At 38.5% G+C, this 72,089-nt stretch overlaps 1 pseudogene; it reads left to right on the top strand.

The window, feature by feature from the left end:
- The first annotated feature begins 19,127 nt into the window (after positions 1 to 19,127).
- On the top strand, positions 19,128 to 50,015 carry LOC121979607 (annotated as a pseudogene).
- Positions 50,016 to 72,089: the final 22,074 nt, after the last annotated feature.

Here is a 72,089-nt window from a genome sequence, read left to right as displayed (position 1 = left end):
TTTTTATAGCCGTTTTGTGGAACTTCGAATTAACTCTGTGTTAATTGTGCATGGTTATGTAACAAATGGTTTTATGGTTCTTGATGTAGAACCAAATAATAATGATGATTGTTTTTCAAACATTACTCTTACTAGTAATGCTGATGTTAATGATGAAATTTGGCCTGCTAGATTAGGACATATTGGACAAGAATGAATAAATAGATTAGCTAAGGAGGGTCTTTTAGTCACTCATGCTAAGATTAACTTGTCTATATGTGAGCATTGTTTTGTTGGAAAGGGAACTCGGAAACCATTTGGCAAGGTTATTAAGGCTGAATCACCATTGCAATTAATTCATTCGGATATTTGTGGTCCAATGAATATGAAGGATAGAAATTAGAGTTCTTATTTCATTACATTTTTTGATGACTTCACACGTTTTGGTCATGTGTATTTGATTTCTCACAAATATGAAGCATTAGATTTCTTTATTCGTTACTTGAACGAAGTTGAGAATCAATTGGAGCGTAAGGTTAAAACCTTGTGCACTGACCGTGGAGGTGAATATTTGTTTGATCAGTTCAAGACAATATATAATGAGAAAGAGATTATTAGACAACTAACTATCCCTGGAACTCCACAGTAAAATGGGATTGCTGAAAAAAGAAATAGGACTCTTCTTGAAATGGTTAGGTCTATGATAGCGCAAACTAATTTGTCAATCTCCTATTGGAGAGATGCATTATTAATTGCTACCTATATACTTAATAAAGTGACTTCAAAGTCAGTTCCATCTACCCCACAAGAACGTTGGTCAGGCAGAAAGCCAGATTTGAGTAATTTGAGACCTTGGGGATCAGCTACCTATGTTCATGATAAGACTCACGAATATAGAAAATTAGAACCCATAGGTAAGAAGTGTATCTTTATAAGGTATTCTGAGACTTCTAAGGGTTATGTTTTTATTGGTGAGCGACAAGATGGAACCATCTCTGAAATAGAGTCTGTTAGGACCTTCGGATAGCGGCTAGAGAGGGGGGTGTGAATAGCCGACCCCAAATTCGCGTTTCTTTCTACAAATCAAGTTAGCGCAGCGGAAAAATAACAACAGAAACGTAAATGGAGAAATCAAACCTCAAGCACAGCGATGTAACGAGGTTCGGAGATGAAACTCCTACTCCTCGGCGTGTCCGTAAGGTGGACGAAGCCTATCAATCCGTCGGTGGATGAAACCCCGGATAACCGGCTAATATGAACTCCTTCTGGGTCGAGAAACCTCACCACAAAGTCTTTGCAACAGCAAAACAGAGGAGTACAACAATAGAGGAAACAAACAAAAACAATAGAAATTGTAAACACACTTGCTTGCCTTCTCGTCGGAGTCCGTTGATGAAGCAGCAGCTTCACAGCTCCAGCAGCTAGAAAACCCAGCAAACCGAGAGCTCAGCAAAGCTCAAGTCGCAGTTAGGAGGAAGAAGAGTTGTTACTGTAGAGGCCCTCGACCTTGATATATAACCTGCGAAGAAGAAGACAGATAAACTAGCCGTTGTGTCGCAACGGCTAGGGCCTGGACCGATCAGGCACACTCCTGATCGGTCCAGGAGTGTTCTGATCGGTCTTGGGACCGATCAGCCAACTCTCTGTGAGAGTTGGCCTCGTCTCTGATCGGTCCGTGGACCGATCAGGACTCAGGTGGATCGGTCCCGCGTCCATCTTCTTCTCCCGATCTTCTTCGCTCGACGGTCACCGGACCGATCAAGTAATTCCTGAAACACTGTTTGGTTCTTGATCGGTCACCGCACCGATCACCAACCAACCGATATGGATCGGTCACCCGATCCAGTTTAAACTCCACCCTAAACCCTACCTAGTCCGGAGAACGAGCTACCGAGCCCTCTCGGACCTCGTCCGGTCAGAACGAGCTACCGAGCCCTCTTTGACCTAGTCCGGAGAACGCAGTGCCGAGCCCTCTCGACTTGCTCCGTCCAGAGCGAGCTCCGAGCCCTCTCGACCTAGTCAGAACGCAGTGCCGAGCCCTCTCCGACTCCATGCCAAGCTTCCATACTTGGACTTCTCCTGCCAAGCTCCTGCTTGGACTTTTCCGTGCCAAGTCTCCATACTTGGACTTTTCCCGTGCCAAGCTCCCTGCTTGGACTTTTCCATGCCAAGTCTCCATACTTGGACTTTTCCCGTGCCAAGCTCCCTGCTTGGACTTTTCCGTGCCAAGTCTCCATACTTGGACTTTTCCCGTGCCAAGTCTCCATACTTGGACTTTTCACCAGATGTCTGGTCAACCTTGACCTATCTGGATTTCCCTTGCCTGGCTTCACTCGGGCTTCACTCCTGGACTTTCCTTGCCGGCTTCACTCACCAGGACTTTCACCTGGCTTCACTCACCAGGATTTTCCGAATCAGGTCGACTCACCTCGGGTCAACCAGGTCAACCTTGACCAAAGATTACACCCACAATCTCCCAAGTTTATATTCTGTCAAACATCAGAATACAAGTTTTCTACTCTCATCAAACATCATAATAGAGCTTTTCTATTCTCGTCAAACATCAAAATACAACTCGAGTCAGGTCAACTCGAGTCAGGTCAACCAGGTCAACCTTGACCTAAGGTTGCACCAACAATCTCCCCCTTTTTGATGTTTGACAAAACCATAAACAAGTTAGGTTAGCCTGATAACCTAACTTAGGTTTCCCAATATTCTTCCTTGAACATTCTCCCCAAACTCTAATGTTCTTCCTTGAACATTCTTTGGATATTCTCCCATTCTCCCCCTTTTTGACACACATCAAAAAGAGTGAATCAAGGTCAAGAGTTTATTCCTAATGAAAGTCCCATACCTTTCATTGAAACCCTTAATTTCCACCTTGATACTAAAGTCAACAATCAACTTAGTGATAATCCCATATCACTCAAGTCTTTAGAGTAAAAACTCCCCCTTGACTAATAGGTAATCTCCCCCTAAAGGTCAACTCCCCCTTGACCATTGCACCAACAATGTCTTGGAGAGTTTCAAACCTTTAGAAATCCAAAACACAAACTCTCAGCTGAAATTTCAGACAAAACAGTCGAAAATCAGCAAGTTGGCACGCGCTGATCGGTCACCAGACCGATCAGAAACTCCCTGGATTGGTCCAGTGACCAATCCAGCATCCCCTGGACCGATCAGGCAACCTCCTGATCGGTCACACATCTGATTTCTGATTTTCTTCCTCCCGAAATTCAGAAACCCCTACAAAATTACAGAAAATTCCAAAAATTATAAAATTTTGAGGATACATTCCTCATACTATCATGGAAAAATAGTTTTCTATGAAAATAACTTCCATTTTCAAATCTTGATACAAAATTCGAAAAGTTTTGAAATAGCTCAAAGTTTCAAAAACTTTGTATCAACTTGCTCAATGATGAATGCTATCACTAGAAAAGCTTCATCAAGGTTTTTCAAATCAATTTTGAAATGATTTTAAACCATTTAATTTAGGACCACAATCTTAGGGCTAAGTGTACATGACTTGTACACAAGCTTTCCCTATGATCCTCCATTTTGAATTAGGCTTATCTAGGTACAAGAACTATGCACCTTGATCCTAACTCATGATCCTAATATCTCACACACATCTAAGGTGTATCAAACACATCCAAGTCAATTTTGATGTGAGATATGGTTTAGGTCATCTTAATCTAAGTTCTCATGCATTTTCTAAACAACAATTTGATCTCCATATCAAATTGAGTTTTTATCCTTAAATCAATTTAATTGATCATTAATGCAAGAGATGATGACATGGCATACAATAATATCATAAGTGAAAACATGTGCCAATGTCATGATGTCATGTCATAAAGTATGAAACTTAAATAAAGCATGACATATAGCTAACCTAAGTATTATCATGACATTTCAAATGATAATAAATTAAATATGATGTCATGACATGTCATATGACAAACAATACATGGCAAATAATATATAAAGGTATAGAAAATACCTAATTCTAGCCTTAGTTGCCATTTTTGATAATTTTGATCATTTTGCCATAAATTCCATATTCCTAAGTGTAATAGACCTAAAATCATATACTAAAGATTTTTAGATCACTATGTGCCAATTAGATTGACCCTAGAGAATTCCTCAAATATGATTGACACATCCTAATTACCTTAGGAATAACTTTTAATTTCATTTTCAAGGCTTGATTACACCTTGAAAATTCCTAAAGTGCCACCTTTTGTCATGAATAGATTAACTACCTATTCAATTAAGGTTGGCACACTCTAATCCATCTAGCGTGATGGAATCATGCTCTTAGGAACCCAATACCTATTTGAGCTCATTGGGTTCACTAAATATTCACTAGGGATGGCTTCCCTAGCAATCCTCCTAATGACCCTCTTAGGCTTTAAAGCCTTGGCCATTTGGGACTCATCAAGATCAACTCTAGGGGTGACTCCCCTTGTGACCTTGGTGATGGTCTTCCTAACCCTAGGTCTTGTTCCATAATCGAATGGAACATTATGATAAGTGGGCTTGACCACTTGAGACTTAGGTTTGTGACTCAAACCTCTCATGTCCTTGGGCTTTTGCTTTTGACCCTTAGACCCTAGAGTTGACTTCTCCAAATTCTTAAGGTTCTTTTCTAAGGTGTCAAGTCTTGACCTCAAGACTTGATTTTCCTTTTCTAATACCTCATTTTCTAATACCTCAAGTTTTAATTTGTCATTTTTCTTTGAGGTATACCAAGGCATATGTCTAGTTGTTTTGAGATTCCTACCTAGGTTTTCCTTAACCTTAGATAAGTTAATTCTAGGGTTGGTTTTCCTAGTATTGTCCTTATCTAGGCTAACATGTTTGGCACCTAAGCACGTGTATCGGTTACTATCGTTATCATGCTTATTATTATTGACAATAGCAATAAGGCTACTAGCATGCATCCTACTAGAATTGCAAGAATGTACCTTAGAGGATACCTTAGGGTTTGCCTTAGCTCCCCCTATAGATGTGCTTGGTCTCTTGTCCTTGTGAGGTTGCCTCCCCCTCGGACATTGACTTCTATAATGTCCCCTTCACTTGCATTGGAAGCACACCACGTGCTCCTTGCCCTTGCGTTTCGGGACTCCGGCTTCCTTGACCTTTGGTGCCGGTGGAGTCTTCCTAATCCTCTTTGGACATTTACTCTTGTAATGCCCATATTCCCTACACTCAAAGCACATTATATGTAATTTACTTGAAATTAAATCGCTTGAGTTACCTAGGGTTGAGAATGGATGTAATCTCTCTTCTTCATCCCTTCCGGAGGTAGAAGCTTCTTCTTGCACCAATCTTGAAGAAGAACTCTCCTCCTCTTCTTCCATAGATGTTGAGTAGCCCTCAACTTCTAATTCCTTACCTCCATGATGTGAGCTACTTTGCTCACTTGACTTCTCTTCATGACTTGAATTGGAGCTCTCCTCATGGAACTTAGCCAAGTTGTTCCACAACTCCTTGGCATTGTTGTATCTACCTATCTTACACAAGATATCACTAGGTAATGAAAATTCAAGGATTTTCGTTAACTCGTCGTTGATTGTGGATTGGTGGATTTGTTCTTTCGTCCACTTCTTTTCCTTGAGAAGTTCTCCCTTTCTATCCACCGGAGGAATAAAACCTACTTGTACACAATTCCAATTTGCTAGGTTAGTCATAAGAAAATACTTCATTCTTACCTTCCAATACGCGAAGTCACAGCACTCGTAGAAGGGTGGAATCGTGATGTCTTCTCCGAGTCGATCCATTCTCTAGCTTGTGCTCCCCCGGGTGTTAATCCGACGAAGAGCAACCTCGCTCTGATACCACTTGTTAGGACCTTCGGATAGCGGCTAGAGAGGGGGGTGTGAATAGCCGACTCCAAATTCGCGTTTCTTTCTACAAATCAAGTTAGCGCAGCGGAAAAATAACAACAGAAACGTAAATGGAGAAATCAAACCTCAAGCACAGCGATGTAACGAGGTTCGGAGATGAAACTCCTACTCCTCGGCGTGTCCGTAAGGTGGACGAAGCCTATCAATCCGTCGGTGGATGAAACCCCGGATAACCTGCTAATATGAACTCCTTCTGGGTGGAGAAACCTCACCATAAAGTCTTTGCAACAGCAAAACAGAGGAGTACAACAATAGAGGAAACAAACAAGAACAATAGAAATTGTAAACACACTTGCTTGCCTTCTCGTCGGAGTCCGTTGATGAAGCAGCAGCTTCACGGCTCCAGCAGCTAGAAAACCAGCACGAAGCTCACGCGAAGCTTCAGCAAACCGAGAGCTCAGCAAAGCTCAAGTCGCAGTTAGGAGGAAGAAGAGTTGTTACTGTAGAGGCCCTCGACCTTGATATATAACCTGCGAAGAAGAAGACAGATAAACTAGCCGTTGTGTCGCGGCTAGGGCTCGAACGATCAGGCACACTCGATCGGTCCAGAGTTCTGATCGGTCTTGGGACCGATCGTTTGGCCGACGGTCCCCGATCGACGTGCAACTCTGTGAGAGTTGGCCTCTCGATCGGCGTGGACCGATCGGAGACTCAGTGGATCGGTCCACGGTGATCCCCCTCTTCTTCTCCCGATTTCCTTCGATCGGTGCCCGAGCTCGGTCGTAATTCAGAACACATCACTGGATTGAGTCGGCCGCAGACCGATCGATCAACCAACAGACATCGGATCGGTCACCAGATCGATCCAGTTTAGAGCTCGACCTAAACCCTACCTAGTCCGGAGAACGAGCTACCGAGCCCTCTCCGACTCGCCCGATCCGAGAGAACGAGCTCAGAGCCCTCTCGACCTAGTCGAGAACGAGAGTGGAGCCCTCTCCGACTTCGTCTGGTCCAGAGAACGAGCTCCCGAGCCCTCTCTGACCTAGTCCGGAGAACGAGCTGTCGAGCCCTATCCGACTTCCCATGCCAAGCTTCCATACTTGGACTTCTCCCGTGCCAAGCTCCCTGCTTGGACTTTTCCGTGCCAAGTCTCCATACTTGGACTTTTCCCGTGCCAAGCTCCCTGCTTGGACTTTTCCATGCCAAGTCTCCATACTTGGACTTTTCCCGTGCCAAGCTCCCTGCTTGGACTTTTCCGTGCCAAGTCTCCATACTTGGACTTTTCCCGTGCCAAGTCTCCATACTTGGACTTTTCACCAGATGTCTGGTCAACCTTGACCTATCTGGATTTCCCTTGCCTGGCTTCACTCACCAGGACTTTCCAACTGCCTGGCTTCACTCCCAGGACTTTCCCTTGCCTGGCTTCACTCACCAGGACTTTCACCTGGCTTCACTCTCCAGGATTTTTTGAATAAGGTCGACTCACCTCGGGTCAACCAGGTCAACCTTGACCAAAGATTACACCCACAATCTCCCAAGTTTGTATTCTGTCAAACATCAGAATACAACTTTTCTACTCTCGTCAAACATCAGAATAGAGCTTTTCTATTCTCGTCAAACATCAAAATACAACTCGAGTCAGGTCAACTCAAGTCAGGTCAACCAGATCAACCTTGACCTAAGGTTGCACCAACAGTGTTAAGAGATGCTACTTTTCATGAAACTGAGTTTCCAACATGAGGTGAAGTTGATAAGACAATTCCTTTATATGAGATAGAGGAGGAGGATAATGTTCCTTTATCAACAAATCAAGAGATGTTTGAATCTAGTCATCCCAGTGGGAGTAATTTACCATTGAATGAGTCAGTTTCTTAACAGTCTAACCTACGAAGAAATAATCGTTAGATTATTCCTCAGAGAAGGTTTGATATTGAGAATGAGGCATTGATGATTCTCCCAGTTGATAATGAGGAACCTCGAACAGTTGAGGAAGCTTTGAGAAGCTCAGTAAGAGAAAAATGAAAAAATGCAATGGATGAGGAAATGTAGTTAATGAGAAAGAATCATGTTTGGGATTTAGTCGATCTTCCTCCGGGCCGAAGGGCTATTGGGAATAAGTGGATTCTCAAAATAAAGAGGAAAGAAGATGGATCAATTAATCGATACAAAGCTCGATTAGTTGCAAAAGGATATACCCAAATGCATTGACTTTGAAGAGACATTCTCCCCAGTTGTGAAGTTTGTGTCAATACGTGTCATCCTAGCTATAGTAGCACAATTTGACATGGAATTACATTAGATGGATGTAAAAACGGCTTTCCTTAATGGTAATCTTGACGAAAAAATCTATATGGTACAACCAGAAGGTTATGTTGCTGAAGGCCAAGAGAATAGAGTATGTAGACTTAGGAAGTCTATATATGGGCTAAAGCAAGCATCAAGACAATGGAACATGAGATTTAATGAAGTTAATGAGGATCATTGTGTTTACCTTAGAAAGGAAAAAAGGAAAGTTTATCATTTTATTATTATATGTTGATGATATGCTAATAGCTGAAAGTGACATAAAGTTTGTGATAGAAGTCAAATGTTGGCTTTCATCGCAATTTGACATAATAGATATAAGAGAAACAGAGTACATCTTAGGAGTGAAGATCATTAGAGATCGATCAAAAAGGGTTTTGGGTTTGTCTCAAGAAGTTTATATCACTAAGATGCTACAACACTTCAATATGTCAGATTTCAAAATCGAACATACGCCTATAGCGAGAGATACTATTTTGAGCAAAAGTATGTATCCTAAGACTCCTGAGAAAATAGTCAAAATGAAGAAAAAACCATATGCCAGTGCTATTGGTAGTTTAATGAACACTATGTTGTGTACTCGTCCTGATATAAGCTATGCTATTGGCTTAGTTAGTCGTTTCCAGTCAAACCCAAGATCGAGACATTGTAAAGTGGTGAAGAAGATATTCAGATATCTTAAAGGAATAACAGATTATTACCTCTATTTCCAAGAATCAGATATGAGTCTAAGTGGCTACACAGATGCAGATTGGGCAGGGGACCTTGATGATAGAAAATCCACATCTGGCTATGTCTTCTTGCTGAATAGTGGCGCCATCTCATGGAACAGCAAGAAGCAGAGTTGTGTAGCCTTGTCGACAATGAAAGTTGAGTATGTGACTTGTGCAACGACTGTGCAAGAGGTTGTCTGGCTAAGAAGGTTCCTGAAGCATCTGAAGATTGCTGAGGATAGTGAGAGTCCTATTATAGTAACTGTGACAGTCAAGCTATAATAGTTTTTTCCAAGGATCCCAAATATCACAGCAAAGACAAGCATATAGAAATTAAGTATAATTTTGTAAGGGATATTGTTGACAAGGAAAAGATAATTCTTGAGTACATCCCTACATGAAATATGCTTGCTGATCCTTTTACTAAGCCATTGAGTAAAGAGTCATTTCATGGACATGTGAAGTCTTTGGGACTTCAAAAAATGTAACTTATTGTAAAGACATTTTGATAAATGAAAAATGTCATGATCTATTCAGTGTATATGTCTTTGTTACATTCGAATAAAAAGTCTCGATAAACATTTTGGTAGATTGAGATTAGTCCACTCACATGGACAATTATCTCTATTTGTTAAGTATGAATAGAAGTAAGACCATTGCTTATGGGATAGCTTATGTAGCTATGAATAGAGACATACTCGTAAGTTAAGGTTGCCTTGATAATTGTGTCAAGATAAGATCATTTATGTAATGATCAGAGTAAATGCACCCACCATTTACTGAATCTGCTTAAGGTCAGATTGGAATTCATGTGTTAAATTCAGGATTAGACATTAGGTATGTCTAGATCGAAATCTATACGATGTTAAATTTTCGAAAAAATATGCGCTTTTTTTAGTAAAAAGAATAACATCATAGTATGTGATTCATACCACATGTGCTATGGCGACAAGAAGGATAGTAGGAGAATGGATCCCTACTTATCTACTATGTGAGACCCTTGAGATTATAAGTTAATCTCAATCTTATCGCAAGTGACTATTTAGCTGTCTACTTGAAGTTCTGATTAGTGTCTGCTACTTTAGCATGTTTCCTATTGACTATGGATGATTCGCTCTATGGAGCATAACTATGAAAGGGACTGATTAGAATGAATAGATTCTAGCTAAAAAGGAAGATTAAGATTGATTTACAGCTGTGGCATTTATTCACTGGTACCAGTTACATTTTTAGTTCAGTACATAAAATATAATTGTGAATAATTTGTTTAATTGGAGATATTGAACATGCTCTTGACATATAGTCAATATGAGGGATTAGAGATTTTCATAATGATGTAAGTAATTTAATCTGGGGTAAAGGCAAGTCATTGATGTCTTTGATTCGTTCTAAAGAGCAACTATGTAAGGTGTAACAATCTTCTTGTCAATAAATGCTCAGTATGCTTGCTATCGCACGAACCATTTTCCCTAATGTATGGAATGGATGTTCTTATATGGTCTTTGTGACTAATTAGTGCTCTGGTCTTCGTGGCTTGATCATCATAAAGCCTATGTGACTTATTTAGTCTTCGTGACTAATTAATTTTGCTCTGGTCTTCGTGACCTGATCGTCAAATAGTCTATATGACTTAATCGGTCTTTGTGACCAATTAATATTTGGCTTTGGCATTATGACAAGATCACCTCATAGTCTATGTGACTGACATGGTCTATATGACCATATAACCTCATGGATTGCCTTGGACAAGTGGGAGATGTTGGGTGTTGCAGGAGACGAAGGGGCACTGTTTCCCCTTCATTTGTATCATTGTTGCAAACATCTCTCTTTGCGGCAAACGCCAAGGAGACGAAGGGGTACCCATTCCTCTTCGTCTTCCTCAATCTTCTTATAAATGGTGTGTCTAAGCCATGAGAAGAGTGGAAGAGGAAGAGCATAAGGTGAAGGTAGAGGCGACGGTGATCAGAGGTGCATCGAGCAAAGAAGAACATCCAAGAGGTTGGGGATTTGGCTCGTGAACTTCGAAGTACTTTCCGGTTACCTGTGATCGTGCTTCCTACAACAGCGATGCCTGACAACTTGATTCTGGTTATTATACTTACTTGTATTGGTGCCAAATAACTAAGTAGAATAGCGTCCTTGAGTAGAAGGTTCTTATCTATATCAATCGAATGGTTGAATCGATAGTGAGATGATATAGAGAACACTATTTTTAATCATTCCTAGTCAAGTATTAACATTTAGGGACAATGTTAATGCGATGAGACTAGCATGTAGGTCAACTCAATGACTTGATCTCACAAGTCATGGATATAGAGATATCAAGTTGACACATGGGTATGCATTGGAGAATGTATACTGAATGACCCGCCATGAGAAAATATCATGGATCATTATATGAGTGTCATATAGTTTCTCATGTGGCTATTAGTATGACTAATAGTCCTTGGACCTGAAGTCACCATGGTTCCCTACATAAAGAGTTGCATACTTTGGCTTCGTCAAACATCACCTGTAACTGGGTGGACTATAAAGGCGATTACTGGGTATGTAACAAATTATGCGGAGGGATGTGAGTGATGTAGATGGGATCTATCCCTCCTATATGACGGGAGCGACATTATTATTCTTGATAGAGTGAGACCACTAAGTGCATGGTCATGCCCAAATGAGTCAATATGAGATATTGAGCTTATTTGATTAGAGTGAGAATACTTGGAGTTCAAGATTTAGATTGATTAGAGGATGACACGGTCTATGCCTCAAATTGATCAATTTAGATGTTAAGGATAGAAGGACATTGCCATATATTGTGAGAGTCACAATTAGTAGTCACAAAGGTGATGTTGGATCTCAACATTCTTGTAACTTGGGTAGTAATGATGTGTTGTTAGATATCGCTCATTACTTATGCTTCTAAATGAGTTTAGGAGTATTACCAACGTTACAAGAACCTATAGGGTCACACACAGAGCAATTAGATGGAGATTAGGTTCATATGATGAACCAAGAGGATTAGGCTCATGTGATGAACCAAATTGGATTAAAAGTAATCCAAATTAGAACTAATTGAGTTGGACTCAATTTGATTCATATGTCCAATGAGTCTAATTAGATTCTGATTCATTGAGTCAATTTAATTCAATGAATATAGATTCATTAGATTAAATTGATATGAATCAAATGGTTAGATTTGATCAACCATGGGAGATAAGAGGTCAAGTTTGACTTGACTTAAGAGGGAAGATGAAGAGTTAAGTTTGACTTGACCAAATGTCATGTCATTGTGACTTGGCATAGGGCCGGCCAATGATGGTTTTACACATCATCAAGGCCACATCATTTGGTCAAGATTGACTTGACCAAATGCCACCTCATGAGGGAGACCAAGAGCCATGACTCTTGGTATCCCATGGAGGTTTATAACCTCTCTATTGTGGTCGGCCACTTGAATGTGTGAGTGATTGCATTTGTGTGCTCATTCAAGAGGTCTTCTTCCTCTTCTCTTCCTCTCTTCTCTCCCTCTCTTCCTCCATTGCCGTGACCTTCTAAGGGTGCTAGCACACTCTTAGTTGTGTTTTTCTCCACCTATTGTTCGTGTGGATACACATAGAGGAGTGTACATTTGACACTCTCGAGATCCAACAACCCTTCTGGATGAGCGGGATTTGCGAAGGGCTTCGCTTCAAAGGTATAAACCCCTTTCTTGTAGATCTAGTGTAGATCTAGGATAGAAAACATGTACATGTAAATTTTTATATATCTTCGCACGAATCCGTGGCAAGACTTCGGGGTTTCCGCAACACCAAAAGGGGTTTTTGGGCCCGAAAGTCCTAACAGTGGTATCAGGGCCACGTGCGAAGCATGTACTTGTTTCATTTTGTATTTTGATGAAAAATATTAGATCTATAAGTTTCTGTAAATTTGCTATTTTTATGTATTTTAAGAGTATTTTTCTCGTAGAGGCAAAACAATAAGTGTTTGGACACTTGTAGGCTTCGACTACCGAGAAAAACCTTCTGAATCGGCAAGGTCTCGCCCAAATTGTTTTGGGGCAGCGGCTCAAGGCGCAGATCGTAGTAGGACACTCGTGAGACTTATTTCGCGAGAAGGGGTGCTGCCCCTAACCCCGCAAGGGGCATTGTCTAGCGATCGCGCCCGATAATCGTTAAACGAGACCGCCGAGAAGTTGTGATTCATAAAATCGTAAAATTAGTAGTAACATTATAAAAATTTATAGAAATTACATAATTTAGAATTATGTATAATTTTTGTGATGGTCATGGCCCAAGAACCCAATTTCATTGGACAAATATATTATAATTCATAATATGGCCTGCGTGCCATTTTTGGATTGTGCGTGTTGTATTTGATATGCGACCTGCATGTCGTGCCTCCTCTATTTTAATATTCCTGTTGTAAAATAGTTTTAGACTCAAATGTAACTCGAGTTTCACCTTTTTGTAATGTATAAAATGAGGCGGTGGAAGGTCCACTCAAGAAGGAGTTACGAGGAGGGCACTATCAACACATGGTGGTCAAAGGAGGCGCTTGGAGAAGCCGTTGACCCTAGGTTGACCGTCCGATCTTCTCATTGGCTTGAGAAGATCGTAGTAGGGCCATGACCTTATCACAATTAATTATAATTATCATTGCTTGTGTGTATGTGATGCATGCTAGAGTAGGATAATTAGTGCCTTGATGCGTACAAGATACGAATCCACGATTAGATTAGATCTAATGCCTACCAAGTTTTGATACCCATCACTACCTCGATCACATGTTATTGTTGAATCTGCCAAAGCAGAGCAACACATATTATCTTGGTAGGATACGAAGGGACAATCTTGGTCCCGCCTATCAAGGCTTGAGTGAGTACAAACTCAATTAGATTGAGTATAACTAGTTAACTCAATTGGATCGGGTATAACTATAGGCATTTTTCTAACGGTTGGACGATAGGATAAAAATCACATTTATACTAAATCTTGGGTGATTTGGTCAAAACTAACTCAAGTTTTAATATAAATGAGATTTTTGATCCTATAAAGAAGAGTTGCATAGAGATGTAATTAATAAATTCGTTATCTACCGATCATACTAAGTCTTGGGTGATTTAGCCAAAGCTAACTCAAGGCGTAGTATGATGTGGATCTTGTCCCGCATGAATTATAGCTCATTGGTTAGAATCTAGTAAGTGTGGTTTGACCACATCCATGGTTTGATTCTACAAAAGTTCTACAATTCAGTGGAAGCATCATTTGATTAAAGGCCTAATTAAATGATTAATGGAATATGATATTTTCTGTAATTTTCTGTTGTAGATTGTCATGTCGACAAACACGAACACCTTCTCCCTGCGTTCTGTCCTTGACAAGGACAAGCTCAATGGAGCTAATTTCCTGGACTGGTATAGAAATCTGAGAATCATTCTCACACAAGAACGAAAACTGTACGTCCTGGAGCAGCCCATTCCCGAGGCACCTCATGCCACTGCCACGCGAGCTGACCGAGATGCTTATAAGAAGCATCAAGACGACGCATTAGATGTGTCATGCCTCATGCTCGCAACCATGAACTCTGAGCTTCAGAAGCAACACGAGTTGATGGGTGCTTATGATATGGTTGAACATCTTCATCAACTATATCAAGGACAAGCGAGGCACGAGAGATTCGAGATCTCCAAGGCACTGTTTCAGTGCAAAATGCAAGATGGGACTCCTGTAGGACCCTATGTGCTCAAGATGATTAGGTACATAGAAAACCTACAAAGGTTGAGATTCCCACTTGGCCAAGAGCTGGCCACTGACTTGGTCTTACAATCCTTGCCAGAGAGCTACAGTCAATTCGTCATGAACTACAACATGAATGAAATTGATAAGCCACTACCCGAGCTGCTTAGCATGTTAAGAACTGCTGAGCTCAACCTTAAGAAGGTTAAGCCCAACTCCATTTTGATGGTACAAAAACATAAGGGCAAGGGTAAGTCTAAAGGCAAAGGAAAGTTTCAAGCCAAGGGCAAAGGCAAGACACTGAAACCCAAAGGAGTGGTCGCCAAGGATGCTACCTGCTTCCACTGCGGTCAGAACAGGCACTGGAAGAGGAACTGCGAAGTTTACCTAGAAGATTTTAAGAAGAAGAGAAGTGGGACTTCTACTTCAGGTATATATGTTATAGAAGTCAATCTATCTATTTCTGCATCATGGGTATTAGATACCGGATGTGCTTCTCACATTTGTACTAATGTGCAGGCGCTGAGAAATAGTAGGGCATTGACGAAGGGCGAGGTGGACCTACAAGTAGACAATGGAGCACGGGTTGTTGTTATTGCTATAGGGACTTACTTTCTATCTCTGCCCTCTGGGCTTGTACTAGAATTAGATGAATGTTGTTATGTGTCTGCTCTTACTAAGAACATAATTTCAGTTTCTTGTTTGGACAAGAAAGGCTTTTCGTTTATCATAAAGAACAAATGTTGTTCCATTTATTTAAACGATATGTTCTAATGTAGTGCACCCCTGATGAATGTACTCTATATTCTACACTTAGAGAACCCCATCTATAACATAAGTACCAAAAGGTTCAAATCAAATGAAATGAACCAAACTTATCTCTACATTGTCGCTTAGGTCAAATAAATGACAAACGCTTATCCCAGCTCCATAAAGATGGTTTGCTGGACTCATTTGATTTTGAATCATATGAGACATGCGAGTCATGCCTACTAGGCAAGATGACCAAGACTCCCTTTAGTGGACACAGCGAGAGAACGACTAACTTGTTAGGACTTATATATAGTGATATATATAGCCCTTTCAATGTCACTTCCAGAGGTGGTTATAAGTACTTCATTACATTTACTAATGATTTCAGTAGGTATGGTTATGTGTATCTGATGACACATAAGTCAGAATCCTTTGAAAAGTTCAAAGAATTCAAGAATGAAGTACAAAACCAACTTGACAAGAGTATTAAGATACTTCAATCAGATCGAGGTGGTGAATACCTTAGTCATGAGTTTCGTGACTATCTAGCTGAGTGTGGGATTCTATCCCAACTCACTCCTCCTAGAACACCACAGTGGAATGGTATATCCGAAAGGAGGAATCGTACCCTATTAGATATGGTGCGATCTATGATGAGTCACACAGATCTTCCTATATCTCTTTGGGGCTATGCTCTAGACACAGCAACCTTCATACTTAACCGTGTTCCATCCAAGATTGTGATAAAGACACTATATAGGATATTGACTGGGAGAGATGCTCAGGTGTCTTTTATGAGAATTTGGGGTTGTGAGGCTTACGTTCGACGTCAAGTCTTGGACAAACTAGGACCCAAATTCGATGAGGGCTATTTTATAGGATATCCCAAGGAAACGAAGGGATATTACTTCTACATTCCCAATCACCACAAAGTATTTGTAGCTAAGACTGGGGTATTTCTAGAAAAGGACTTTGTTTCTAGAAAAACTAGTGGGAGTACGTTCGATCTTGAAGAAGTTCAAGATATGGACCATAGCACTGAAGCCTTGATTGAAGTTGAACTGGAACCGTAAAATGTTGTGGATGATGAGATTGTTGCACAATGAGTTGAGGAACAACCAGCTCAAGTAGACCTACCTCTTCGCAGGTCTGACAGGATACGTCGTCAGCCTGAGAGATACTCTTTTCTCTTGTATGACCATGACGACATTATGCTCATTGAGAATGAGCCTACCTCCTATTAGGAAGCTGTGATGAGACCAGATTCTGAGAAATGGCTAGAGGCCATGAGATCCGAGATGGAATCTATGTACACCAACCAAGTATGGACTTTGGTTGATCCACCTGAAGACGTCAAACTCATTGGGAGTAAGTGGGTCTTTAAGAGAAAGACTGACATAGATGGACTTATCTATAAGGGTCGTTTGGTAGGTAAAGGTTTCAAGTAAATTCATGGTATTGACTATGATGAAACCTTTTCTCCAGTAATGATGTTTAAGTCCATTCGGATCATGCTTGCTATTGCAGCATACCACGATTATGAGATCTGGCAGATGGATGTCAAAATCGTGTTTCTGAATGGAAACTTGCTCGAGGATGTGTACATGACACAACCTGAGGGTTTTGTAGATCCACAGCATACTAACAGAGTATGCAAGCTGCATAAGTCCATTTATGGGCTAAAGCAAGCTTCTCGAAGCTGGAATCTTCGATTCGCTGATGTGATCAAACAGTTTAGTTTCATCAAGAATGAAGATGAACCCTGTGTCTACAAAAAGGTTGTTGGGAACATAGTTATCTTCCTTGTATTGTATGTGGATGGCATACTACTCATTGGTAATGACATTCCTTTGCTGCAGTCTGTCAAGACTTGGCTGGGGAATTGTTTCTCAATGAAGGACTTAGGTGAAGCAGCCTGTATTCTTGGCATAAAGATCTATGGAGATAGATCTAAGAGATTGCTTGGCCTAAGTCAGAGTACATATATTGACAAGGTATTACTACGGTTTGCCATGCAGAATTCCAAGAAAGGATTTCTGCCGATGTCACATGGTGTGAGTCTTTCAAAGACTCATAGTCCCTCTTCTAGAGAGGAGAGAGACTGCATGAATACGATCTCTTATGCCTCAGCCATAGGATCTATCATGTACGCCATGTTATGTACTCGTCCTGATGTTTCGTATGCTTTGAGTATAACGAGCAGATACCAGTTAGATCCAAGTGAGCGTCACTGGATAGCGGTCAAGAATATTCTTAAGTACTTGAGAAGGACTAAAGAATATTTCTTTATATATGGAGACGATGACGAGCTGGTTGTAAAGGGTTACAGTGATGCTAGCTTCCAAATTGACCAGGATGATTATAGATTGTAGTCTGAGTTCGTGTTTTGCTTGAATGGTGGTGTTGTGAGTTGGAAGAGTTCGAAGCAGGACACAATTGCCGATTCTACAAAAGAGGTCGAGTATATTGCTGCATCAAAAGCAGCAAAGGAGGCAGTTTGGATCCGCAAGTTCATTACTGAGTTTGGGGTGGTTCCTAGTATTCTGGATCCCATAGAGCTCTATTGTGACAACAATGGAGCAATTGCACAGACTAAGGAACCTCGCTCACACCAGCGGACCAAACATATACTACGGCGCTTCCATCTCATTTGAGAGATCATCGATAGAGGAGATGTGAAGATTTGCAGAGTACCCACTGAGGCTAACATTGTAGATCCCTTGACCAATGCTTTGGCACAGAGAAAGCATGATGGTCACACTAGGTCATTGGGGCTTAAAGCCTACACTGATTGGCATTAGTGCTAGTGGGAGATTGTTAGTTAGAGTCCTAGAGCCAATCATATGATGGTTGTTGTATGGACTCGTTGTATCATATTCTTGTATATAAATAAAGACATTTCTTTATGGTTATTATACTTACTTGTATTGTTTCCAAATAATTAAGTATAATAGCGTCCTTGAGTAAAAGGTTCTTATCTATATCAATCGATTGGTTGAATCGATAGTGAGATGATATAGAGAACACTACTCTTAATCATTCCTAGTCAAGTATTAACATTCAGGGACAATGTTAATGTGATGAGACTAGCATGTAGGTCAACTCGATAACTTGATCTCACAAGTCATGGATATAGAGATATCAACACTACAAGAAAAATGAGATTCTACATCACTTAAAAGACAACGTTTTTTTTTAAAAGCGTTGTCTTTTTTTTTTAACAACGCTTTTAGTGAAAAGCGTTGTCTATTTCATTATTTTCTTATTAATAGACAACGCTTTTTAAAAAATCGTTGTCTATTAGTGATTTTTATGGGTCAAAGACAACGCTTCTTAAAAAGCGTTGTCTATTAGCATTTTTTTACAACGATTTTTAAAAAACGTTGTCTATTGTCAAACTCTCATCTAAATCTAAATTAATATAAACCGTTAGATCAAGTAAGGAGTAGAAAACCCCTAATTTCACTCGCCCACCTATCTTCCGATCAAATCCCTCCCGAACCCTTCTCCCAACTCCTTAAACACCCTAGTTCTCGTCTAAAATCTCACGCCGTCCTCCATCCAACTCCTCCTCTCAAGCGGCAGATCCTGGTGCTGAGGTGATCGACCACGATAGATCGATCCCACCGAACCTACCTTTTCCCCTCCATCCCCTCCCGCCCCTCCCGCCTCCGGGCTCTTCTTCTGCGCTCAGTATTCTTTTCCGCAGGGATGTCGCAGCTGGCGGGATTTTAGGGTATGCGATTATTTTTCTATGGTGTTGTTTGTTCCAGTTCTTAGATTTCCGGAACATGGCGCGGCCTTCAGGAATCGCCGTCTCCCGGGCTCTTCTTCCCCCAATCTCCCTGGGGTTTCTTTCCAAGTCAGAGCTCCAGATGAAGGGATAAGGATACGCTGTAGTGGTCGGGAGCATGCTCTACTGCGCGTTCCCTTCTGCCCTGCATTTGCTGGTGCCAAAAATTCATTTTTTTTTATATATATAGAAGAAGATCGGTAGATAGCTGTTCTTGTTCTTTACCGGTACATCTTTCTTGGAGGAAGATGAAGAAATTGCTAAAATTGTGACAAGCGAAGTTGTACGTACTATATTACTTTAGTTTCTCTGTTTCTAGATTCTCTACTTCTTTTTTTTTTTTTGGCTTTGCTCGATCATTCGCTCCAACATTATTGCTTTTTCCCTTGTTGAATCAGGTTGTACCAACCACAAAGATCAAGCTTTCTTCTTCTATTTGACAAGATCTTACTGGTTTTTGGTCTTTTGTAAGATCTGCTTTAGCTCTGTGCCATTTTATCAGGTTCCTGTTGTTTCACAACAATATATCCTTCATTTACTATCATTTGTGCTATTTTTTGTTGCTATACTTGGTATCTTGCAAAATCTTCTTGTCTTCTTTTTAGATGCTGATGCTATGTCTTCAGCTCTGCCTTTTTTATGCTGTGCATGCTTTGATCCAAGAATTTTTTGCAGAATAAATTGAGTTGTAGAATTAGGACTTTTTTGAATTAAGATCAAGCATCGACAAACATAGCAGAAAGCATAACTCTTAAGGAGAGACAAGGAATGAATACAACTAAGATTAAACGGAGAGTCGGTAAATATGAGCTGGGACACACGATCGGGGAAGGAACATTTGCCAAGGTCAAGTTTGCAAGGAATATCGAAACTGGAGAACCCATTGCCATCAAGATTCTTGACAAGGAGAAAGTTCTCAAACACAAATTAGTCGAACAGGTGGCTAAATTTTCCTGAAATTTTTTACTTCCTTATGCGCTAAGTTTGTTTTTTTTCTATATAACATCTGCAAAACTATTTTTGCAGTAACCTAATCCCAATGTGTGTGAATGCATGATGACATTGGAGCCTTTGTGCTGATTTCAAACAATTGAGTCCTGCATGTATAGACAGATGCATTTGAAAACTTAAAATGCACTAATATTATCTTTTTTTTTCTGAATATTTTTGTTTCTTGCCACCATAGAAGTAGCTTTGTTAAGTCTTCCTCGATCGTCTCTTGACATATTTCAAGTTTACTAACAGTAAATTCTTTGTGCAGATCAAGCGAGAAGTAGCTACTATGAAGTTAATAAAGCATCCTAATGTTGTTTGCATCTATGAGGTCTAATTTTGCTTTCAACCTTATTTCTAGTCTCACTATGTGATAATTTTGGTAACACTATCCTAGTTGAAAGAGTGGCATTGTGATGCTTTCCTTGTCCCTCGTGATGTCTATTTCACAATTCATTTTAGTTATCATCTAGTGACATGGTACTGTAGTTTGGTCGGTAATCATCAACTAGAGTCTTGCTGTCCATGCATTGATCTCTCAATTGATTCACACTTACAAGAACTAGGCAATAAACACACACACATAGATGCAGGAATAAGCACTTTCTGTCAATTTCTTCTTTGAGAAATGTTCATTCACTTAGCTGATTAATGTTTTCCCCTATTCCAGGTGATGGGAAGCAAATCTAAGATTTTCATTATACTAGAATTTGCTAAGGGGGAGAGCTTTTCGACAAAATAGTAAGTGCAAATTTTGATGCATCAATTTCCTTATGACAATTTTCTTCTCTAGAAAGAACATACATGCTCAAGCCATAAGGAATATATTGTTGTCTCATAACGTGAATTGATAAAGAGTATATACTACCAACACCAATGAATTCAAACATAGAACCTTTTTGAGATCATGTTAAAACTTATTAGCTTAAAACTTATCTCAAAACTTTGATTTTTCTTAAAAACTCAAATTATCACCATTCATATACTTCTCACTCTAGTCTGATATATCATGTAGGTAAACCATGGTCGTATGAGGGAAGATGAAGCACGAAGATATTTCCAACAACTTATCAATGCGGTTGATTACTGCCATAGCAGGGGAGTTTACCATCGCAATCTGAAAGTAGACTAACCACACACATCCTTATAACGATGAATTATTCAAGTCTTTGAGCAATATTAATTATGTTAAATGCATTTCTGCAGCCAGAAAATTTACTACTCGATGCTTACGGTAACTTGAAAGTTTCAAACTTCGGATTAAGTGCATTATCACAGCAAGTCAGGGTAAACTTCATTTTGATCAGTGGATAATTTCTTAATATTTTTCGATTTATAATCATCCAATTAAGCTTCAAATTTTTTTAATGTTTGTTCCAGGATGATGGCTTACTTCATACCACTTGTGGCACTCCAAATTATGTTGCTCCAGAGGTCGAGATAACTATCTCGTGACGATATGTTTTGAACTAGTTTGAAGATCAAATCTGATACTTGTCTAAAATAATTTTGCTCTTCGTATTAGGTTCTCAATGATAGAGGCTATGACGGAGCAACTGCAGATTTATGGTCTTGTGGAGTCATCCTATTTGTGCTGCTTGCAGGTTACTTGCCCTTTGAGGATTCTAATATTATCACCTTGTACAAGAAAAGTCACTAAAGTCATGTCTGTATGCTAAATGCACAATATTACACAACTCTGTTGTCTAAGTAGTTGTTTGTATTTATAATTCTCATAAATTTGCAGGAACTGATTCTTCAACCCATTCTCATAAAGAACTGATTCTCATATTTCTGCAGTTTGAAGAAACGTTGCATTTCTACAACAACAGTGCTTTTTGCAAGAAAGCGTTTGTAGAGAAGAAAGTGTTTCATTTCTGCAAGCTTTCTTTCTGCAGTTTGAAGAAACATTGTATTTCTTCAAGCTATCTTTCTTTCTTTCTATAAGCATTTCATTTCTGAGTAATGAGTTTTGGTTCATTTTTAGAAAATAGCTAGTAGAAGTAATTTTTTTGTTCAAACTATTGATTGTAATTTTTTGTTTATATTTCAGGCCAACTGTTCAATCTGTTCAAAGCTCACAAAGATCCTAGACAAAATCCAATTGCTTATTCTTGTAATAGATTGAGAAAGATAAGCTACTTCTTCGGTATTGTGGTAGTAATTATTGTACTGCTTTGTCCCGTTCTCAAGACGATAATAATTTTTGAGTGTAGCTAGTAGAAGTAAACAGATTGTTGGCTTCGAGGTCGGCTAGTTATTTTGTGCTCTTTTGTTTTATTTGTGAATATCACTATCTACTTTGAAACAGAATTAGTGTTAATTTTGATATTTACTAGCTTCTCATGTAATTAAATACTAATATTACTTCAATGTCATAATTCTATTATTTTGGTATGAATTTGAAATCATTAGCTAAGTTGATTATATGTAAAATTCGAATTTAGACATGGTAAAAGAAAAATAATAGTTTCGTAAATATAAAAATAATGATTTTTAAATATTTTTTTTAATTTTTTTTCTTTAAAATGACAACGCTTTTAAAGCGTTGCAAAAAGTGTTGTCTTTGTAAAAAAACAACAACGCTTTTAAAGCGTTGCAAAAAGTATTGTCTTTGTAAAAAAAATAACAACTCTTTTAAAGCGTTGTAATAGTGTTGTAAAAGCGTTGTCTTCGCTACAAACGACAACGCTTTAAAAGCGTTGTCGTTGAGCAGACTTTTAACAACAGTGCCTTTAACAACGCTTTTTCAGGCACAAAGACAACGCTTTAAAAGCGTTGTCTATTAGCTTTTTTCTTGTAGTGCAAGTTGACACATGAGTATGCATTGGAGAATGTATACTGAATGATCCGTCATGAGAAAATATCATGGATCGTTATATGAGTGTCATATACTTTCTCATGTGGCTATTAGTATGACTAATAGTCCTTGGACCTGAAGTCACCATGGTTCCCTACATAAGGAGTTGCATACTTTGGCTTCGTCAAACATCACCCGTAACTGGGTGGACTATAAAGGCGATTACTGGGTATGTAACAAATTATGCGGAGGGATGTGAGTGATGTAGAGGGGATCTATCCCTCCTATATGACGGGAGCGACATCATTATTCTTGATAGAGTGAGACTACTAAGTGCATGACCATGCCCAAATGAGTCAATATGAGATATTGAGCTTATTTTATTAGAGTGAGAATACTTAGAGTTCATGATTTAGATTGATTAGAGGATGACACGGTCTATGCCTCAAATTGATCAATTTAGATGTCAAGGATAGAAGGACATTGTCATATATTGTGAAAGTCACAATTAGTAGTCACAAAGGTGATGTTGGATCTCAACATTCTTGTAACTTGGGTAGTAATGATGTGTTGTTAGATACCGCTCATTACTTATGCTTCTAAATGGGTTTAGGAGCATTACTAACGTTACAAGAACCTATAGTGTCACACACAAAGAGCAATTAGATGGAGATTAGGTTCATATGATGAACCAAGAGGATTAGGCTTATGTGATGAACCAAATTGGATTAAGAGTAATCCAAATTAGAACTAATTGAGTTGGACTCAATTTTATTTATGTGTCTAATGAGTCTAATTAGATTATAATTCATTGAGTCATTGAGTCAGTTTAATTCAATGAATATAGATTCATTAGATTAAATTGATATGAATCAAATGATCAGATTTGATCAACCATGGGAGATAAGAGGTCAAGTTTGACTTGACTTAAGAGGGAAGATGAAGAGTCAAGTTTGACTTGACTAAATGCCATGTCATTGTGACTTGGCATAGGGCCGGCCAATGATGGTTTTACACATCATCAAGGCCACATCATTTGGTCAAAATTGATTTGACCAAATGCCACCTCATGAGGGAGACCAAGAGCCATGACTCTTGGTATCCCATGGAGGTTTATAACCTCTCTATTGTGGTCGACCACTTGAATGTGTGAGTGATTGCATTTGTGTGTTCATTCAAGAGGTCTTCTTCTTCCTCTTCTCTTCCTCTCTTCTCTCCCTCTCTTCCTCCATTGTCGTGACCTTCTAAGGGTGCTAGCACACTCTTAGTTGTGTTGTTCTCCACCTATTGTTCGTGTGGATACACATAGAGGAGTGTACATTTGACACTCTCGAGATCAGGCAACCCTTCTGGACGAGCAGGATTTGCGAAGGGCTTCGCTTCAAAGGTATAAACCCCTTTCTTGTAGATCTAGTGTAGATCTAGGATAGAAAACATGTACATGTAAATTTTTATATATCTTTGCACGGATCCGTGGCAAGACTTCGGGGTTTTCGCAACGCAAAAAGTGATTTTTGTGACCCGAAAGTCCCAACAAGTTATGGGTTTGGAACGAGGAATGAGGAAGGGAAAACTATATTAGATTTTACGATAGCATATGACCTTATATTAGCTAATACATTTTTTAAGAGAAGAACACTTAGTCACATTCAAAAGTGAGAATAATAAATCGTAAATTGAATTTCTTATGGTTAGGAAGAAGAATATAAAGATTTGTAAAGATTGCAAAGTTACCCTGGAGAAAGCTTAACTACCCAACATAGGGTAGTAGTGTTGGATATATGCCTCAAACATAGTATCAATAGAAAGAAAATATATACAATTCCTAGAATTAAGTGGTGGAAGTTAAAGGATGAGAAGCAAAATATATTTAAGGAGAAGATAGAAGTACAAGCATTTGGTGAAATATACGATGACTCTAATACAACATGGGATAAGATGATATCAAAGTTGAAAATAGTAGCTAAGAGTGTACTCGGTGAGTCAAAGGGTCATGCACCACTAGGTAAAGAATCTTGATGGTGGAATGAGAAAGTACAAGAGAAAGTGAAGGAAAAACAAATAGCTTATAAGGAATTATATATTTGTAAGAATGAGGAAAACTTAAAAAAAGATATAATAGCCAAGAAAGAAGCTAAGAAAGTAGTGAGTGCAGCAAAAAATGAAACTTTTGAACAATTATATCAAAAATTGGATATAAAAGAAGGGGAAAGAGACATTTATAGAATAACTAAAGTGAGAGAAAGGAAAATAAGATATCTTAGCCAAATAAAATGTATTAAAGATGAATGTAATAGGGTATTGGTAAACGATGGAGAAATAAAAGAGCGGTGGAAGAGGTATTTTCATCAGCTTTTTAATGAAGATTTAGATGATCAACTTAACTTAGGTAATTTAAGTAGGTCAAATGAGCATAGAAATTTTAATTTTTATCGTAGAATTCAAACTTCAAAAGTAAAACAAACTTTAAATGAGATGCACAATGAAAAAGTCATTAGACTAGATGATATTCTGATAGAGGCATGGAATGCTTAAAGAAACAAGGTATTGAATAACTTACAAAATTATTTAACATGATATTAAAAATGAAAAAAATGTCTGATCAATAGAGGATAAGTACTCTAGTTCCCTTATATAAGAACAAGGGAGACATACAAAATTGTGCAAACTATAAGGGTATTAAACTAATGAGTCATACTATGAAATTTTTGGGAAAAAGTAATAGAAAAAAAATTAAGGAAGGAGACCACAGTAACAGGAAATCAATTTGGGTTCATGTCTGGAAGGTCGACAATAGAAGCTATACATCTTCTTAGACAATTAATTAAAAAATATCGGGAGCAAAATCAAGATCTACACATGGTATTCATTGACTTAGAAAAAGCTTATGATAGAGTCCCAAGAGAAATGGTATGGAGAATTTTAGAAAAGAGAGGTGTTAGCGTAACATATATTGAACTAATTAAGAATATGTATGAGGATGTAATGACCAGAGTAAAGACTTCAGGTGGAGTAATTGAAGCATTTCCAATAAAGATAGGATTACATCAAGGATCAGCTCTAAGTCCCTATCTTATTACACTAATTATGGACGAACTCACTACGCACATTCAAGACACAGTACCGTGGTGCATGTTGTTTGCAGATGATATTATTTTGGTAGATGAGACACATGAAGGAGTAAATGCTAAACTAGAATATTGGAGGAAAACACTAGAAGAGAAATGTTTTAAGCTTAGTAGATTAAAGACAGAATATATGGAATTTAAGTTTAGCAATATTAGAAGTAATGAAATAATTGTTAAGATAGGAGAGGACGAGTTGCCCAGAACTGAGAGATTTAAATATTTAGGATCATTTTTATAAAATGATGGAGGGATTGAGAGAGATGTCTTACATAGAATACAAGCAGAATGGTGAAATGGAGGGGAGCGTCGAGTGTTTTATGTGACTGTAAAGTACCTCTTAAACTTAAAGGTAAATTCTATAAAATCGTAGTTAGACTTGCTATGTTATATGGAGCTAAATGTTGGGCTATGACTCAAGCACATGAGCAGAAGATGAGAGTTGCAGAGATGAGGATGTTAAGGTGGATGTGTGGATATACAAGGATGGTCAAAATAAGAAATGAGAGCATTAGAGAGAAAGTCAGAGTTGTATCTATTGAGGAAAAACTCTGAGAGACACGCTTAAGATGGTACAGACATGTACTTAGACAATCAATAAATGCTCCAATTAGGCGATGTGAAACTATGATAAACATACATATCAAACGAGGAAGAGGAAGACCAAAAAAGACTTGGTTAGCAAGAATAAAATAAGATAAAATTTATTTAAATATAAATGATGATATAATAGGTAATAGAGCTCAATGGTGTAAAAGGATTCATATAGTTGACCCCACCTAGCGAGAAAAGGCTTGATTGTTATTGTTGTTGTTGAATTAATTTCAAATTATAATTAATTTAAAAATCTAAATTAATTTCAAATTCTAATTAATTTAAAATATTAATTAATTTTAAATTCTAATTTAAAAATCTTTATTAATTTTGAAATCATAATTAATTTCAAAAACTTAATTAATTTCAAAAACTAAATTAAGTTCAAATTCTAATTAATTTAAAAAGCTTAATTAATTTTAAAACTTAAATTAGAATTCAAACATAACTTTTTTAAAAAAACTTAATTAATTTCCCAAAATTCAAAATTCAAATTTAATCATTGAAACTTGAATATTTTTCAAAATTCAAATTTAAATATTTTTTAAATTCAAACTTAAATATTTTTTAAATTCAAGTATGATTAATTTCCACAAATTTAGATTTAATATTTTTTAAACATTTAAACTTAAAATCAACTTAAAAATTAAAAATAACTTAACTCCATCTCACATAAACTCATAAGTTTAACATGTTTGATAACATAGAATAAGTGAGATGGAAAATCAAGAAAGTAGATGATTATCTTAAATATCTTTTTAAAACTTAGTTTTTTGCATACTTGAACTCTAGGATGGTACTCACTTTACCTATTTTAAAGTTTATTGTCACCTTTTTAAGCCATTAATCAAACAAGAGAAGGGGGGGGGGGGGGGGGGTTAAAAGTTAAGTATTTTCAAAAACAAAACAAAGTTATTCCAGTTTTTTGACATTAATTAAGGAAGAGTAAAAGAAGTTAAGTATCTTCAAAAAAAGTTTTTTTTTTCAAAATGATAAGCTAAGAATTTTTAATAAAGCTAAGTATCTTTTTAAAAGTATAACTAAAGGTAAGTACCTTTATAAGATACAATAATTAAATAATAAAGTTATTAGAGAAATAACTTTATTATATTTTTAAAAAAAATTTAGAAATTTTTTTAGGATTTAAATGAAGTCTATATGACATGTTTAAGGGGGATGAATCTACTAGGCATAGAGAAAATCTAAATAAGAATTGATTGAATTAATTAAACGTTGGAATTAAATTAGGTATATATAATGGAAACCTAAGTTACATTTCCCATTTCCTCCGATTCTCTTCATTTTCCCAGATTCCAGTTGTCTCTCCCGATCCACTCTTCACCGCTTCCCTAGCTTCCTTCGCCATCACCCCGTCGTCATTCCCCTTCATCGCCAACCTCCTCCTTCATGCACGTCAGTGATGTCGTCGTTGTTGTAATGCCAACCACCGTAAGCACCACTGTCGGCGTCGTGCGTCCCTTTCCCCGCCGCAAGCCCAATCCGGACGTCGCCTCCTCCTCACAAACTACCGAAGACGACACCATCTACTCTCCTTTCCTGATGGTGCCATTTCCTCCATTACGAGCATATTGTGGCATTGTCCCTCTGTTATTTTTTTGTCAAACAACAACATCTTAGATATTGTCGTGGTCGACAGTATGACTCGATTGCAACCTCTAAAGATGTAGCTCCCAATGCATACTGGTGCATCCTACCACTGTCACTGACCAACAATATACCGAGTCCAACAACTGCTATCGCAACTCGACCTGGTGGTTGTTGCCATCTCCAGTCGACCATCGTCGACCACCATGAGCCATTATCAGAAGAGAAGCTTAGGTAAGAAATTCCCTTGTTCCCTAAGCTCGATTCATTCAAATGCTGTGAAGTGTTTCTCAGTAGATGAAGGTGAATTTTGTTAGCAATTTTTGGAAGGGGTTAATCGTTCTGTTAGCGCTTGTTGATGATTTTAACTCTAGCCGATCGATTTATCATGCTAACCAAATAAGTGTAAGGCTAGAGGATCTATATTGTGGATTGAGTTGGATTGATTTATATGGTAGTGGCTGTAAATGTAAATTAGAAGAGGAAGGGGAAGTGAATAATAGTATTGTGATGATGGAGATTTGATTTTATGATCTATTGTTGTTGGGTTAATTTGTGGTGTTGATAGCATGATCATTATTAGCATTATTAGAATGATTATCAGATTTGAGTGAGTTTTGGAGATGATTTATGTTTAAACCTAATATAATTAGGTTGTGGAATGGTTAGGGTTAATTGAAGAGATTAAATCTAATCTAATGAAGATGATGAATTAATTAGGGTTAAACCAGCTTAACTCTAGTTTAGGTGGTTAATCAATAATCATGTTCGATTGTAGTTACCCTAAATAGGTTTAAAGATATGATTTAGCTATTTAATTCATATGTAATTAGCTAAATCTGTACATTATATAATTTGTAGGATGTTGATTCGAGACAAGCATCTCAACGTGGGATTGTTTAGCACGTTCGATAGATAAAGGCGGGTACTTCTTTCTTAGTCTCTTTAGTTCATTGAACTTAGTGTATGGTTATTTTGATTGATGGATTAGGTTGCTTTACCTTAAATCTATTTGCTCTTATCTTGCTTGATACTTATCTACTTGACCTTAGAGATGATCTAGTTATATCATATACAGTCTTGGCTTTTGATATCTATACTCTGTTGTGTATACACATGTAGAGTATGTATTGTAGGATATATCTTGTTAAATGAGTTAACATACTGATTATGCATATGATGTTGAGTGTACACATGTTTGGTATGTGTTATAGGAGTTACCATGTTGATTGTTTATTTGTATGTTGGGTGAGTACATGTGTCTAGTGTGATTATTAGAGGTTTCATGTTGATTATACCCATGTTGTAGTGTGCATATGTGTCGGGTATGACTATTAAAGTATCATGTTGATTATGCTTATGTTGTAGGGTGCGTATGTGTATAGGGTGTATATATCTAGTGTTGCTACTTATTGTATTTGTTGATTAGTAAACACCTTTGGCTCTATTCTAACCTATAGACTTAGGTGATTGATAGATCATGTACTGAAGGTACTTATGTGGATTGAGATGTTGTATGATAATGATTGTGTCGGTATCATAATTATTTACATCATGTCCACCATTGCACTACATGCTGACAACTAAAGTCTCCCTTATGATTGAAAGAGTTGTCAGTCATTTTTAGCTGCCCATTCGATTACTGAGGGAGAGTGGTAGTTAGGAGTGGAGCTTGTCCTGGTTGTGCCCAATTAGCCACTCTGAGTAGTGGTAGCTAGAGTCATGCAGAGAATGAGCCTCATTGTTATGTAGCTAGATAGCTACTTTACATCTTGCCCATCTCGGTCATTCTGATGTAGTGGTAGCTGGAGACGCAAGTAGTCATCACAGTCCTGCCCATTCGGTCACTCAAATATAGTGGCCGTTGTAAGTGGCATGCAGGAGTGACACATCATGTTTATATACATATGATGTACGCTACATCTTTCAGAGATATATCTGCATTTGCTTATAGTTGTTGTATTTGCTTGAGATATGATTATTGTATACGATTGTCATACTTCATATATCATACATGTATATATTGTCTATTATATTGCTCAGGTGTTACGAGCAGATTTGTTGTTGATCCCTAGAGAGTTTACTGATCACTATACCGCATGTGTCTATTCTAGATTATGTATATATATTCATTATGTTAGTTATGATTATGTACATTTATTATATCAGTTAGGGTTATGTGCATTGATTATGTCATATATGATCATGTTCTTATTTTCCTACTTAGACTGTATATTTTAATCTCCATATTTTATATTGACTATGCACTATCTTATCTATTATTCGCTGAGTCACCTGCACTCACCACTCTATTTATGTATTATCTTTTTCCTCAGACAACAGGTAGATGATTGTGGAGACACTTGAAGTATCCTATTTGCTAGTCTCACATCACATCAGAAAATGGTCTTTACTTCACTTTTGCTTTCTTGCATGTTTTTCCTTATAGTACTTGGCATTGTAATAATTTTGTCTTGATCTTGGTGTTTAGCCATGGTGCTACTTTATCATTTTTGATTTTATTTTGTTGTGTTTAAGTCATGCCGACATTCATTGTATCATTTTGGATTGTGTAGCTTTTCTATGCCTTCCGTTGTGTTTTTGTTACAACCATGTGACATGTTTATTATTTTATTTTCTATTCCAGCTGTGTGGGTTGTATATGCAACTGAGTGATTGTTGATCCAGCCATGTGTGCTACATATTAAATTGTATGGTTGTGTTTTAATTTTAGCCTTGTGGGTTGCATATTATTATACTTGTATAGCTGAGTGGGTATGTGTCTAGGGTTTATTTATCACTATTAGAGGGGAGATGCTATCCATTTGTCGAATAAGGAATGCTCTAGGGAGTGAAAACCTTTTAAAGAAATTTGTTGAGTAAAAATTTTTTTGAGTAAAAGGAATTAACTTAAATATCTTCAAAAAGTAGTTTTTTTAAAAGGATAAGTTAAATATTTTTCATAAAACTAAATATCTTTTTAAAAACATAACTAAAGTTAAGTACCTTTTAAGAAATTTTCTTAAAACTAAATAAAAGAAAGTCTTTTCAAAGTTAAGTATCCAGTTAAGTATTTTTTAAAGAAATTTATTTTAAAGCTAAGTTTTTTTTTTTTTGAAAATAAAGTTAAGTGATACTTTTTAGGGTAGCTTAAAGTTAAAAAATTTTTTGGGAAAAAGATTAAAAGTTAGCTATTCAAATTTAAGTACTATTTTTACAAGTTAACATTTTTTTATCTCTACTTAGTATTTTTTGATATGTGTTAAAGTGGGAGAAAAAGGTGTTAATAAAAAAGAGAGAGATTATTGGTGCTAGAAACACTAGCTAATCAAATTTGTGTTTTGATATTGGCAAAGGTTCAAAGTTAAGCTATGTGTGATCTAACGAGTTGAACTAAGTGTGCAAAAAAGTCGTAAGTGATCTTAGGCAAAGTGAAAGCCCTAGTTATGGTTAAGTAAAAGATGGAAAACTCCTAACTACAGTTAGGCAACGAAGTCCTGGTCCGTGAGATTGGGAAAAGACTTGGCAAGTCAAGGACATTAGGCAAAATTCTAGGGTTGAGGACACTAGGTGAAAGTCTTGGAGGTCGCGAACACTAGGTGGGAAATCCTAGGGTCGAGAACACTAGGCGGGAAATCCTAGGGTCGAGGACACTAGGTGAAAGTCTCGAGGTCTCGGATGCTGAGAAAAAGTATAAACAGTCTAGAGGATTGGTCTGGCAAAAGATAACCTCTCCAGAGAAGAGTAGGTGTGGATGCATTCCCTAAAGAGGAAATAGTAGGCGTCGGTCCTACCTAGAGTTTCAATGAAACTCAAAATCAGGACTGGACAGTTCGAACACTGTCTAAAATTACATTACTTTACATATTATTTGTGCTTGTGCTAACTTTGTGATGCAAAAAGTTGGCGGTTAGAAAATGGGCTTCATGCGCCCGGATCTTGTTAGGGCGCTCGGAGGTCCCGATGCCCAGAGTTGCTCCAGGAAACCGAGTAAGCTACAACGAGGAAGCACCTCGAGTGGGTGCTTAGCGAGGTACCCGAACGAGAGCTCACCATGTCAACACACTCCAGGAGCCCGAGAGAGGATCCAGGTGCTCAAATGGGGCTATAAAAGGAGGCTTCGACTAGTACCTTGAAGACATCAATTCGAACAAGTTTTTCTCATGTGCACTACTCGATAGATGACTCTACGATGCCCAAATGTTGCTCTAACGATGACTACGCTCAAGACATACCTCTAAGTCATCAGTATTGTTTATATTTCAAATTGCTTATATTAAATTGATATTGTATCTATAATCTTTCCGATTGATTAGTGATTGCCTATCGAAAGCACTCAACTAGTGTAGGCCTTGGAGTAGGAGTTGCACAGGCTCCGAACCAAGTAAAACTTGGTCGTGTTAGCATTATTTTTCTTTTCTATCTTTACTCTGGTGTATTTTACTCTCCATGTTTTAAACGAATGTGAAAGCCACTAGCGCTATTCACCCCCCTCTAGCGCAATGATCTGTAGTATATCCTGTATTTTTTTACAACTCTTCTATTTTGTGGTAATAGCAACGTTGTTAGAATACTTGTGCTATCCTTAATTGATTACGTAGATGATTTTGACAACTTAGCCATGTTTAACTAGTACAATGTAGTGTACAATTTCATGGCTCCTCAATTGGAAGCCATTGGTTTGGAGCTTACATTAAGGACAAAACCAAAAGTTGCTGATTCAACTCCTTTCCTCAAGGGATTTCCAAATATATTGGTTGTAAGTTAGATTATATTTAGCTCCCAAAATTTGTTGTGAATATTTTTTACTCATTATAATCGCATTGTAGGTATGGGAGAGTGAGCACATAAGTATCATTGATCTAAACCATCCTAAAGATTTCCTAGAATCATTCGGTGGACTTAGCCTAACCATCATGTTGACATAGTCAAAAAGATGATAGATCATGTGACTACAGAGTAAATTGTTATAGATTTAATTTTGACAGAGTCGGAGCTCTTTTTGGTACCACACTAGTCTCCTCCAACTCAATGACTAATTATAGGCTAAGGATCTTCACATCAAGATGAAGAAGGTATACTGTAGTGTCTAGAGATGGTAAACTGCAGTGAGTCCAAGGAAAAGGGAGAACATAATAAAAATTTAAAGCAACAATTATATATAGCTATTAAAAGTTTAGAGGATGTTAAAAGGGACATAGCAACAGTCATAAATGAAAAGGATAGTCTTTTAACATCAAAGGATAATTTAATTGTTGAGATGGAGTTCCAGCTTAGAGATAAAGATCTTCAAATAAGGGAACTTCTTGATTTACCGGATAGGAGTGCCAAAAATACTGATAGTAGCAATGTTGATGTGGACAAGACTATAGGTGGAAACAATAGAATTTTAATTGTAAAAGATAAAATCATAGCTGATACCAAAATTAAAATCAAAGAGCTCCAAAAACAACTACAAACCAAGGTCTCAAAAGAGCCATAAGCAACCCCTACCACAGATAAAGAGGCCATAAAACCTAATTTGCCAACATATATAAAAATAAAGTGTTGGGACTTTCGAGCCGGAAAAATCGCTTTTTGCGTTGCGGAAACCCCGAAGTCCCATGCCACCGTATCCGTGCGAAGATAAAAATTTCATGTACATGTTTTTTTAACTTAGATCTACTCTAGATCTACATGGTAGAGATTTATACCTTTGATGTGAAGCCCTTCGCTTATCCCGCTCGTCCAAGAAGATGCCGGATCTCAAGGGTGTCAAGTGAACACCCCTCTATGTGTATCCACACGAACAATTAGATGGAGAAAAACCTCGTAAGTGTGCTAGCACTCAAGGAGGTTTCAGCCAAGGTGGAGGAGAGGGAGAACAAGAAGAGAGGAGGAAGAAGATGAAAATCAATTGCCTTGAATTAGCACACAAATGCACTAATTTCACCTTTTAAGTGGTCGGCCACTTCATGGTGGTTTGTAACCTCCATGGGATACCAAGGGTCATAACTCTTGGTTTCTCTCATGAGGTGGCATACCATGAAGTAGTCTTGATGATGTGGCACATCATTATTGGTCGGCCCTTATGCCAAGTCATCTAATGAAGGCATATGGTCAAGTCAAGGTCAAGTCAAACTTGACTCTTAATCTTCCTTCTCAAGTCAAGTCAAACTTGACCTCTTACCTCCCATGGTTGATTAAATCCAACCAGTTGATTCAAGCCAACATAATTTAATGAATCTATATTCATTGAATTAAATTGATTCAATGAGTCATAATCTAAATTAGACTCATTCTACACATGAATCAAATTGAGTCCAACTCAATTAGTCTAATTTGGATTACTCTTAATCCAACTTGGTTCATCACATGAACCTAATCCTCTTGGTTTATCAAATGAACCTAATCTCCATCTAATTGCCCTTTGTGTGTGACCTTATAGGTTCTTGTAATGTTGGCAATGCTCCTAAACCCATTTAGAAGCATAAGTAATGAGCGGTATCTAGCAACACATCATTACTACCCAAATTACAAGAATGTTGAGATCCAACATCACCTTGTCACTACTAATTGTGACTCCTCACAATATATGACAAGTGTCCTTCTATCCTTGACATCTAAATTGATCAATTTGAGGCATAGACGGTGTCATCCTATGATCAATCTAAATCTTGACCTCCAAGTATTCTCACTCTAATCAAATAAGCTCAATATCTCATATTGACTCATTTGGGCATGGTCATGCACTTAGTGGTCTCACTCTATCAAGAATAATGATGTCACTCCCGTCATATAGGAGGAATGTATCCCATCTACATCACTCACATCCCTCCGCATAATTTGTTACATACCCAGTAATCGCTTTTATAGTCCACCCAGTTACGGGTGACGTTTGACGAAGCCAAAGTATGCAACTCCTTATGTAGGGAACCATGGTGACTTTAGGTCCAAGGACTATTAGTCATACTAATAGCCACATAAGAAAGTATATGACACTCATATAATGATCCATGATATTTTCTCATGGTGGATCATTCAGTATACATTCTCTAATGCATACTCACGTGTCAACTTGATATCTCTATATCCATGACTTGTGAGATCAAGTCATCGAGTTGACCTACATGCTAGTCTCATCGCATTAACATTGTCCTTGAATGTTAATACTTGACTAGGAATGATTAAGAGTAGTGTTCTCTATATCATCTCACTATCGATTCAACCAATCGATTGATATAGATAAGAACCTTTTACTCAATGACGCTATTATACTTAGTTATTTGACACCAATACAAATAAGTATAATAACCAAAATAAATGCCTTTATATACATAGGAATATGATACAATGAGTCCATACAATAATCATCAAATGATTGGCTCTAGGGCTCTAACTAACAGCAACGCCGTCGGGGAGAAGCCGCGTCAGCTGTGGCAACCGGGGGCAACGCGAGAGGGCAAGGGAGGCAGCGGCGCTAGGGCACAGGGGAGGCCAACGACACTTTCGTGCGGCGATGGCGCTATGCAGAGGCGCTTGGCATCGCTAGCAGTAGTGGGCGTCGCTAGGGCAAATTCATCGTGAGGGCAGAGGGTGAGGGATCAAAAGGAGGAAAGACCTCGAAGCTTCCTTTGGCTGGCCGTTTTGTAGGCGAGGGGAGGAACGGAATCGACGCGGTGGCGGCGGCGGTTTGGGAAAGAAAAGAAACGGCCAGAGTGTGGCTCGGGCACGCGGCGCGGATCAGGGAAGAAACAGCGAAGGAGGGAATAAAAAGAAAAGGAAAGGATTTAAAGAAAATAAACATTTCCTCGTTAAAATGAGGTAGCCTAAACAAGCTTCCCCCAGGGCCCAATTTATCCTCGTAAACTCGTCTATACGGTCTCCGAAAAATTTTCGAAAAATTTCTAAAAATTCTGAAAATTTCCCTTATGGTTATTCGCCATTTTTCGATATTTTACACATGGAGACCCAAAAGGTCACGGTTGACCAAGAGTTGGGTTGGAGATTTTGGACTTGAGTTTGAGTCAAGTTCAGGCCGGTCAATCGATCAAGCGATCGATTGAACCAGGGTCCAATCGATCAGTGGATCGATTGGAGTGTGTTGCGAAGGAAGGAATGGCCCAATCGATTGGTCGATCGATTGAGACCATAATTCGCGACCACAGAGGCCTTCCCAATCGATCGGGCAATCGATTGGGAGCTGCCGATCGATTGGGCAGGGGAGTTCTCGCGCAATCGCGAGAACACAGAAAGCTTCTGAATCGATCCACCGATCGATTCAATGTTCCCAATCGATCGGTCAATCGATTGGGATTCAACCGTTGGGCAGGATGCAGGTGATGGACGACTGCGATGGAGCGGTGCTGACGTGGCAATCGATTGGGGATGGATTGGATCGATTGAGAGCACTGTTTAAAGCCTTGGCGAAGCATTTTCTCTGCAAATCTTTACGATTTCTTCCTGCGGTTTTCTGCGATCTTCACCAACGATTTCCTCCGAGTTTCTTGCCAGTTCTTGAGAGTTCTTGGAGTGCATCCCCAAGATTCAAGAGGCAACAACAACACACAGAGAGTAAGCAAGAAGAGTGTGTTTTCACTTGTATTTTTATATTTCTCTTCTTGTGTGAGTTGTATTTGTGTGTTTGGGTTTGTACAGGCTTCTCCGCCTCCGACTGCGATCGAGAAGTGTTGGTGCAGTTAGCACTAACGGTCTAACTCAGGTTTTGATGAATGACAAATTGGGTTAAGTTAGGTTTGTCGTTATCTAACACTCTGACCGAGTGTGTAGACGAAGTCCAAACAGGTCGACGGGCTGACCGGATGTCTGGCACGAAGTCCAAGCGGGTTGACGGGTTGACCGGACGCTTGGCACGAAGTCCAAATGGGTCGACGGGCTGATCGGACATTTGGCACGAAGTTCAAGCGGGTCAACGGGCTGACCGGACGCTTGGCACGAAGTCCAGCTAGGTCGACGGGCTGACCGGATAGCTGTCGAGAAGTCCAGACGGGTCGAAAGGCGGACCAGGCGTCTGGCGGGTAAGTAAAGGTAAGTCACTGGAGGGGAGTGATTGTGAGGACGCGTTCCCGGGAAGGGAACATTAGGCATCGATCCGGCTTAGATCCATTTCAGATATCTAAGTCGAGATCGTGACTAGATTTCGATCTCGGAAAGATGGAATCTAAGTCATACTCTTTATGTTGAACTTATGAATTGTGCTAACACTTTGTTTTGCAGGTTACACATTATATATTTGCCTCGGACTAACCTTGTCTTGCAGGAGAAGGATTTTCTGGAGAAAGGAGGTCCGGGCGTTCGGAAGGGATCTGGGCCCCCGGAGGCAAATATTATCCATTTCGCGGCGTATACACATGGAGCTCGCTGGTTGGGTCTGCCACGTCACACCAGGGCGCCCGGAAGGGATCCAGGGCATCCCGAGCCCCATATAAAAGAAGGGTAAGGGGTGGAGCTTCAAGAACAACTCAAAACTCTCAGACTGCTCTACTGTGCTCCTGCAACGCCACGAGGCCACTCCAACAAAAGCGCTCTCTTCAATTTAATTCTTTTCATTTTGTCGGTATTTTCTTTTCTGTCAATTCTTATACTAAATTTGTAATTCCATTTTTCGAATTGATAGTGATTGCCCAACGAAAGTACTCAACGAGTACGGGCCTTGGAGTAGGAGTCGACACAGGCTCCGAACTAAGTAAAAAGGTTCTGTGTTAGCATTGTTTTACTTTTCCGCTGCGCTTACTCTTTTCGAAAGTTTTATAATCGATATTCACCCCCCCCCCCCTCTATCGAACGATCACGATCCAAAAAGTGGTATCAGAGCAGGTACCGCTCTGATTTGGTGCAACCACCAATCAGACAAGAGGGTGATTTATTTTTTAATTTTTTTCTATTTTCGGATTTTGATTTTTCATAAAATTCCAAATTGGTATTATTACCTTTTTGGAAATCTCCTTCCATTGTAATTAAATCTAAATTAGTGCAACACCAATTTAGTTATTTTTATTTAATTCTTCCCGCACTACTAATCCAAGACCAAGTCTTGAAACCTCTCTATTTGTTTTTTTTTTTTGTGTAGATTAAATATGTCGCAGATCGAGGGCTTCAGCACAGTGCAACCTCCCCTTTTCAACAGGGATGATTTCTCGTACTAGAAGAAGCGAATGGAGGTGTACCTCAAGATGGACTTCGACTAATGGCTAACCGTCACAAAAACCTACAGACCTCCAGTCGACAACTCCGGGAATCCACTAGATCCAGAATAGTGGACTCCAGACATGAAGAAAAAGGCATCGACGGACAACAAAGCAATCAACACTTTGCAATGCGGACTAACAAGAGAAGAACTGAACCGGGTCGAACCGCATCAAAACGCTAAAGAGCTGTGGGATAAACTGATCGAGCTGCACGAAGGAACCAGCGACGCTAAGGTAACAAAAAGGGATTTATTATTAAATAAAATATTTAATATAAAAATATAGGAAGGAGAAACAGCGAGTCAGCTGCACGCGAGGATCAAGGATATCCTCAACGGGCTCCACGCAATAGGCCACCAGATGGACAATAGAGACCTTATCAGGTATGCGTTAAATGCATTTCCACGTAATAGTTTGTGGGCATCCATAGTGGATGCCTAAAAAATTTCTAAGAATTTAACTAAGCTTAAATTAGATGAATTGTTTTGTGAATTGGAGTTACATGAGCAGACTAATGTTGGAGCCGAGAAAGGTATTGCTTTATACGCAGGTTCCTCCAAGAAGAACAAGCTCGAACCTGAAGAAGACTCTGACCAGAGCTCTGAAGATGAAGAACACTTGGTGAACCTGGTAAGGAAGATGTTCACCAGGAGGAAGAGAAGCTTCAACAAGAAGGATCTACAAAGGATAAGTTCGCCAGACGATACAAGGAACGTGACATGCTTCCAATGCAACAAAAAGGGGCACTACAAGAATGAGTGCCCAAGACTAAAGATCGACAAACCGAAGTCGACCAAAAAGAAGGCCCTCAAAGTGACGTGGGACGACTCCTCCTCGAACAAATCAGAAGCAGAAGATCAGAAGCACCAAACCACCTCGCGCTGATGGCCCGCAAAGCAGAGTCGGAAGACAAATCAGAAGACGGGTCCGAACCCGAATCGAGCCACGAGTCCGTACTCGTTTCCGAAGGTTCCGAAGAGGTATTCCTAACCTTAAACCGAAAGTTTTTTAAAATTATTTCTTGCTTAAATAATAAGTTAGTTAAATTAGAAAATGAAAACAAATTGCTCCTCGAGGAAAATCAAATCCTCAAGGAATAAGTTGTAAATAATAAACCAACTCAAGTTCTAACACTTGAGGAGGAGAATTCATCATTAAAATTAGAAATTAATAATTTAAAAAATATGTTAGAAAAATTTACTACAAGATCAAAAAATTTAGACTTAATCCTAAATAATCAAAAAGCATGTTATAATAAAATCGGACTCAGATATAAGTGGAACTCAAATAAAACTTTTAAATCATTAATAACCCAATACAAACCAACGAATAAAGCCTGTGTTCCGAAAGCGTGTTTAACCACGCAAATAGGACCTAACCAATATTATATCCTCAAAGATAAAATATATTACATAAAGTCAAATAAACCAAATCAAAAACCAGAATACAAACCTAAACCAAAAAAATGAAAATCTAACTATATTAAAACTCAACAAAATTTAAACTATCACCAAGTAAAATATAATTATAAAATAAATAGACATAAACTTAGAACTAAAAATTAAATTAATGGCCATTAATTCAGGGGGAGGCTCCAGAATAGCTAGCACATCTAAAACTAACCTACCCGGTAGGGTAACCCTAACCAACCTACCCGACAGGGTAATTAGGACTAGTTAAAAAGGGTTCAAGTTTAACTTGAAAAATGGTACTGGTGAAATTTTGGATGATAGTACGTTAGGGAAGCTTAGTCTATGCATGTCTAGAAAGATATGGCTTCGACCTGGTGCATTTGGCTAAGTGGAACTGACCGAAGCTACCCTTTATGGATCCTAACCAGTTAGACCAAGGTTTTGTACTAAGTCCAGTGGATAGAAATATTTGGAAAACCTCGAATGCATGATTACTTTAATGATATATAAGTGACTCACCATAGCCCAAAAGTTTATCTAGAGAACGCCTATTTGTTGAACTCAAAGCTAAACCTGAATCTAACACAAGTTAAAAACAAACCCTAAAATTGAACCTAATTCATCTGACAAAATTATAGGGTTTCCTGATTGAAAACATAGATCGAGTGAGATGACTAAGGACTTAAATTAAAATTAAATTAAAATTAAAATTAAATTAAATTAAATAAAATTAAAATTAAAATTAAATCAAATTAAAATTAAACTTAAAATAAAATTAAATTAAATTAAATTAAATTTTTTATTAAAATCAATTTTTTTAACTTAAAAATTATTTTAAAATTAAACTTATTTTTTTAATTTAAAAATTAAAATCAATTTTTTAACTTAAAATTATTTTAAAAATTAAACTTAACTTTTTTTAACTTAAAAATTATTTTAAAATATTAAACTTAAATTTTTTTAACTTAAAAATTATTTTAAAAATTAACACATTTTTTTTAACTTAAAATTATTTTAAAAATTAAACTTAACTTTTTTTTAACTTAAAAATTATTTTAAAAAATTAAACTTAACTTTTTTAACTTAAAAATTATTTTAAAAATTAAACTTAATTTTTTTTTAACTTATTTATTTTAAAAATTAAACTTATTTTTTTAACTTAAAAATTTATTTTAAAAATTAAACTTAATTTTTTTTTAACTTAAAAATTAAACTTAATTTCTTTTAACTTAAAAATTATTTTAAAAATTAAACTTAAATTTTTTTTAACTTAGAAATCTAACTTAATTTTTTTTACTTAAAAATTAAACTTAATTTCTTTTAACTTAAAAAATTATTTTAAAAATTAAACTTAATTTTTTTTTAACTTAAAAATTTATTTTAAACTTAATTTCGTTTAACTTAAAAATTATTTTAAAAATTAAACTTAAATTTTATTTAACTTAAAAATTTATTTTAGAAATTAAACAAATTATTTTAAAAATTAAACTTAATTTCTTTTAACTTAAAAATTATTTTAAAAATTAAACTTAATTTTTTTAACTTAAAAATTTATTTTAAAAAATTAAACTTAATTTTTTTTTAACTTAAAAATGTATTTTAAAAATTAAACTTAAATTTTTTTTAACTTAAAATTTTATTTTAAAAATTAAACTTAAATTTTTTAACTTAAAAAATTCACTCTAATAAATCTTATTCAATTTACTCTCATCAAATCTAAAGAATGACTATAAGTCCAAAATTTAGACTAACCCCAACTCCTACTTATTGTAGGAAACCAAGTGGATTTTGGACAGTGGTTGCTCCAAACATATGACTGGAGATCACACAAAATTTACTCAAGTCATCTACAAAAGCCTAGGAATAGTTGCCTTTGGAAACAACGACAAACTCAAGGTAATTGGTATAGGTAATATCAAACTACAAATTGACTTTATTATTATAAATGTTTTACTTGTTGAAAATTTCAAATATAATCTTTTAAGTATCAGTCAATTGTGTGATACTATGTATAAGGTTAGGTTTTTATCTACAAAATGCTTAATCAAACACCTAGACAACCCTCACATAAGCCTAAAAGGATTTAGAAAAGACAACATCTATGCAATCAACTTAACCACTTCTTCAACTAAGTGTTACTTAACACAAAAAGAATAAACCTGGTTATAGTATAGAAGAATGTCACACACGAATTTTAAAAATATAAGCAGACTAAACGGATTAGTTAGAGGTTTACCAAAATTACCTAACTTAGATTCAACCATATGTAATGCCTATTAACAAGGTAAACAAACAAAATCTACCCACAAACCAACTAATCAAACACAAACCAATTCAATATTAGAACATTTACACTTAGATCTATTTGACTCCCATGGAGTTAAATCAATAAATGGAAGTCTATACTGTCTAGTAACAATAGATGACTATTCTAGGTTCACTTGGGTAAAATTCTTAAAAAATAAAAATGAACCCTTTGAAATATTTACAAATTTCTGTAAACAAATTGAGAATGAAAAAGATATCAAAATTAAAAGACTTAGAAGCGACAATGAGGGAGAATTTAAAATCACAATTTTAGTAAATTTTGTCTTGAAAACGGATATCATCACGAATTTTCGTGTCCAAAAATCCCCAACAAAATGGAATTGTAGAAAGAAAAAATAGAACCTTACTTGAAGCTTCCAGAATGATGCTAAATGAATATAATCTACCCAAGTACTTTTGGACAAAAGCTGTTAGTACAGCCTGCTATGTACAAAATAGAACAACACTAAATAAAACGCACAACAAAACCCCTTTTGAAATTTACTATAACAAACAACCCAATATAAAATACTTTAGAGTATTTGGGTGTCCAGTCTTCATCCTAAACACAAGAGAACATTTAGGAAAATTCACCTCTAAAATAGAAAATAGAATTTTTGTAGGTTACTCCCTAAATAGTAGGGGCTCAGAGTTTATAATAAGGTTACCTTAAGGATTGAAGAGACTGCAAATATGAAATTTGAAGAATCCAACGAAAACCTAAAACAAACTCAACCAATTGAATTTATTCAAGAAAACAATTCTGAAGGAACCAACCAACCTCTAAATCATGAAGAAGAAGATCAACCTCAAGAGAATCAACATCCTAAAACTATAAGAGTCAACCCTAATCATCCAATTGATCAAATAATTGGTGACCCAGACCTAAGAGTTCAAACTAGGTCATCCTTTAGAAATCTAAGCCAAATATCATTAATCTCAAAAATTGAACCCAAAACCATAGCTGAATCTCTACTTGACCCAGACTGGGTCATAGCTATGTAAGAAGAACTAGCTCAATTTGAGCGTAATGAAGTTTGGGACTTAGTACCACCACCCAAAAATAAGAAAGTAATAGAAACAAAATGGGCATTTAGAAACAAACTAAGTGAAACTGGGGAAATTACTAGAAATAAAGTCAGACTAGTTGTTAAAGGGTTTAGTCAAGTAGAAGGACTTGACTATGATGAAACTTTTGCCCCGGTAGCCAGATTAGAGTCATTAGAATGTTACTTAGCTATGCATCCCACAAAAAGTTCAAATTATATCAGATGGACATTAAATCTGTGTTCCTAAATGGACTAATAAAAGAAGAAGTCTACGTAGGACAACCACATGGGTTTGAAAATTTAGAACACCCTGACTATGTCTACAAATTAAAAAAGGCTTTATATGGACTTAAACAGACACCTAGGGCATGGTATGAAAGACTAACTTCTTACCTAATCTCTAAAGGGTTCAACCAAGGTCAAATTGACCCTACCTTATTTGTCAAGTTAATAAAAGAAGATATTTTTATAGCTCAAATCTACGTAGATGATATAATCTTTGGTTCAACAAATTCAGAATTTTTAGATGAATTTACAAGCCTAATGGAACATGAGTTTGAAATGAGTCTAGTAGGTAAATTAACCTATTTTTTAGGGTTACAAATCAAACAAACGAATGAAGGAAATTACATTTTTCAACAAAAATACACTAAGGAATTACTTAAGAGATTTGGAATGGAAAATACTAAAGAGATAAAAACACCTATAGCAGTGAACACAATCTTAGATGATGACCCCAATGGAAAATCAGTGGATTTAAAATACTATAGGAGTGTTATAGGTAGCCTACTGTACTTAACTGCAAGTTGACCAGATATTTTGTTTGCAATTAGTATGTACGCTAGATACCAAACCTGTGCTAAAGAATCTCATTTGACTCAGGTCAAAAGAATCTTTAGATACCTTAAAGGAACAACAAAGGTAGGAATTTGGTATCCTAGAACTAATAACTTTGAATTACTAGGATATTCTGACTCTGATTACGTCAGGTGCAAATTAGACCGCAAAAGTACAAGTGGTGGGTGTCAACTACTGGGTCCATCACTTGTCAGCTGGTTTAGTAGAAAGCAACACTGTGTTGCTCTATCCACAACTGAGTCAGAATATATAGCTATAAGAGAGTGTGTTGCACAATTATTATGGATGATGCACACCCTAAAAGATTTTAACTTAAACCTTACAAATGTAAAAGTTTTAATTGATAATATTAGTTCAATTAACCTAACAAAAAATCCAGTGCATCATTCCCGAACTAAACACATTGAAATTAGGCATCACTTTATCATGGATCATGTAACTAAAGGTGACATTGAACTCAAATACATTGAGTTCAAGTCAAATTTAGCAGACATATTCACAAAATCACTCCCTGAAAGTGAATTTAGCAATCTACGCAGAAAAATAGGGATGTGTTTAATAGATTAGGATTTTCAAAATTCAAAACTATTTTAAAAAATGATTGTTTTAAATCCTAGGTTAAAACTGTTTTATTCTTTCAAAACTTTCCTATTTTTAGAAGTTCAAAAAGATTTTTAGCCTTAGACTAGGTCAATCCCTTAGAAATCATGTTCCCCTAGAACTAGTACTTGAGCATCTCACTAACACCCTAGTTTTACCTTGCTTGTGACTGACGAACATAGAAAGGGATGAGATGCATAGGCCAGTTGCCTGGACTTAAGATGCTTATGTCAGTGCATTGATATAAGTCTGGGCGTTAAATATCAAACATATATTAATCAAGTTAAGTTATTTAGTTTAGTCAAACACTAACTGATTACAATATACTTAACTTAACTAACCAAGTGAAAGTTGCTATCTTCTGATAGTCAGTAAGTACCTAATTGGTTAGACAGCTATTTTAAATGTCAGGTTTAGGGGGAGTATTAAATCAACCTACTTTCTCACTTAGCACCAAAATTATTTTTCTCCACCTTAAAAATAATGTCTTTTCTAAAAAAAATTTTTAATCAGTCTTGAGATTGAATTTTGATTTTGAAATTTGAAGTTTTTACAAACTTAGTGCTGAAAAATCTTAATCAGTTTTGAAAAGTAGATTTTTCAAACTTAGTTTTGAAATTTTTGATTTTGAAAACTTATGTTTGAAACCTTTTTTATAAATCTATTTTTGAAAACTAGCTTTAATAATCTAAGTTTTTAAATTAGATTTTATAAACTAAGGTTTTGAAAACTGATTCTTTTACAAACTTATTTTGAAAAATTTTAATTAGTTTTGAAAAAGTAGATTTTTTTTTCAAACTTAGCTTTGAAATTTTGATTTTGAAAACTTATGTTTATAAAGCATTCCAAGTTGAAACTTATTTTGAAAATTAGCTTTTAAAAACCTTCTCTTTGAGTTTGCAAATTTCATCTAATTTTGCAAAAACTATCTTTAAAAATTACTCAAAAAATACTAAGTTATGTTGCTAAATTTTTCTAAACTTAGTTATGTTACAAAAGTCAAATTACTATATGGTGAAATTTAAACTCCCCCAAGTTACCTTGACATCATTTCTTACAACTTTTACTCTGTTTAAATTATGTATTACTTAACTTATGTCCTTATTTGATGAATGCCAAAGGGGGAGGGATAGGTGGTTAAGTTAGAGAAACAAAATGTCAAATTTAAAAAACTAACTTAAACCTTAAAAATCATACTTGGTTTTTGCATATCTTCTCACTAACTGAACCAGGTTGTTAAAAATGGAGAGATTGTTGGTGCAATTAGCACTAACAGTCTAACTCAGGTTTTGATGAATGACAAATTGAGTTAAGTTAGGTTTGTCGTATCTAACACTCTGACCGAGTGTGCAGGCGAAGTCTAGATAGGTCGACGGGCTAACCGGATGTCTGGCACGAAGTCCAAGCGGGTTAACGGGCTGACCGGACGCTTGGCACGAAGTCCAAATGGGTCGACGGGCTGACCGGACATTTGGCATGAAGTCCAAGCGGGTCGACGGGCTGACTGGACGCTTGGCACGAAGTCCAGCTAGGTCGATGGGCTGACCGGATAGCTGGCGAGAAGTCCAGACAGGTCGAAGGGCAGACCGGACGTCTAGCGAGTAAGTAAAGGTAAGTCATTGGAGGGGAGTGACTGTGAGGACGCGTTCCCGGGAAGGGAACATTAGGCATCGATCCGGCTTAGATCCATTTTGGATATCTAAGTCGATATCGTGACTAGATTCCGGTCTCGGAAAGACGGAATCTAAGTTATACTCTTTATGTTGAACTTATGAACTGTGCTAACACTTTGTTTTGCAGGTTACACATTATATATTTGCCTCAGACTAACTTTGTCTTGCAGGAGAAGGATTTTCTGGAGAAAGGAGGTCCGGGCGCCCAAAAGGGATCCGGGCACCCCGGAGGCAAATATTATCCATTTCACGGCGTATACACGTGGAGCTCGCTGGTTGGGCTTGCCACGTCACACCAGGGCCCCCGGAAGGGATCTGGGGCGGCCTAAGCCTCATATAAAAGAAGGGTCAGGGGTGGAGCTTCAAGAACAACTCAAAACTCTCAGACTGCTCTACTGTGTTCCTACAATGCCGCGAGGCCACTCCGACAAAAGCTCTCTCTTCAATTTAATTCTTTTCATTTTGTTGGTATTTTCTTTTCTGTCAATTCTTGTACTAAATTTATAATTTCATTTTTTGAATTGATAGTGATTGCCCAACGAAAGTACTCAACGAGTACGAGCCTTGGAGTAGGAGTCGACATAGTCTCCGAACCAAGTAAAAAGGTTTTGTGTTAGCATTGTTTTACTTTTCCGCTGCGCTTACTCTTTTCAAAAGTTTTATAATCGATATTCACCCCCCCTCTATCAAATGATCACGGTCCAACAAGAAGGAGTATTTCATAGTGTAACGACCCGACCCTCTTGGCCCATTTGGCGGCCCATTTGGCGACCCTCGGGTTGTCGACCGTCTGCCCTTATGTCGTCGGCCCATTTGGCGACCTCTCATGTCGTCGACCGACGACTCTTTGGCCGTGCCGTTACTCACTAGGACTTTCCACCCCTGGTAGTGGATTTTTGCCTCCCACAGGATTCGAACTCTAAACCTTCAGACTTAAGTATTAGAGTTTATGAATCCTAGTAACCAAGTGAGATCTCACTTGGTTACCAGGATTCATAAATTCTAATACTTAAGCCTGGAGGTTTAGAGTTCGAATCCTGGGGGAAAATCTAGTCTTTGTCAAATCGTCGATCGACGACATTATAAAGCCGCATGGGCGATCTCACTTGGTTACCAAGATTCATAAACTCTAATACTTAAGCACGGAGGTTTAGAGTTCGAATCCTGGGGAGGCAAAATCGCCACGGGTGGGAAGTCCTAGTGAGTAACGACACGACCAAGGTCGTCGATCGATGACATTAGAGGTCGCCAAATGGGCCGGCGACATAAGGGCCGGTGGCGACATGAGGGCGCGAATAAATAGGCCAAGTGGGCGGGTGGTTACAATAAAAGGCGCCTTTTATTGTAACGACCCTCTTGGCTCGTCGACCGTTGGCCCTTATGTCGTCGGCCCATTTGTCGACCTCTCATGTCGTCGACCGAGCGACCTGGCCGTTACTCACTGACTTTCCGATGGTTTTTGCCGAACTCTAAACCTCGTGTTATGAATCTGAACAAGTGAGCTCACTGTTACCGAGATTCATAAACTCTAATACTTAGCACGGAGGTTTGGGTTCGAATCACGGGGGCAGACCGGTGGAAAGTCCTAGTGAACGCGGCCAGGGTGGGTCGGCGACATGAGAGGTCGCCAAATGGGCCGGCGACATAAGGGCCGACGGTCGACGACATGAAATGGGCCAAGAGGGTGGGTCGTTACAATAAAAGGCGCCTTTTTTATTGTAACGACCCTCTTGGCCCATTTGGCGACCCTCGGGTCGTCGACCGTCGGCCCTTATGTCGTCGGCCCATTTGGCGACCTCTAATGTCGTCGACCAACGACCCTTGGCCGTGTCGTTACTCACTAGGACTTTCCACCCCTGGTCAGTGGATTTTTGCCTCCCCCAGGATTCGAACTCTAAACCTCCAGGCTTATGTATTAGAGTTTATGAATCTTGGTAACCAAGTGAGATCACCATTTTATTGTAACGACCCGGCCCTCTTGGCCCATTTGGCGACCCTCGGGACGTCATGTCGTCGGCCCATTTGGCGACCTCTCATGTGTCGATCGACGACTCTTTGCCGTGCGGTTACTCACTAGGACTTTCCACCTGGCGGTGGATTTTTGCCTCCCGAGGATTCGAACTCTAAACCTCCAGCTTATGAGTCCTGGTAACCAAGTGAGATCATCTCACTTGGTTGCCAGGATTCATAAACTCTAATACTTAAGCCAGGAGGTTTAGAGTGACGGTCGACGACCCGAGGGTCGCCAAATGGGCCGCCAAATGGGCCAAGAGGGTCGGGTCGTTACACATAGTGGAGGAGTGAGTCGGTGTGTGGATCCTTAGATTAGTCACCTTTTCTTGAGATGGATACCAAGTAAATCCTACTTGTTAACATTATATAGTTTGTCTTCAAGTTGTATTCCCACTACAACAAAAACCCTCATAGACATCGGTGGAACAACAACGGTTTTAAGCAAAAATCGATGTCTTTGAGTATTTTACACCGGTTTTTTCAAAAACCGGTGTCTATGAGTGCAGATTTTCGCTCATAGACATCGGTTTTTTAGGCAATGTCTATGAGCGCCTTTTTTCATTAATAGACACTGATTTTAATAGTGGTTTTTAAAACCCGATGTTAATGAACCAAAATAAAATATTTTAATATTCCCACCAGCCAAAATTTGCAACACTGTGAAGTTCCCTCCAAACCTAAACCTATATCGCGCCCCTTCCTCCGACCATCTCTCTCAGCATAAACCTAAACCTAAACCTCCAACCATCTCTCTCAACCTCATCTCCCTCTTCCCTTTCCTAGATCGACACCCCTTCCTCTCCCGATTAGGATCAACACACGACGTCCTTGCTTCCTCTCTCCGTCTCTGTGTCCATCTCCGGTCATCGGGCTACCCCTTCAATTTTGTTGTCTCCCCTCTAGATCCACGTCAGTAGCGATCTAGTCTCGAGATCCAGTTCTTAAATTCCTGGTCAGAAGAAGCTTCTATAGATCCGGCTTTGGATTCGAGCCCTAGATCCCCTCTTCCTCCATTTTGATTTGCGTTTGTCTGCTATGTTTTTGATCTGGCAGATATGCTGACCAAATTCGAGACGAAGAGCAACCGGGTGAAGAGTGTGAGCTTCCACAGCAAACGTCCCTGGGTCCTTGCCAGCCTTCACAGTGGCGGTGAGCTCAATCCCGAGGAAGAGGGCTACTTCCAGGACAGCTTCGCCGAGCTCAACCCCAAGAAATCATGGGCCAAGAAGCTCAAGGAGGCCACTCTCAGTCTCAAAGTCAAAGATTCCAGATCTTATTTCAAATCCCTGTTCCACAGATCTCGACCCACAAATGATAAATTGGAAGGCCCAAAAACCTTGAGACGCCATCAAAATCCAAACATGGTGGAAGACGAGAGCTGGAGCAAGTCCTCCGCCGCTTCTTCCAAGTCGTCGTCCTTCTCCAGCGAGTTCAACGGCGGTAAGTCCATGCTGAGGCGGAGCAGCAGCGCAAGCTATGATGCGGAGACCTCGATCCAAGGGGTGATCGCCTACTGCAAGAAGAGTAGTCAACGTGCGGTTGACTCCGATCACTCCGCTGCCAGGAAGAGCGGAGTACTCACAGGATTCTACAATTTTTGTCTTCTTCTCGTCCTCCATCTCGTGCCTCCCTCGACTCTCAAAGCACTCAATCCTCAATTCCCCACGTAGCCACTCTTCTTCCACCTCTGTGCACATCTATGGAGGAAGGCAAAGACGTGGAGCACTCCAGAGCAACAGCCAGCTCCGTAATGCCATTGCCTAAATCTCCATCCACACAGTATGAAGAGAATGGGAGAGAGGAGGAGGGTGTCCACAACGCTTTTCTAGTCTTACAACATCTCTATTTTTTTTCCTGCTAAATTAATTGTTTCTGCTACTAATTTCTCGTTGCAAGAGCTGAAAGACCTACGGTCTCAGTTTCACCATGCGGCAGAACATTGTGAGCGTGCATTTTCCTCAACCCAGCAGAAGAAGATGTAAGTTGTTAATTTCTTCTTCCTTTCCTTTCTTTTCTTTTCCCTACATCAACAAACAATTTCGGGAGGTTGATGTGCATTAGTGTAAAATTAGGATTTTGGAGGGGACAAAGAGCTACATATGTGAAGCAGTTGTGGCAATAGTCGACCATTTAGGAACTGTCTCATCCAAACTCGAGTAGAGTCTCCTTGCAAATGTTGTGGTTAATCAGACTGAACAAAGAATTGGTTGCTTGAAGCAGGTGAAGAAGTTTCTTCAAAGGCAGACATTAATTTTAACACAATAAACAATGATGGTGCCTGCCATTAAAGCAAATGATATAATATTCTCATAGCTTATTAAAAACTGGAATTTCAAACTTATACGCAGAGAATCCTTGCTTGCCAACAATATGCCATGTGTCTTGAGCTGTGTAACATGCAACTGGGCATCAAATTCCCTCAACACCATCAACATTTCTGTATTGACAGGGCACAACCACTATGTGATGTGTGCCTCATTTTATCCATCGTCACTACTAAAGTCCTTCCTCATCTTTGACAGTTTCATCTTCTTGATCTCTTGATTGCAAGTATTAATTAATTGATGCATGCAATGTATTTGATGAATTTCCTCAAACACTATCCTGAATTGCTTTTATCATTTTTGTTTGCTAGATTGAGGAGTTGTTATTTCCTGTTGCTAAGTTGGTTTTATGTATTCCTTGAACTATCAAGTTTCTTTTATGTCTATGCTAATTCTTTTCACTAATATGCCATGTTTTCTGGTTTATAAATTTACCTCTTTTTGTTGTTGTTGTTGTTTCTACAGGATTTGTGTGTTGGGCTTCTTAGACGCGCTACATATACAACTTAAAGGCTTTGATCATTAAGTGAGTATTTTCTTTTGACCTTCTTATTAAATCGATTCATGACCAAGTTAATTATGATTTTGTGAATTTCTGAATCCATCTAAATAGTTCCTAATATGGTTTATGGTTTAGGGTTTAGGTGATGATTCATGAATGACTCATAGTTTATTTATTGGTATAATGATGAGTCCAAATTTTGTTTGTCATACTAAGTTAATTGTTGTTGAAAGAGGAAAGTAGGAAACAACTCTCTGTCACAGGGTTAAAATATCCCAGTTATGCTTATGCACTGGATGTTGAGGTGGGCATTTGTGTCTTATCTATTAATTAGGTTGCTGTTCGAATGGAGAAAATGTCCAATGAAAAAGATCTGGTCAACAATCAAAGAAAATCTTGCAAATGATAAAGAAAGATAATGTCACATAATATTTTGGCATTATAATTGTATATTATTGTTGTATATTTCCTTATTTATTAATCCTTGTTTTATTGGGTTTTATAGGGATAGATATAAGTTTGTATATAAATATGCAAATATCCTTTGTAATGAAGATTAAATTGAGTTTTTTGCTTCAATTGTTATTACGGTTTCAGAGCCATTGAGCAATTCTTTTTTTTACTGTAGCTTGTGTTCTATTGAGAATATTTTTCCTCATTTTTGTATCCTTTAGAGGATCTGTTCAATCTTGCCAAAACTTTTGATTAATCTTCATTAATACAAACAGATTCCAAATTGTATTTGTCAAATTCAATGGCAAAAATTTTACACTTTGGGAATTTCATTTTTAGGTTTTTGTTGAAGATAAGGGATTATCTTAAATTCTTGATGGATCGGAGTAAAAAAGGTGTTGAGATGAATTGGAAAACAACGAATGCACAGATTATTACTTGGATATTCAACTCGATTGAACTTGTTATTGCATCGAGTCTTCAATCTTTTGATACTGTTGTTGATATATGAAATCATCTTAAAAGAATTTATTCTCAAGTACTAGTTAATTTATTCTATGTCACACTTTCATCCATCAAATGTGTTTATTGTGTCATTATTTTGCTTGTGTACTAGTAATTTCTTTGCATTCTATTTTGAGTAAACATGTGTTGGAAATGAGATATCTTGGTGATTGTGAGGAAATTCAATTTTCTTACTAGCTTTCTACATTTCCCGGGGACCGGGTCAATTAATAGCAATCAGTGTGCTAGTGCTAATTTAACATTAAGATCGATCTATAGAGGTATCTACTCGTTTGGTTCTAGCATGTAAAAACTTTCTATATTTTCCAGGTCAGCAAATGAGATATACTTGCATGGTGAAATATATCATTTTTTTTTTGGGCAAGCCACTTTACCAAAGAAGGATTTAAGATCACAAACTCTTCAGTCTATAAGTTTTTATTTGTGAAATATATCTTTTAAGTGTGTAATCCAGTGGAGTCTATCACTTGTAATTGATATCTATATAAATAATAAAAAGTACATCTTTATGATTGTTTGTTCCACTTTGTAATCTAGTAGCTTCCCCGCTGGCAAATATCTTGTTGTCGGAGTTGTTGATGGAAGGAATATTCGGGCAAATGATTTTGCATTCTCTCTCAGCACACTTGTGAGTCTCGAGGCCATTGTTGGAAAAGGTCGTATTGGTGTAATGTCTTTTCTTTCTTTCTAATTCTTGTTTTTCTTCAAAATGCAGCTGATATTATTTAATGTTTGTATGTAGATAAGTTTGTTGTCTCAACTTTGTGTACACAGTTGTCGACCTTGTCAACGAGACAAATTAAACTGGATACTGAGATCAAGGGCTTGCTTTTGTGTCTTCAAAAGTTGATGAAGTAAATGCATTGGCTAAAGTGTTGGTTGGTGAGAAGGATGAGGTAGTTCTCACTGCAAAAGTTATTCATGCTTCCAGGTTTCATAATGATAGCAAAAGCTTATGATATTTGGAATCTATTAGCTTTTGATGTTGTAAAAAGAATATTAGTGTACTTTATGGATACTGTTGTAAGAAGAATATTTATGTAATTTATGAATATTTGTGTATTTTATGGATACTGTTGGAAGAAGAATAATTTGTGTAATTTGTGAATATTTGTGTATTTTCTTGGATATTATCGATTTTTCACTGTTTCGGAAATCGAATTTGTGTTGTTAAACAATACTGATATTACATCGGTTTTCCACCGCTGCAAAATTGATGTCATTAACTAATATTACATTGGTCGTATATCGCTGCCAAAACTGGTGTTATTAACATATAATATTACATCGGTTTTACACCCGATGTCATTAAGTGATACTACACCGGTTTTAACCCGATATCTAAAATGACAGACCTTTTACATCGCCTTCATAGACATCGGTCGAAAATGTAATAGACAACGGTGGAAAACTGATGTCTATGAGGGTTTTTGTTGTAGTGTCCGCTGCAAACCATCAAGACGAAGCAAACGACGCAAGAGCGCGACGAACCGCTATTCACCCCCTCCCTAGCGGGCACAAAGGTCCCAACAAGTTTTACTGTCTATTACTACTCATACATCTTACTATTATTTATATATTATTGTGCTAACTTTGTTTTACAGGAGCTTTCATTCTAACTCTATTTTGCAAGAACCAAACTTTATTAGTCTACCGAACACCAGGATCAGTCGATTGAACCAAGTTGATTCAGACTAGAGATCAGTTGAAGCAGAGTTTGGTAAAGTGACTGATCAATCGACCGAACCCATGGATAGGTCGATCGAACCATGCATGCGTGGCACAAATCAAATCGATCAGAAGCAGAAATGGAAGGCAACCTGATTGGTTGACTGAACACAGGGATCAGTCAACCGAACGATCATCGTATTAAAGGCGCATTAATGAAAAATCTCAGTGAAAAGGGAAGGTTCACTATTCGATCGATCGAACAAGGTGATCAGTTGACTAAACCATTAAAGTTCATTAATGTGCGAAGATTGGATCTTAACAAAGAAGGAAGGGAGCATGATTAGTTGACCGATAGGAGATTCGATCGACTGAACTGATCAATCGACCGATGGGTTTATTAATCGACTGAACGATTCTTATAAAAGGAGAGATCGAGGTCCGAGGCAGGGCATCAGTTTCTGATTCATCTCTGTGCAAAGCTGTTGTTCGTGCTACTAGTCTACTGCTCACCTTCAATCAAGCTACTGCTACATCCAAGAATTACCGACCGAGTTCCATCTTTTATATAGTGTCGGTATATTTTGTTTAAGCTTGTATTGTTTTAATTTCCAAAAGATAGTAGTGTGTTACTATCTTACATTCATCATTTTGTATGCATTGCTTCTTTCCTAAGATTTCAGAAAGAAGAACTCTAGTGGATTATCCAACGATGCGATCAAGGATCGCGGGTCTTGGAGTGGGAGTCGACATAGGCTCTAAACCAAGTAACCAACTGAGTTATCTATTTTACTTTTACTTTTGCATTCCACCGCTACTTTGATATTCATTTTATGAATTGTTACGAAAAGAAAAGTTTTTTAAAAGAAGCGATATTCACCCCCACCCCACCCCTTCTCTATCACTTTCTATCGATCCTTCATGGCTGGCCATCGTCTTTTGTGCTTTGGTCAACGGTTAGTCCTTCTGAAGCAATTGAACTTTGATACCACTTGTAGATCCCTTGCAGCAGGTAAGAAGGGGTGAATTGCATTGCACAATTTAAAACAAACACCTTTCTCAACTCAATCGAGCTCAACACAACTACACACTTAATTAAATAGAATGAAAGAAAAATAAGTACAAGACAAAGAACGATTTACTTGGTTGGCAATCAGAAGATAGTTACTCTATGGAAAGTAAGCTAAGTAGAAAAATCTCCTTCTCAAACAAAACGTCAAAAGCGAAGAAGCTTCGTACACAAAAGACTAGGGCTCTAACTTGAAGTACCAAGTGTGTTGTTTTGAAAGGAGAAGACTAGGGCTCTATTTATAGCTCACTAGTCGAAACCGACCATTGCTGACGTGGAACGGTCCAAGCATCTAGGTGTGGATAAAACTTTATCTGCGTCGTAATGACTATGCAACAAGCAAAAGATAATATTTTATCTGGTTCAAGCGCCTGGAGTAGCTCCGGGTGCCCAGACTGCCTTCGCACAGGAGCATCTCACCAAGGCCCCCCAGCTGGACCAAACCAGTCCGAGAGCCCAGAGTAGCTCCGGGCGCTCGGACTCTGGGCACCCAAACCATAGTCAACTCCACATTAACTTTCTATCCAGGTCTTCCACTCCGGCTCCGCTCGCTTGAGTGATTTCGACCATCTAGAATAGGACTCACCCGAACCCATTTTTTGGCCTTCTTGAGCAACCTTCCACTTCAGCTTCTCGTCCCTCGGAAACATCACACCCTTCCTTCTCATCCATCGATGTACTCTTCTGCAGCATCTCATCCTTCAAACGCATCGAGCCTATTGACTCTCTCCCATGTTGTCCTTCTTGTTAGCTGCGTCTTTTGCTTGACTTTATGGGCTCCTAAGTCCCTACACACTTAAACACAAGATATCAAAAAATAATGGGACCTAACTTGACTTGGTTGATCACATCAAAACTACCATGGGGTACTTACAATAAGAGTTTATCTTTTCCTAAACACCTGTTTGAACTTTTGCTTAGTATATGATCTTAACCTCTGGGACTTCCGCTAGACGTCTGTGTTAGTTAGAGCCCTAGAGTCAATCATTTGATGATTGTTGTATGGACTCATTATATCATATTCTTCTATATATAAATAAAGGCATTTGTTTTGGTTATTATACTTACTTGTATTGGTGCCAAATAACTAAGTATAATAGCGTCCTTGAGTAGAAGGTTCTTACCTATATCAATCGATTGGTTGAATCGATAGTGAGATGATATAGGGAACACTACTCTTAATCATTCCTAGTCGAGTATTAACATTCAGGGACAATGTTAATGCGACGAAACTAGCATGTAGGTCAACTCGATGACTTGATCTCACAAGTCATGGATATGGAGATATCAAGTTGACACATGGGTATGCATTGGAGAATGTATACTGAATGCCCCGCCATGAGAAAATATCATGGATTGTTATATGAGTGTCATATACTTTCTCATGTGGCTATTAGTATGACTATTAGTCCTTGGACCTGAAGTCACCATGGTTCCCTACATAAGGAGTTACATACTTTGGCTTCGTCAAACGTCACTCGTAACTGGGTAGACTATAAAGGTGATTACTAGGTATGTAACGAATTATGCGGAGGGATGTGAGTGATGTAGATGAGATCTATCCCTCTTATATGACGGGAGTGACATCATTATTCTTGATAGAATGATACCACTAAGTGCATGGCCATGCCCTAATGAGTCAATATGAGATGTTGAGCTCATTTGATTGAGTGAATCTACTTGGGATTCAAGATTTAGATTGATTAAAGGATGACACGGTCTATGCCTGATATTGATCAATCTAGATGTCAAGGATAGAAGGACACTTGTCACATATTGTGAAGAGTCACAATTAGTAGTTACAAGGTGATGTTGGATCTCAACATTCTTGTAACTTGGGTAGTAATGATGTGTTGCTAGATACTGCTCATTACTTATGCTTCTAAATGGGTTTAGGATCATTGCCAACGTTACAAGAACCTATAGGGTCACACACACAAAGGGCAATTAGATGGAGATTAGGTTCATTTGATGAACCAAGAGGATTAGGTTCATGTGATGAACCAAATTGGATTAAGAGTAATCCAAAGTAAACTAATTGAGTTGGACTCAATTTGGTTCATGTGTTAAATGAGTCTAATTTGGACTTAGACTCATTGAGCCAATTTAATTCAATGAATAGAGATTCATTAAATTAAAATTAACTTGAACCAATGGTTAGATTTGATCAATCATGGGAGAGAAGTGGTCAAGTTTGACTTGACTTGAGAGGAAGATGAAAGGTCAAGTTTGACTTGACCAATGCCACCTTATTTGTGAGTTGACATTAAGTGGACTAATGATGATGTGCCACATCATCAAGGCTAGCACATGTGTATGCCACCTCATGAGGGTGATCAAGAGTTGTGACTCTTGAAATCCCATGGAGGTTTATAAGCCTCAAAAGGTGGTCGGCCACTTAATTCACAAGAGTGAGTTTCATTTGGTTTTGGTAACCTCCTTCTTCTTCCTCTCTACCATTCTTCTCTCCCTATCCTCCACCATTGCTAATCCTCTAAGGTTGCTAGCACATCTTTAGAGGTTCTCTCCATCGATTTGTTTGTGTGGATACACATAGAGGGTTGTACACTTGACAACCTTGAGATCCGGTGAACCTTGGACGAGCTGGATTTGTGAAAGGCTTTGCATCAAGGGTAATCTCTTTTTCTTTGTAGATCTAGTGTAGATCTAGGTTAGAGAAACTCGTACACTTAGAAAATTTTGTTTTATAACTTCTCACGGATCCGGTGGCATGGGATTCGGGGTTTCCGCAACGCAAAAAGCGGTTTTTGCGGCCCGAAAAATCCAACAGTGGTATCAGAGCCACGTGCGAAGCGAGTATGAGTTTTAATTTGTATTTTTATGAAAATTACAGATCTGTAACTTTCTGTGAATTTGATTTTTATAGTTTTTATGCGTATTTTTCTCGTAGAAGCGAAGCACAAGTGTTTAGACACTTGTAGGCTTCGACTACCGAGAAGATTTTTATAAGGTTTCACCTGAAATTGTTTTGGGACAGTGGACTAAGGCACTGTAGGATCGCTTAGAACACTCACGATAGTTATATTGCGAGTAGGGGTGTTGCCCCTGACCTCGCAAGGGGCTTCGTTCCGCGATTGCGCCCGAAAATCGCTAAATGGGACCATCGGGAATTTTTTACTCATAAAAATTGTAATAAAATTTACAAAAATTTATAGAAATTGCATTATTTAGAATTATGTATTATTTTGTGATGGTCATGGCCCAAAATACCCAATTAGATTGAAAAATTATGTTGTAATTCATAATATGACATGCGTGCCATTTTGTGTTTGTGCGTGTTGTACTTGATTCACGACCTGCGCGTCGTGCCTTCCTCTATTTTATATTTCCTATTATAAATTAGTTTAAACTCGAATGTAACTCGAGTTTCACTTTTGTAATGTACAAAATGGAGTGGTGGAAGGTCCACTCGAGACGGAGTTACGAGGAGGGCGCGAGCAACACAAGGTGGTAAAAGGGAGGAGCTTGAGAAGCTGTTGACCTTAGGTTGACCATCCGATCTTCTCATTGGCTTGAGAAGATCGTAGTAGGGCCATGACTAATTACAAAATATTTAATTAATTGCTTGTGTGTGTATATGTGATGCATGCTAAAATAAGTAATTAATTAGCACCTTAACGATTCGATTCGATCAATCACGTATATGATATACCTCGACGATTAGATTAGATCTAAATCGCGTACATGATGTGCCCCAACGATTAGATTAGATCTAAATCGAGTATATGATACACCTCGTCGATTAGATTAGATCTTAATCGCTCCAACTCAATTAGCCTAACTTGGCTCTGATACCACTGTTGGGTTTTTCGGGCCGCAAAAACCGATTTTTGCGTTGCGGAAACCCCGAAATTCCCATGCCACGGATCTGTGCAAAGAAATAAAATTCGTAAAACTTTCACGTATGAGTTTTCTAAGCCTAGATCTACACTAGATCTACAAAGGAAAGGAGGTTACCCTTGATGCGAAGCCCTTCGCTTAATCTCGCTCGTCCAAGGTTCGCCGGATCTCGAGAGTATCAAAGTATATACTCCTCTATGTGTATCCACACAAGCAAGAGATGGAGAAGAAACCTTAGAGTGTGCTAGCACTCATGCAAGGTCTCGGCAATGGAGAGGAGAGGGAGAGAAGAAAATCTTGAGAGAAAGAAGAAGAAATGAATTCACTTGAATGAAAACAACTCATTCCACACTAAAAGTGGTCAGCCACTTCATGAGGTTTGTAACCTCCATGGGATATCAAGAGTCACAACTCTTGGTAACTCCCATGAGATGGTATCCCACTTAAGCAAACATGATGATGTGGAGCATCATCATTGGTCCACTCTTTGCCAACTCACCAATGAGGTGGCAAATGGTCAAGTCAAACTTGACCCTTCATCTTCCTCTCAAGTCAAGTTAAACTTGACCACTTCTCTCCCTTGGTTGATCTAATCTAACCATTGGTTCAAGTCAATTTTAATTTAATGAATTTCTATTCATTAAATTAAATTAATTAAATGAGTCTAAGTCCAAATTAAACTCACTTAACACATGAACCAAATTGAGTCCAACTCAATTAGCTCAATTTAGATTACTCTTAATCTAATTGGGTTCATCACATGAACCTAATCCTTTAGGTTCATCAAATGAACCTAATCTCCATCTAATTGCCCTTTGTGTGTGACCCTATAGGTTCTTGTAACGTTGGCAATGCTCCTAAACTCATTTAGAAGCATAAGTAATGAGCGGTATCTAGTAACACATCATTACTACCCAAATTACAAGAATGCTGAGATCCAACATCACCTTGTCACTACTAATTGTGATTCCTCACAATATATGACAAGTGTCCTTCTATCCTTGACATCTAGATTGATCAATGTGAGGCATAGACCGTGTCATCCTCTAATCAATCTAAATCTTGAACTCCAAGTAGACTCACTCAATCAAATGAGCTTAATATCTCATATTGACTCATTTGGGCATGGCCATGCACTTCGTGGTCTAACTCTATCAAGAATACTGATGTCGCTCCCGTCATATGAGAGGGATAGATCTCATCTACATCACTCACATCCCTCCGCATAATTTGTTACATACCCAGTAATCGTCTTTATAGTCCACCCAGTTACGGGTGACGTTTGACGAAGCCAAAGTACGTAACTCCTTATGTAGGGAACCATGGTGACTTCAAATCCAAGGACTAGTAGTCATACTAATAGCCACATGAGAAAGTATATGATACTTATATAACGATCCATAATACTTTCTCATGGCGGGTCATTCAGTATACATTCTCCAATACATACCCATGTGTCAACTTGATATCTCCATATCCATGACTTGTGAGATCAAGTCATCGAGTTGACCTACATGCTAGTCTCGTCGCATTAACATTGTCCCTGAATGTTAATACTTGACTAGGAATGATTAAGAGTAGTGTTCCTTATATCATCTCTCTATCGATTCAACTAATCGATTGATATAAGTAAGAACCTTCTACTCAAGGACGGTATTATACTTAGTTATTTGGCACCAATACAAGTAAGTATAATAACCAAAACGAATGCCTTTATTTATATACAAGAATATGATACAATGAGTCTATACAACAATCATCAAATGATTGGCTCTAGGGCTCTAACTAACAATCTTCCACTAGCACTAGTGCCAATCAGTGTAGGCTCTAAGGCCTAATGACCTAGTGTGACCATCATGTTTTCTCTGTGCCAAAGCCTTGGTCAAGAGATCTGCGATGTTAGCCTCTGTGGGTACTTTGCAAATCTTCATATCTACTCTCTTAATAATCTCTCGAATGAGATGGAAGCGTCGTAGTATGTGTTTGGTCAGCTGGTGCGAGCGAGGTTCCTTGGCCAGCGTAATTACTCCATTGTTGTCACAATAGAGCTCTATAGGGTCAGCGATGCTAGGAACCACTCCAAGTTTAGTGATGAACTTGCGGATCCAAACTGCCTCCTTTGTTGCTTCTGATGCAGCAATATACTCGGCCTCTGTTGTAGAATCAACGACTGTGTCCTGCTTCGAACTCTTCCAGCTCACAACACCACCATTTATGCAAAACACGAACCCTGACTGTGATCGATAATTATCCTGGTCGGTCTGGAAGCTAGCATCACTGTAACCCTTTATAGCTAGCTCATCATCACCTCCATATATCAAGAAATATTTTTTAGTCCTTTTTAAGTACTTAAGAATATTCTTGACATCCAGTGACTTTCACCTGGATCTGATTGGTATCTGCTCGTCATGCTAAAAGCATATGAGACATCAGGACGAGTACATAGCATGGCGTACATGATAGATCCTATGGCTGAAGCATAAGGGATCTGATCCATGCGGTCTCTCTCCTCTCTAGAAGAGGGACCTTGAGTCTTCGAAAAACTCACACCATGTGACATCGGCAAAAATCCCTTCTTAGAGTTCTACATGGCAAACCGAAGGAGTACCTTGTCAATATATGTACTCTGACTTAGGCCAAGCAACCTCTTAGATCTATCTCTATAGATCTGTAAGCCTAGAATGCAGGATGCTTCACCTAAGTCCTTCATTGAGAAACAAGTCCCTAGCCAAGTCTTGACAGACTGCAGCAAAGGGATATCTTTCCCAATAAGTAGTATGTCATCCACATACAATATAAGGAAAACAACTATGTTTCCTACAACCTTCTTGTAGACACAAGGTTTATCTTCATTCTTGATGAAACCAAACTGTTTGATTGCATCATCGAATCGAAGATTCCAGCTCCAAGAAGCTTGCTTTAGTCCATAAATGGATCTATGCAGTTTGCATACTCTGCTAGTATGCTGTAGATCTACAAAATCCTCAAGTTGTGTCATGTACACATCCTCGAGCAAGTTTCCATTCAGAAATATAGTTTTGACATCCATCTGTCATATCTCATAGTCATGGTATGCTACAATAGCAAGCATGATCCGAATGGACTTAAACATCGCTACTGGAGAAAAGGTTTCATCATAGTCAATACCATGAATTTGCTTGAAACCTTTAGCTACCAAGTGACCCTTATAGATAAGTCCATCCATATCAGTCTTTCTCTTAAAGACCCACTTACATCCAATGGGTTTAACCCCTTCAGGTGGATCAACCAAAGTCCATACTTGGTTAGTGTACATGGATTGCATCTCGGATCTCATGGCCTCTAGCCATTTCTCGGAATCTGGTCTCATCACAGCTTCCTGATAGGAGGTAGGCTCATCCTCAATGAGCACAATATCATCATGGTCAGACAAGAGAAATGAATATCTCTCAGGCTGACGACGCACCCTATCAGACCTGCAAAGAGGTAGATCTACTTGAACTGGTTGTGGTTCCTCAACTCCTTGTGGAACAACATCATCCACAACATTTTGTGGTTCCAGTTCAACTTCCATCGAGGCTTCAGTGCTATGGTCCACATCTTGAACTTCTTCAAGATCGAACGTACTCCCACTAGTCTTTCTAGAAACAAAGTCCCTTTCTAGAAATACCCCAGTCTTAGCCACAACTACCTTGTGTTGACTGGGAATGTAGAAGTAATATCCCTTCGTTTCCTTGGGATATCCAATGAAATAGCACTTGTTGGATTTGGGTCCCAGTTTGTCCAAGACTTAACATCTAACGTAAGCCTCACTACCCCAAATCCTCATAAAAGACACTTGGGTATCTCTCCCAGTCCATATCCTATATGGTGTCTTTATTACAGCCTTAGATGGAACTCGGTTGAGAATGAAGGTTGCTGTGTCTAGAGCATAGCCCCAAAGATACATAGGAAGATCTGTGTGACTCATCATAGATCGTACCATATCTAATAAGGTACGATTCCTCCTTTCGGACACACCATTCTACTGTGGTGTTCCAGGAGGAGTGAGTTGAGATAGAATCCCACACTCAGCTAGATAGTCACGAAACTCATGGCTAAGGTATTCACCACCTCGATCTGATCGAAGTATCTTAATACTTTTGTCAAGCTAGTTTTGTACTTCATTCTTGAATTCTTTGAACTTTTCAAAGGATTCTGACTTATGTGTCATCAGGTACACATAACCATATCTACTGAAGTCATCAGTAAATGTAATGAAGTACCTATAAGCACCTCTAGCAACGACATTGAAAGGGCCACATACATCACTATGTATAAGACCTAACAAGTCAGTCGCTCTCTCACTGTGTCCATTAAAGGGAGTCTTGGTCATCTTGCCTAGAAGGCATGACTCACATGTCTTATATGATTCAAAATCAAATGAGTCGAGCAAACCATCTTTATGTAGCTGGGATAAGCGCTTGTCATTTATATGACCTAAGCGACAGTACCAGAGAAAGGTTTGGTTCATGTCATTTGACTTGAACCTCTTGGTACTTATGTTATAGATAGGGCTCTCAAGGTCTAGAATATAGAGTCTGTTCATCAAAGGTGTACTACGATAGAACATATCATTTAAATAAACTGAACAACATTTGTTCTTTATTATAAATGAAAACTCTTTCTTGTCCAAACAAGAAACTGATATAATGTTCTTAGTTAAGGCAGACACATAACAATAATCATCTAATTCTAGTACAAGCCCAGAGGGAAGAGATAGAAAGTAAGTCCCTACAGCAACAGCAGCAACCCGTGCTCTATTGCCTACTCGTAAGTCTATCTCGCCCTTCGTCAATGCTCTGCTATTTCTCAACGCTTATACATTAGTACAAATGTGAGAAGCACATCCGGTATCTAATACCCACGATGAAGAAATAGAGAGGTTGACTTCTATAACATGTATACCTGAAGTAGAAATCTTATTTCTCTTCTTCTTAAGATCTTCTAGGTATCTTGTGCAGTTCCTCATCCAGTGCCCTGCTTTTCCTTGATACAGTTGACGAAGATGTTCAACCATATCATAAGCACCCATCAACTCGTGTTGCTTCTGAAGCTCAGAGTTCATGGTTGCGAGCATGAGACATGACACGTCTAATGCATCATCTTGATGCTTCTTGTAAGCATCTCGGTCAGCTTGCGTGGCAGTGGTAGGAGGTGCCTCCGGAATAGGCTGCTCCAGAACGTACAGTTTACGTTCTTGTGTGAGAATAATTCTCAGATTCCTGTACCAATATAGGAAATTAGCTCCGTTGAGCTTGTCCTTCTTAAGGACAGAACGCAGGGAGAAAGAGTTTGTATTTGACGTCATGGCAATCTACAATAGAAATTAAAGCAGAAAGTAAATATTATATTTCTTTTATCATTTAATTAGGCCTTTAACTAAATGATGCTCCCACTGAATTATAGAACTTTTGCAGAATCAAGTCAGTGATGTGGTCAAACCACACTTACTAGGTTCTAACCAATCAGCTATAATTTTGTGGGACAAGATCCACATCATACTATGCCTTGAGTTAGCTTTGGCTAAATCGCCCAAGACTTAATATGATCGGTAGGTAACTAATTACCAATTACATCTCTATGCAAATCTTGTTTATAGGATCAAGATCCGTATTTATATTAAAACTTGAGTTAGCTTTGGCTAATATGCCCAAGAGTTAATATAAATGTGATTTTGACCTATCTACCAACTATTGGAAAATGCCTATAGTTAAACTCGATCCAATTGAGTTAACTAGTTACTCAATCTAATTGAGTTGTACTCACCCATGCGTTGATAGGCGGGACTAAAATTGTCCCTCCGTACCCTACCAAGATAATATGTGTTGCTCTGCTTTGGCAGATTCAACAACAACATGTGATCGAGGTAGTGGTAGGTATCACGGCATGGTAGGCATTTCGAGTTGACGCGATTGAGATCTAATTTAATCATCGATGTGTATCATATACGCGATTTAGATCTAATCTAATCGTTAAGGTGCATCATGTACGCGATTTAGATCTAATCTAATCGTTAAGGTGCATCATGTACGCGATTTAGATCTAATGTAATCATCGAGGTGTATCATATACGCGATTGATCGAATCGAATCGTTAAGGCGCTAATTAATTACTTATTCTAGCATGCATCACATATACACATACAAGCAATTAATTAAATATTTTGTGATTAGTCATGGCCCTACTATGATCTTCTCAAGCCAATGAGAAGATCGGATGGTCAACCTAAGGTCAACAGCTTCTCAAGCTCCTTCCTTTGACCACCTTGTGTTGCTCGCGCCCTCCTCATAACTTCGTCTCGAGTGGACCTTCCATCGCTCCATTTTGTACATTACAAAAGTGAAACTCGAGTTACATTTGAGTCTAAACTAATTTACAACAGGAAATAAAAATAGGAAAGGCACGACGCGCAGGTCGCGTATCATATACAACACACACATCACAGAAAATGGCACGCAGGTCATAATATGAATTACAACACAATTTTTCCAATCTAATTTGGTCTTTTGGGCCATGCCCATCACAAAATAATACATAATTCTAAATTATGTTATTTCTATAAATTTCTATAATTTTTTCTACAATTTTTACAATTTTTATGAGAAAAAATTTCCGGCGGTCCCGTTTAGCGATTTTCGGGCGCAATCGCGGAACGAAGCCCCTTGCGGGGTCAGGGACAGCACCCGTACCCGTGATATAACCATCGCGAGTGTTCCTAAGCGATCCTACAGCGCCTTAGTCCACTGTCCTAAAACGATTTGGGGCGAAACCTTGCCATTTCAGAAATATTTTCTCGGTAGTCGAAGCCTACAAGTGTCTAAACACTTGTGCTTCACTTCTACGACAAAATACCCATAAAAACTATAAAAATCATAAAAATACAGAAACTTACAGATCTGTAGAATTTCATAAAATTCAAAATAAAACACGTACGTGCTTCGCACGTGGCTCTGATACCACTGTAGGCTTCGACTACCGAGAAAATCTTGGAGCGATTAAGACCTAACGCATATTATCTTGGTAGGGTATGGAGCAATTAAGATCTAACACATATTAAGATCTAACACGTGGCTCTGATACCACATAAAGCAGAGCAACACATATTATCTTGGTAGGATACGGAGGGACAATCTTGGTCTTGCCTATCAACGCATGGGTGAGTAAAACTCAATTAGATTGAGTATAACTAGTTAAATCAAGTTTAACTGTAGGCATTTATCCAATAGTTGGAAGATAGGACAAAATCACGTTAATATTAACTCTTGAGCGTATTAGCCAAAGCTAACTCGAGTTTTAATATAAATGCGGATCTTGATCCTATAAACAAGAGTTGCATAGAGATGTAATTGGTAAATAGTTACCTACCGATCATACTAAGTCTTGGGCGTTTTAGCCAAAGCTAACTCAGGGCATAGTATGATGTGGATCTTGTCCCACATGAATTATAGAATTCAGTGGGAGCATCATTTAATTAAAGGCCTAATTAGATGATTAATTGGAATATGATATTTATTTTTCTGTATTTTTCTGTTGTAGATTACCATGATGTCAAACACGAACACCTTCTCTCTGCGTTCTGTCCTTGACAAGGACAAGCTCAACGGAGCAAATTTCCTGGACTGGTATAGGAATCTGAGAATAGTTCTCACCCAAGAACGTAAACTGTACGTTCTAGAGCAGCCCATTCCGGAGGCTCCTCCTGCCAATGCCACGCGAGCAAATAAAGATGCTTACAAGAAGCATCAAGATGACGCATTAGATGTATCATGTCTAATGCTCGCGACCATGAACTCTGAGCTTCAGAAGCAACATGAGTTAATGGGTGGTTATGATATGGTTGAACATCTTCGTCAACTATATCAAGGACAAGCACGACACGAGAGATTTGAGATCTCAAGGGCACTATTTCAGTGCAAGATGTCAGATGGGGCTCTCGTAGGTCCATATGTACTCAAAATGATTGGGTACATAGAGAATATACAGAGGTTGGGATTCCCACTTGGCCAAGAGCTGGCCACTGACCTGATCTTGCAGTCTTTGCCAGAGAGCTATAGTCAATTTGTCATGAACTACAACATGAACGAAATTGACAAGCCACTGCCCGAACTGCTTAGTATGTTACGAACTGCTGAGCTCAACCTTAAGAAGGTTAAGCCCAACTCTATTCTGATGGTTCAGAAACACAAGGGCAAGGGCAAGCCTAAAGGCAAGGGAAAGTCCCAAGCCAAGGGCAAAGGCAAGGCACTGAAGCCTAAAGGAGGGGTCGCCAAGGATGCTACCTGCTTCCACTGCGGTCAGACCGGGCACTGGAAGAGGAACTGTAAAGTCTACCTGGAAGATCTTAAGAAGAAGTGAAGTGAGACTTCCACTTCAGGTATAAATGTTATAGAAGTCAATCTATCTATTTCTTCATCATGGGTATTAGATACCGGATGTGCGTCTCACATTTGTACTAATGTGCAGGCGCTGAGAAATAGCAGAGCATTGACAAAGGGCGAAGTGGACCTACGAGTAGGCAATGGAGCATGGGTTGTTGCTGTTGCTGTAGGGACTTATTTTCTATCTCTGTCCTCTGGGCTTGTACTAGAGTTGGATGATTGTTGTTATGTGTCTACTTTAACTAAGAACATAATTTCAGTTTCTTGTTTGGACAAGAAAGGTTTTTCATTTATAATAAAGAACAAATGTTGTTCAGTTTATTTAAATGATATGTTCTATTGTAGTGCACCTCTGATGAACGGACTCTATATTCTAGACCTTGAAAACCCTATCTATAACATAAATACCAAGAGGTTCAAGTCAAATGACTTGAACCAAACCTATATCTGGCACTGTCGCTTAGGTCATATAAATGACAAACACCTATCCCAGCTCCATAAAGATGGTTTGTCGGACTCATTTGATTTTGAATCATATGAGACATGTGAGTCATGCCTACTAGGCAAGATGACCAAAACTCCCTTTAGTGGACACAGTGGAGAGCGACTGACTTGTTAGGTCTTATACATAGCAATGTATGTGGTCCTTTCAATGTCACTGCTAGAGGTGGTTATAGGTACTTCATTACATTTACTGATGACTTTAGTAGATAAGGTTATGTGTACTTGATGACACATAAGTCTGAATCCTTTGAAAAGTTCAAAGAATTCAAGAATGAAGTACAAAACTAGCTTGGCAAGAGTATTAAGATACTTCGATTAGATCGAGGTGGGGAATACCTTAGCCATGAGTTTTGTGACTATCTAGCTGAGTGTGGGATTCTATCCCAACTCACTCCTCCTGGAACACCACAGTGGAATGGTGTATCTGAAAGGAGGAATCGTACCCTATTAGATATGGTACGGTCTATGATGAGTCACACAGATCTTCCTACATTCCTTTGGGGCTATGCTCTAGACACGGCAGCCTTTATACTCAACTAAGTTCCATCCAAGGTTGTAATAAAGACACCATATAGGATATGGACTGGAAGAGATGCCCAGGTGTCTTTTATGAGGATTTGGGGTTGTGAGTCTTACGTCAGACGTCAAGTCTCAGACAAATTGGGACCCAAATCCGACAAGTGCTATTTTATTGGATATCCCAAGGAAACGAAGGGATATTATTTCGACATTCCCAGTCAACACAAGATAGTTGTGGCTAAGACTGGGGTTTTTCTAGAAAGAGATTTTGTTTCTAGAAAGACTAGTGGGAGTACGTTCGATCTTGAAGAAGTTTAAGATGTGGACCATAGCACTGAAGCCTCAATGGAAGTTGAACTGGAACCACAAAGTGTTGTGGATGATGTTGTTCCAAGAGGAGTTGAGGAACCACAACAAGTTTAAGTAAACATACCACTTCACAGGTCTGATAGGGTACGTCATCAGCCTGAGAGATACTCATTTCTCTTGTCTAACCATGATGATGTTGTGCTCATAGAGGATGAGCCCACCTCCTATCAGGAAGCTGTGATGAGACCAGATTCCGAGAAATGGCTAGAGGCCATGAGATCCGAGATGAATCCATGTACACTAACCAAGTATGGACTTTGGTTGATCCACCTGAAGGGGTCAAACCCATTGGGTGTAAGTGGGTCTTTAAGTGAAAGACTGACATGGATGGACTTATCTATAAGGGTCGTTTGCTAGCTAAAGGTTTCAAGCAAATTCATGGTATTGACTATGATGAAACCTTTTCTCCAGTAGCGATGTTTAAGTCCATTCAGATCATGCTTGCTATTGCAGCATACCATGACTATGAGATATGGTAGATGGATGTCAAAACCGCGTTTCTGAATGGAAACCTACTCGAGAATGTGTACATGACACAACCTGAGGGTTTTGTAGATCCATAGCATACTAGCAGAGTATGCAAGCTGCATAGGTCCATTTATGGACTAAAGCAAGCTTCTCGGAGTTGGAATCTTCGATTCGATGATATAATCAAACAGTTTGGTTTCATCAAGAATGAAGATGAACCTTGTGTCTACAAGAAGGTTGTTGAGAACACAGTTGTCTTCCTTATATTGTATGTGGATGACATACTACTCATTGGGAAGGACATCCCTTTGTTGCAGTCTGTCAAGACTTGGCTAGGGACTTGTTTCTTAATGAAGGACTTAGGTGAAGCATTCCGCATTCTAGGCATACAGATCTATAGAGATAGATCTAAAAGATTATTTGACCTAAGTCAAAGTACATATATTGACAAAGTACTCCTACGGTTTGCCATGCAGAACTCCAAGAAGGGATTTCTGCCGATGTCACATGGCGTGAGTCTTTCGAAGACTTAAGGTCCATCTTCTAGAGAGGAGAGAGACCGCATGGATCAGATCCCTTATGCCTCAGCCATAGGATCTATCATGTATGTCATGCTATGTACTCGTCCTGATGTCTCGTATGCTTTGAGCATGACGAGCAGATACCAGTCAGATCCAGGTGAAAGTCACTGGATAGCGGTCAAGAATATTCTTAAGAACTTGAGAAGGACAAAAGAATATTTCTTGATATATAGAGGCGATGACGAGCTAGCTGTAAAGGGTTATAGTGATGTCAGCTTCCAGACCGACCAGGATGATTATCGATCGCAGTCAGGGTTCGTGTTTTGCATAAATGGTGGTGTTGTGAGCTGGAAGAGTTCGAAGCAGGACACAGTCGCTGATTCTACAACAGAGGCCTAGTATATTGCTGCATCAGAGGCAACAAAGGAGGCAGTTTGGATCCGCAAGTTCATCACTAAACTTGGGGTGGTTCCTAGCATCGCTGACCCTATTGAGCTATATTGTGACAACAATGGAGCAATTGCGCAGGCTAAGGAACCTCGCTCACACCAGCGGACCAAACACATACTACGGCGCTTCCATCTCATTCGAGAGATCATCAATAGAGGAGATGTGAAGATTTACAGAGTACCCACAGAGACTAACATCACAGATCCCTTGACCAAGGCTTTGGCACAGAGAAAGCATGATGGTCACGCTAGGTCATTAGGCCTTAGAGCCTACACTGATTGGCACTAGTGCTAGTGGGAGATTGTTAGTTAGAGCCCTAGAGCCAATCATTTGATGATTGTATTTTGGACTTGTTGTATCATATTCTTCTATATATAAATAAAGACATTTGTTTTGGCTATTATACTTACTTGTATTGGTGCTAAATAACTAAGTATAATAGCATCCTTGAGTAGAAGGTTCTTACCTATATCAATCGATTGGTTGAATCGATAGTGAGATGATATAGGGAACACTACTCTTAATCATTCCTAGTCGAGTATTAACATTCAGGGACAATGTTAATGCGACGAGACTAGCATGTAGGTCAACTCGATGACTTGATCTCACAAGTCATGGATATGGAGATATCAAGTTGACACATGGTATGCATTGGAGAATGTATACTGAATGACCCGCCATGAGAAAGTATCATGGATCGCTATATGAGTGTCATATACTTTCTCATGTGGCTATTAGTATGACTATTAGTCCTTGGACCTAAAGTCGCCATGGTTCCCTACATAAGGAGTTACATACTTTGGCTTCGTCAAACGTCACCCGTAACTGGGTGGACTATAAAGGCGATTACTGGGTATGTAACGAATTATGCGGAGGGATGTGAGTGATGTAGATAGGATCTATCCCTCCTATATGACGGGAGTGACATCATTATTCTTGATAGAGTGAGACCACTAAGTGCATGGCCATGCCCAAATGAGTCAATATGATATGTTGAACTCATTTGATTGAGTGAGTCTACTTGGGATTCAAGATTTAGATTGATCAGAGGATGACACGGTCTATGCCTCATATTGATCAATCTAAATGTCAAGGATAGAAGGACACTTGTCACATATTGTGAAGAGTCACAATTAGTAGTCACAAGGTGATGTTGGATCTCAACATTCTTGTAACTTGGGTAGTAATGATGTGTTTCTAGATACCGCTCATTACTTATGCTTCTAAATAGGTTTAGGAGCATTGCCAACGTTACAAGAACCTATAGGGTCACACACACAAAGGGCAATTAGATGGAGATTAGGTTCATTTGATGAACCAAGTGGATTAGGTTCATGTGATGAACCAAATTGGATTAAGAGTAATCCAAAGTAAACTAATTGAGTTGAACTCAATTTGATTCATGTGTTAAATGAGTCTAATTTGGACTTAGACTCATTGAGCCAATTTAATTCAATGAATAGAGATTTATTAAATTAAAATTAACTTGAACCAATGGTTAGATTTGATCAACCATGGGAGAGAAGTGGTCAAGTTTGACTTGACTTGAGAGGAAGATGAAAGGTCAAGTTTGACTTGACCAATGCCACCTCATTTGTGAGTTGGCATTAAGTGGACTAATGATGGTGTGCCACATCATCAAGGCTAGCACATGTGTGTGCCACCTCATGAGGGAGATCAAGAGTTGTGACTTTTGAAATCCCATGGAGGTTTATAAGCCTCAAAAGGTGGCTGGCCACTTAATTCACAAGAGTGAGTTTCATTTGGTTTTGGTAACCTCCTTCTTCTTCCTCTCTACCTTTCTTCTCTCCCTCTCCTCCACCATTGTTGATCCTCTAAAGTTGCTAGCACATTTTTAGATATTCTCTCCATCAATTTGTTCGTGTGGATACACATAGAGGGTTATACACTTGACAACCTTGAGATCCGGTGTACCTTGGACGAGCGGGATTTGCGAAGGGCTTCGCATCAAGGGTAATCTCTTTTTCTTTGTAGATCTAGTGTAGATCTAGGTTAGAGAAACTCGTACACGTAGAAAATTTTGTTTTATAACTTCACACGGATTTGGTGGCATGGGATTCGGGGTTTTCGCAACGCAAAAAATGGTTTTTG

The sequence above is a fragment of the Zingiber officinale genome, chromosome 5A, assembly GCF_018446385.1.
Source record: "Zingiber officinale cultivar Zhangliang chromosome 5A, Zo_v1.1, whole genome shotgun sequence".
Lineage (NCBI taxonomy): Eukaryota > Viridiplantae > Streptophyta > Magnoliopsida > Zingiberales > Zingiberaceae > Zingiber > Zingiber officinale.
The sequence above is the reverse complement of the archived record's forward strand: the minus strand, read 5'-3'. Positions and strand labels throughout refer to the sequence as shown.